At 41.5% G+C, this 72,089-nt stretch overlaps 1 protein-coding gene across 1 annotated transcript; it reads right to left on the reverse strand.

The window, feature by feature from the left end:
- Positions 1 to 9,424: 9,424 nt before the first annotated feature.
- Positions 9,425 to 50,092, reverse strand: LOC126203704 (larval cuticle protein 65Ag1-like). Its single transcript, XM_049938073.1, has 3 exons — positions 49,967 to 50,092; positions 28,532 to 28,653; positions 9,425 to 11,142 (listed from the first exon to the last, which is right to left on the reverse strand). The coding sequence occupies exons 1-3, from the start codon at positions 50,075 to 50,077 to the stop codon at positions 10,899 to 10,901; spliced, it is 477 nt and encodes a 158-aa protein (XP_049794030.1). The 5' UTR covers positions 50,078 to 50,092; the 3' UTR covers positions 9,425 to 10,898.
- Positions 50,093 to 72,089: the final 21,997 nt, after the last annotated feature.

The following is a 72,089-nucleotide window of genomic DNA, read 5'->3' on the forward strand; positions in this document are numbered from 1 at the left end:
ACAAATATCCATGCCCGAGGCAGGATTCGAACCTGCGACCGTAGCGGTCAGGCGGTTCCAGACTGCAGCGCCTTTAACCGCACGGCCACTTCGGCCGGCGTGAAATGACAGCATTTAGCAGTAAAATCACTAACTTTCTCCTTCAAATGCGAGAATATTTCGTTGGAGCCCACGTTCAGAAGGAGAATTTGTCGTTTTAAGAGAAATCAGAGCTCGCATGGAAAGACTTATGTGCTTGTTTTTCTCATGCATGGTTCGAGAGTGAAACGGTAGAGAGATAGGCTGAAGGTGGTTCGATGAACGCTCTACCAGGTACTTTAGCGCGAATTGCAAAGTAGTGACGTGGATGTAGATATAATGGACTCTGTTAGTAGTCAGCCCTTCGCTATCAGAACTGCTGTTAATTCGACTGGTTACTTCATCACAATTTGCCGAGTGATGCTGAACGTCGGGTACCTATGCCGAATAGGATAGTAAAAGTGCACTTTGCCAGTGCTTGAAATTTAGTCTTTTTCTTGAGAATCTTACATCTGGTAGAGATGCCTCGGCAGGCCTGTCTGATAAACCCACTTCAATTTTGCCTTTTCGGCTGCAGCAGTGTTTTGATGATACAGTACAGGTGAAATCCAAAAGTGTTGCTACAGTAGAAAAATCGTTCATTTTAACATATATCAAATCTACTTGGTTTAGGAAAACTGGAATAAGCTGCTGATAAGATATCACACAATATTCACCGAATTTCACTGTCCCCACAACACATGCGATCCATATTCGTCTGCTTTATATAATGTGCCGTAATTCATATCACCATAAAACGTACGACCATATCTGAAATACGTGCGTAGTGCTCACCACTAATGATAATTACCGTTGCACATTATTACTAGTGACTCCTGTGAAGCCTTATAATCGAAAAAACTGTTCTTCTCAGGGTTCACAAACTTTCTCTCTGATGGAACACATTGAGAGTCCTCGTAATTTGATGGAACATGTTTTTTGTTTTGAAAATTAACAAAAACTTTTAAAATGAAACAAGGTTTTTAGTCGGTAGTTACTTCAATATAAAAACATAAGTAGTAACACAAAGTTCATAAAAAATCTAAAAAGAAGTAATCTAATCTCGTCAAAATGCCAAAAAACGCCATATTATAGTTTTTATCGGAGCACTTACTCACTTCCCAAGTAACACCAGTGTTCCGCAGAACACAGTTGGGAAACTGTGCCCCAGACGGACTGAGATTTATTGTACTGTCACAGGTACACCATTATGCCGTCGGTATTCCATAATTCCACGACAAGTAGTCACATTCCATTGAGCAGATAAGACGAATAGCTTACGTTGATCCGTCAATCGCCGGCCGCGGTGGCCGTGCGTTTCTAGCGCTGCAGTCCGGAACCGCAGGACTGCTACGGTCGCAGGTTCGAGTCCTGCCTCGGGCATGGATGTGTGTGATGTCCTTAGGTTAGTTAGGTTTAAGTAGTTCTAAGTTCTAGGGGACTAATGACCTAAGATGTTAAGTCCCATAGTGCTCAGAGCCATTTGAACCATTTTTGATCCGTCAATCACAATGTCTCGTTGATAAACGTAACTGTTTTTATCACTGCAGTTACTTTGAGCTTCAGTATCACAGACAGTACCGAGATCTAGTACTACAATAATCAGTTTGTCCAAGAAAAAGGTACATTAGTGTATAAATGTTTAATGTGACCGGCCAGTTAGGGACCGCTGACGTCAGAAGTTTGGTCCCTCAGGAATTCACACAGACACACACACTTACCAGTGTCTTACTGTTGCCTTGGACAAAATGTTTCCAGCAATACTAGAGCAGAAGAGTATCCGCATGTCATACTGAACCCAGACACAAAAATAAATACTACAGTATGTTGATTCTGCCAATAAATGTTTTCGTTGAGCAAATATCTGTTACCCTTCCCTGCGACATCATGTGTTTACGTCTACAGGAAAGATGTGCGACTAAAGTGGAACAGCAATTAAAACAAGAACATATGAAAATCTTGCAAAGGAAGACTGACGCTGAGTGTCTCAGTTAATTACGTACCATATTGGAACTCAAAAGCAGTGTGATATTGTGTTAAAATTATGTAAGGAGTATCAGAGGGCTGTAAATAACACAACGGCGTTCATCCCTACCTTCTCCTGGATGGGGAAAGTAACTGATCATGTCTTTCAACCAAGTACTATCAAGGATTTGCCACGTAAATCGAATGCCTCACCGTCGAACTAAGCAATGCCGCGTGTGGTATAGGTAGACGGCTGCATTTCTTATTTTTCGTATCCAGGATAAAGTAGGGCAATATCTCTGAGAAATGAGGGGAGATTTTCAGATGGAAGATATTGCCTTGATAGGAGTAAGTTATTGAAATACAAGTACCGAAATATACAGTGTGTTTCCATAATGGCGTGCAGGAATGTAACAGGACATAGAGAATGCTCCACAGAATGATTTGAGATAGGGATCCTGGGGTCGAAGAAGCCAGCTAAAGGAGACATGGAAGTAAATTTGTCTATGGCTTTGTGTAGCATTACTGTTTTCCAGCTTATTTACAACAAACATGCGTACAAGTTTACACATACTACGCTGTTTATTTACACGTGCATTCTTTATTTCCTGCAAGGAAACAAGGAGGACGAGCCTGATTAATAGAAAATCATGAAGCAGTTTTGGTTTTCTTTATTTGTCCGCAAGGTGCCTCTGTTGAATCGTATTTACATTGTCCCATGAGAGAATGCTCTATGAATCAACGTCAGACCCATTCATTACTCAGCGCTGTTCAGAGACGTACAGTACAATGCGATGGAGCAGTACCGGTATTGTTACTGCTACTGGTACAGTACCGATACAGTAGTCGTCACTGGATTCGAAGTCCTATTCCATGGCCCGCGAGATCATCTGCCCTGAATATCCTTGACTATATCCTGTGGGGATATGTAAAATCACTTGTGTTTGAGAACACATTGGATTGCACGGAATTAGTTGCCAGAATTATAGCTGCCTATGATGTAATTTGAAATACACCAGTGATATTTGTCAGGGTGAGTCAGAATTTTGTTCGTCGATGTCATGCTTGAATTTAGGTTGATGGCCGTCAGTTTCAGCACATTTTGTAAGATATAGTGCGACTGGTACGTTTATTGTGTCAATGATGGTATTTGCATTTAAATGTAACTAATTCAAATGAAAACGTACACAGTAACGTTATTTTATTCCTATTATCGCCTTAAGCTGGTTTCTACTACCCCATGTTCCTTACCTCAAATTGTTCAGTGCAGCATCGTCTACGTCCTGTTACATTTTCGCTCTCTCTTACGGGAACGCTCTATATACACTTCATCTCTTTCCCCTAGACGACCATTTCCCTTCATAAATGACTTTAAGGATCTCCATAAACGTTCAGTGTTTTTGCCTGTAGACAGATGAAACGTAGGATGAAACGAACTCTCCAGAGTGGTTGTCGTATTCGACGCGTTCTTCTCGCAAATTGCGATAACACTTACACCCATCTAATATGACTCCCGTGCCAGGTAAAATAAAATGTTTTATCACAGGTGCAAAAGTTGCCTCACCAGGAGAGTACACACGAAGGACAGGGCACCTCGTCGATACTTTCTCTATCTCATCAAATACCCAAACGAGTTCGATTTCGTTTTTCGGGAGACGTCATATGCCGTACTCGGAGTCGCGAGTGGCAACTCGTCAGTTCCTACGTTGTTTTTGTGACCAATGGTGAGGTCATTTCCCGTTGGTAACACTGACATAATACACTTCTCTGTACAATATTCGCACACAGCCGTGACGAATACTTCACTTTCAGAAGCACTGGCTTCTAATGTACAGCTTCTCTCCCAGCGGGTAACACTAAAACAGCTACTCATAGCTCAATTTTGACTTGTCAGACGGAGTATTCATCCTTATTCACTTCCTTTCCTTAGATTGTTTACAACACAGCTCGAGGGGAACACGTCGTGGCTTTTCTTATAAAGTTTAATACATGTCTGACCATGAAGTTATTATTTCGCATTTGGCTGCATGCTCTACTTCCAACAAAACTTCAAGCATTTTTCTACTGTACGTACTCGAGTAATTAATTTTCGCTACGAAAGTGTGCTTTCGCTAGATGTTACGACAGATTCTGTTATTAATGTTTACACCATTACTGGGTAATTCCACCCAACATTGAAATTCTCTACCTCGATATTCGATATATGTATCCCTCGTGTTGCGCACGCGACTACGAGACACAAGACTTCTTTCAAAGCACAGTCCACTTACGCCAGGATGGGGTACATAATTAAACATGTTCTTCAACCAAGTAGTATCACGTCATTTTCCATACCTGATTTAAGGAAATCACTAAAAATGTGAGCCTGAGAGACTTTAAGGGGTGTTGGAGTGCAACCCTCTCGAATGAAAGTCCATTGCGTTACCCACACTGAAATTCCGCTCAGATTGTGTTCAAAGATTAGCTTCAATTCAGAATATCAGATTAAAATGTTCAACTTAGGACTCAGTCAGAGAAGACGGAATAGTTATCAATAGGATTGTCTTACTACATACATGTATCCACCTTTTTTTGACAGCCTGCGATGAAATATGTTCCAGATCCTCGAACAATCTGTCCAAGTGAAAGGTACCATGTGTGCAGGTGCAAGACGAGCGCCACTCGTGACATATAAACATTCAAACACATACATCGCCCTCATTGCTGAAATACCATACTGTTGAAGGATTTTACAGTATCTTCGAATAGGCTAAGTCTTGGGACACACAGAAAGATGATTTCACGTTTTATGATCACTGAGAACCACACATTACACATGTTCTTAAGTGAGCTATAGCAGTTAATTGAAAGAAGATTTTTCATTGTGAAAATATGACTAACTACGCACAAAACGTGCGAGACAAAGGATAGTTTACACTTGCAATGAAAGTGTAGTACCTGAAACTTTTCATTTACCTTAGAGATACCATCGCTATCAAACATTCGACGGTAAATATTGAGAGAGGATAAGTTACTCTCTCACCTATTTTCCACATGTGGAAAATTACTAAAGATTTTATTACAACCAGGCGCATCTTGTGAGAGACTCTAGAAATTTAATGGCCTGAGCAGAAGTTGATGGAACCTGGTAGGGAGCTCAATCATGAGAATTTTATGGTTATTAGCTCGGGATGTTGAGAGTTGTAAGCAATTGGCAGTGTGCCCATTCCTCAGTAAATCTTGCTGGACACGCCCACAGCCGTACAGGGCAGACGGGGCAGCCCCTTGTCAAGACAGTTCTCCAGCAGAACAATGCCGAGCTACCTGCTGTAGTGGCAGCAGAAGGTTGTGATGGGGGCGATAGTCTGAAGGAGTGTATCTACACACTGGAGTCATAAACCATTCATTGTGTGCAGACCCACATTTTATAAAATTTCACCTGCTTTCGTGTTCGCCATAGTGCAAGTAGGGCAGCGACCACTTCCCCAGCTGTCTCGGTTGTATACGAAAAATCCGGCGTCTGAGAAACATTTGGAGCCAGAATTTTTATTACACTTTTCATAGCTAGGACTAACAAGCTTCAAGGCATACGTGTTTTAGATAAAGATCTTTAAGATTGTATCTGTTCGCTTGTTGCCATGGAAAGTGACATGACTTTGGAGAAATCTTCCCCCTCTGTGAAACTTAAGAAAGCCAGTAATTGACGGTTTTCTTTTTTCCCAGAGATGAAGGTTTCTTAACTCTTGCCCTGGTTTGACAGGAGTTCATGCTGTCATGTGGGAGGGGAAATTTAGCGCCTCTAGATCCCTATGATTGGCTCAAGATGAAGGCAGTGTTGTTCATGCTCTTTGTGTGAAATCGGATTTTTTTCTGAGGAGGTACGAAACACTTGGGTACAGGACTTTGGTAAGCACTTGTGGCTGATGCTCTGGCATGTGTGGTTGGTACTTGGGACCTGTCCTTAGACTGACTTCACTTGCGAGTAGGTTAGACTGGGGAGCCTGTGGTGAAGTTCTTACTGTACCGACAGTGTGACTTCAAACGTATCGGACCACTCGTTTGCCGAGGGGACACTTATTCGTTTTTGGTTTAGCAGTCCTGAAGTTTGGTATCCTTGTGCTCTGTGTCGTATAAGTGAGCCAAATTCGTTCTTGAGGTGACCAGCGAACAGGTGTGTCACACACTGAAATATATGTTGATTTCAGGGCTCTGGTAGAGAGTAAATTGCGATCCATCTGCCTGATCTGTAGACAGTGAGATTCTTGCATTTCTTTCGTGGCCGCGACCGATTCACAGGTGCCGCTTCACACCTCGCCTCCATCGCACACATCTCGCCATCTGCAAGTTACATCGCCGGACGAAGCAAACAGGTTAATTTACTGCCGTTCCGACACTGTCAGGGCGTACAGATCTCAATCGCCACTTTCTCTCAGCTACACCCGTGTAGCAAAAGTACAGTGGAGTTGATCAGTCAAAGTCTGCTCAGTGTCAGATCAATTCAGGTTGCATTATCCACATTTTTAGGGCCAGAGTACTTCACTCACTTCTGCCACCCAGGATCCTTGTACATCGTGGTCTTAAACCACCTGTTAGTTGTTTATGGTATTCAATCAATAACTTGTTTAGCGTAGTTCATGTCTAGTTTAATAAATTGTACTTCACTCTCAATCATTTTATGTAGCCCCCATAGGGTTAACTTTCAATAGTTTTACAAATAAATAAAAAAATATTGCCAGACCAGGATTCGAACCAAATTATGATGCTTCTAAAGAGCTGAAGTCTTAAGAGTTACGCTGTCTCCAAGTTTCACGGTCACTAATGGTTTCACATTTTTCTGAGTAAGTATCCTCTAATTGTTTTGATGCATCTCACCCCAAGTGTCTCACCTGTGCCAATCTCTTTACGTCGGAGCAGCAGTTACATGGAATTTACTCAATAATAATTTGGTTGTATTCCAATCTCTGTCGTCCCCTACAGTTTTTGCCTTCTACAGCTCCGTCTAAGGCCACGGAATCTACTTCCTGGATCCTTAACATATTTCCTGCCATTCTGTCCCTTCTTCATGTTAATGTTTTCTAAATCTTTTGTCGTCGATTCCGCGGAGAATTTTCTCATTTAATATGTACTATCTTTCTTATGTTCCACCTATTGTTTCCGAAGATCGCAATCAGGGGTGCTCCCATGGGATGGGTGTAAACAGCGGCACCCGTGGAACACATTTGATGAAGGATTGTGGCTTTCTAAGTCAAAGTGGAGATTTATTACACGAATAAGATTGATTTACATTTTAGTGAATGTAATTCAACTCAGAAATGGGGCACTACAAGCAATATTTGATACCCTTTATTGTGAAATCGTAACACAGAAAGCATCCACTATCAGTATAACTGCTGTGGTACGTCGCACGGTCATGTATACAGTACAAGGACACAAACTAAAATTATTCGACTTAATGTTCGTATTTCAACTCGTAGTCCTGGAATAAATTCGTATTTAGAAGCAAGTTTCAAACCCCATTAGAAAGACAGAGTTTACTTCTCCCCCAAGTTACATAATGAGTCGTGGCGGCTCATTTTACTTTCCCACTTCAGTACAGGCAGTTCACGTGCAGTCTTCGCACAGTACGGAGCTTGGTTGGCCTATACCACTCATATTTGGTTGTTCAGATCTGTGCAACGTTTTTCCGCTCCGCAAGCTGTTTGAGCAGATGTTCGTGTTTATATTCATTGAGTCGTCATTGTCGCCTATTTTATTTGACTGTGTATTAGGTTGTAGAACAAATATATGTCCTGACTGCCCTGTGTGTTTTTGAATTGACTTGTGTCTGTCCAGCATTATCTCTAAGAGTTTACTGTGGTTAATGTTGTTATGGCAATTTTTGTCACTATGTGACGTACGTAGCGTTTTCGCATAGTTATTTTGGAGCCCATGAGTTATCTAGTTGTATCATGTCAGAGAAAAAACTGAAGTTTGATATTTATTTTCACTGTGTTTTAGAAGCTGGTGTGCTCTCTGGCATTATTAGTATCTGGTCCTTTAGGGTTTGTGTGTAATGACCTCCAGTCAAGATCTTAGCGAGTTGCTATTTATATTTCTTCTGGGAAGAATTTACGGTTCTCTTTGAGTATTTCTCTTTCACACCTCACATTTTTACTGAGACTTCTTCCATAGGTCGTATAATCTTTTTGGAAAGGTTCTTTAAGTCTAGTCGTGGTGAAATGGTAACTTTCAGTTGTAGTGTAATCTGGTAAGACACTTATGTTCGGTGTTTGTTGACAGCATCTGATAAGTTACCGGGAGAGCGTTCCGTGTCGGCGGCTTCTTGCCGCGTGGGCCTGGCCTGCTTGCGGCTATGTGGATGGCTCTCGAGCATTTCCTAACGCGACTTGCTATTTGAAGTCGCGTGTAATGACTGCCTGTGCTCAAATTTAGTACTTTATGTTATCTGACTTGCAACGTAAATAAAATTTTGCTGGTGGTCAAGAGTCCTTTACTCGATTAAACTGTCTTCTCACAGGGAATTTTCCCTTTAATGTTTTTGTTCTGTTCAGTACATATTGTAACCTTGTTCTAAACTTTGTTTTAAATTATTTAATGTAAAACCTTTGGGTAAGGCTTAAAGCGAGCTGTTATGTTCTGTTAACTAATTAATATTTATGTTTTAGAGGTCAGCTTGATTTTTCGGTTCTGAGCTCGCTTGCAAAAAATTATTTATAACTCATTTTAAATTTTTCGTGGTTTATTTAAATTTTTTTTAAATTTTAAACCTTTTTTAAAAGGCAGTATTATTAAAGTGATATATTCTTGCATCTTGCTTATGGCCATTAAAAGAGTAACTGTGTTTTTCACCATTTCGAAACGCTTTTCAGGTGTTTGAACTTAACATGGTAAAATAGCTTGGAATATACCTACCTGCTTTTTCTAAAGGTGACCTGTTGTTAGTTTTAAAAATAAGTGTTTGCTGTCAAATGCGTAAATGGTGTTAGTTAAAGGGGCATAGTCCTTCCATGTCATTACCTTGATCACGTTAATTATTGATTACACTTAAGCTAAGTAGTTGCTTCGTTCGTAATTGAGGGAGACGAATGCCTCCACCACAACCGTCCAAAGGACATGGAGCTCAAAGTGATCTGAATGTTGAGTTCTCTATTATTGCTGTTTTTACGAACGTTACTACTTTCACATTTAGAATGAATCTTATAGAAAAAAAAACTGTTAATGACGGAATGTGTTCTGGAACTATTTTCGAGTACGTAGTATGTGTGGTTTTTGATGAATGGCAAATCAATGTGTATCTGGCAGGATTACATGTTGCATCGAAATCGAAATAGCACAAGCTCCTTTTGTTATGCGATTAAGTGAACATTCAGTCTGTCCTAAAATTTATTTCACTTTCAAAGGCTTTCGAGGCAACAAAAGTATGATAATTGAACACAACTTTATTTATATTACATTCCATGAATTAGCACTTATTAATTCGTAGTATTAATCTTTCACGATTGTTAGTGGTGATTGTTGTCATGGACAGAATCTTCGTAATGGAAAGTGATGAGATCGACAGAAAACATTGTACCATTCCCAATCGTAACGTACTACGGGATAGGAACAAAATGTTTAGGAAACTTAAGTTCTTTCTCAGAAGTTCTGAGGCATGGCACCTACTCAGACATACTTTATTTGTAAATACCTTGATCGCATATAACTCGTTATTCACAATAGGTTATTCACAATGCACAGCTTCGGTTCACTGCCACCACCAGATCTGTTCAAAAAAAGAAAAAAACAGTAATATGGCAATAATACAGTTCATTACATACGGCGCCTAGGAACTTATAAAAATATGAAATTAAGAATACGTGAAAAAGGATAACTTTCCACTAAAAATATTCTGGTGAATTAGTTTTAATTAATGACTATGAGTATTTTAATCTATTAAATTTATGATGCTGATTACTTATGTGCCTCAGAATTGGCTTCCTCTGCTGGTTACAGTTGTGTATGTATAAATATAGGACGCTCTCAGGCCATCACTAGCGCTTAACATTGACGCTTGTATCTGATTACTTTCAATGTAACGTTATTCTTTTTATGTATTCTAACTGTTCTTACACATTTCTTTTTTACAGACACTTACATTTTCTGTAAATTGGGTTTCAATCTATTTAAACTTATTGTTGTCACTTTAGTATTTTTCCCTAGTTTTGGTAACAGATCTGTTGATGGCAATAAGCTGGAACCGATCACTATGAATTATCTATACTGTTGTATGCAGTCAAGAGGCAAATTTATGAATAGAGTGCCAGACATAAACGTGGACTCTTTTATAGACAGACGAAGTGGCTTGTCACGAACTTTTAACTTTCAGAAAAACTCGTGCAGCGATATCGTCTTTGAGTTTGTCACACTACGTCAGAGACGAGGACATTTAAAGAAGAGTCTAAGGTGTAAATGTCTCACTTTGACATGATCAATAAAGCTATCCTTGACATATGATATTAGAGCTTGGGAAACTACGTCATCGAGCTGCCGAAAAGACAAAAGTTTTTATTGGGCACACATTAGGAAATATTTGACGATAAATCTGTTGAATCCACACAACGTGAGGTTAATCCTTAACACTGATACCAAATGGATTAATTTTGAAACCATAGAAATTGATAATCTGTCAGTTTTCATGAGATGATCAGAAGGTTGTCCATTAAAACAGTGAGTAGAGCCTACGAATTTATCTCATCTGTACCTTCGCCTGATCGCATCTCCTTCCAGGATTTGTATCAGTCTCATAATATCTTCAGGAAGCCTTCATTTGTAAAAGAGTTCCTTACACATCTCAGAAGGACAGAAGATGAGTTTTCATCTTGTGGTACTTTGTATGTTGGTAAGAACTGCGGGGTCCTTTAGCGACCGATGAGCGACAGTTTGGCTTTGGGGCTGAGGAGGACTTGCTTCTCGAGCTTGGGCGGCTCCACCGTCTCGTCGACGGCCTCCAGCTTGGACTGGTAGCCGTCCTTGTCGGCGACGTAGTTCACGGAGTACTTCTGGCCGCTGGGCGACTTCCATAGGTAGCTCCCGACCGTCTTCAGGAATCCGTCCACTATTCCACCAACCTCCTGTCGCTGGCTGCCGTCACTCGACTTGTAGCTGCAAGAGAGGATCTTGAATGAGAATTGTATGTTAGGTACGTGTCTGGAAGCTCCTCCCGTATCGTCTACTCGTTGAGATTAAATTCTGATACTCCTAACGTGGGAGATCACAATCTTTAATTGATGGTACATTCCTGTAATAAAAGGCTTAGAACAAGGGTGTAACGGTGACAGGTTAACACATGAATACAGAGCAAAGACTACGTCCCTTATCTCATGTACCCAAAACAACCAATTTGAAAGTTATTTATATCCTTAAGGACTACGTGCCACTAACATACTAACAACCTTACACTTAATACAAATCAAACTAGAGCAGTGGTTTTCAAACGTTTTCGGTCCCCTCCGCTCTTGATCCAAACGTTAATGCCAGTGCCCCTTTTGAATAAGAACCCACTCAAAATGTGGGATAAATAGACTAAAGTTTACAAAAATGTAATAAGAACAGTAGCTGCTTTATTAACGCCAAACATTTTAATCAACTTTTAATATTAATGTACCTTATTCATGCAGTGAACTGGAAAGGATGAACTGTTTCTTCATCAGCATTTCTTCAAATCCAGGCACGAGATTGGAAACTGTGACTCTTATCTCTTTCTTCATACTCATTCCTGAACTATACATCGCATTTTCGGCTTGAAATTCTGAAAAATCCGCCTTAGATAACAAGGATATTACAAAATGTATCAAAACTTATTCCACATTGTTTTTAGAATGGGCGATTAAAAGCTTCCGCTCGGATGCCGTCGATCCAGAATTTTTTTTCCTGCAAAAGTGACCGATAGGAATGCTCGACGCTTAAAGGACTTTTTTTAAGGTACTGAAGACGTGGTAATGGCAGGGGGAAAGGAGTGTAGGGCGAGTCCTGTCTCTCACTTGAGTTGGCGTTACTTACGCGGGGGGAATGTAGAGGGCAATCCAGTGGGCATTATGGCGGGATCCTCTCCTGGGAATGCAGAATCTGCAGCAGAAATAAGTTGATAGAGAAGCAGGAGCTTAGGATCTGTGCCCATCAGGTGCAGCTACAATAATCAAAAGAGGAACTAGGTAGGTTGAGGAGGGTGAAGGGTAGTGGGGAATGGGAACTGGTAGTTGGTAAGCGGGCAGCTAAGAAGAGGAGGTACTCAGACAGTTATACTTTGAGTATATCCAATAGATTTGACCAATTGTCAGAGTTGAGTGGAGAGGAGTCTCGTGTAGCCGTAGATGTCGGGAACATGCAGCAAACCTCACCAGTTAGGAGGCCTAGGTTAGTTGCAAGGTCTAACAGAAAGAAGATGGTTCTGCTGCTAGGTAGTTCGCATGGTAGAGGTGTGTTCCAGCGGTTGAAGGAAGTGTTGGGGAGTGAGTACCAGGTCACCAGCATTGTGAAGCCTACTGCAGGGTTACCTCAAGTGACTGACAGCATAGGGGAGTTATGTAGGAATTTTAAGGAGGAGGATCGGGTAGTGATAGTGGGTGGAGCAGAGAACTGTCTTGATAGGGACGGAGAATATGATGTAGATGGTGACCTGCTAAAGATAGCTACTCAAACTGGTGGCACTAATGTGCACTTCATTTAACTGTTCCAGCGTCATGGTCGGCCTCATGTTAATGCGGCTGTTAGGCGCGTTAACATGGGGCTGGCGAAGGTGCTGATGGCAGAGGGCATGGGTCGCATCTCAGTGGTGCCAGTTGGGTCTATCAGTAATTCGGGTTTCACTAGGCATGGCCTGCACCTCAATAGGTATGAGAAGGGGAGGCTGGCAAAGCTTATAGGTGACAGTGTAGTGGATGGTGTGGTGGGATCACTCATGGAAAAATTCCTGTATTAGTTGGTGTTAGAACTGCACCTTTTTTAGATTGAAGTCAGCTGATAGGTATACCTGCTTAAAGGAAATCCCTCTAAGTAAGTTCTCACCTTCTGAGGATGTAATGTTTCCAAGTAGAGAAGGAATTAGCATATTTCATCAAAATATAAGAGTTATTAGGGATAAAGTAAGTGACTTGCTTATAGATGTTGACTCTACAATTATTGGTATATCAGAGCACCACCTAAATAACTTGACAATTCAGAGGCTTCTCTTACCAGGATAGAGATTAGCTGGCTGTTTTTGAAGAGGTTCCTTGCTGGGTGGGGAATGGCTATATACGTAAAAAGCAGTATTCCATTTGAGTCCTTAGACGTATCATGACATTGCGCTGAACAGATATTTGAACATTATACAGGGGCAGTTGAATTTAGTGAAACTAAACTTCTTATTGTTGGTATTTATAGGTCCACTAGCTCTTACGACAGAGCATTTCTGCTCAACCTAGAGAGGGTTCTTGATTCACTTTGTAGGAAGTACCAGAAATTAGTTATTTGTAGTGACTTCAATATAAATTTTGTATATGATGGTGCAAGAAAAAGGATGTTGGTAGATCTCATAAATTCAAATGATATGATGTAGACTGTGTTTTTTCCAACGAGGGTGAAGGGGGACAGTAGCACAGCTCCAGACAATATTTTTATTCAGTCTCCATTACAGGAAGGGCGTTATGTTAGTATAAGGGTGAATGGCCTCTAATACCATGATGCACAGATTTTAATACTTAAAGGAATTTGTACTCAAACAAATGTAACATTTAATTACAAACTATGTAGAAAACTTAATCCAGCAGCAAAAGAGTGTTTTCTAAACATTGTCAAGGAACCAGAGTGCCAGGATGTTTATAGTGGTTATAACATAGATGCCAGATATAATGCTTACCTCAAGACATTTCTCATACTTTTTCAGAGTTCCTTTCCATTACAACGCTCTAAACGGTGTACTAGCAGTAATAGGCAACCCATGTGGCTGACTAGAGGGATTAGGATATCTTGTAGAACAACTGCAGTAGCCCATTACAAACAGTATTGTAAGATGCTTAAAAATGTTATTAGGAAAGCAAAGAGAATGTGGTATGCAAATACAGTAGCTAATTCACAGGATAAAATTAAAACCATATGGTGAGTTGTGAAGGAAGTGTCTGGTCAGCAACACAAGGTCGACGATATAAAGTCAGTTTCCAGCAAAAATATCTATGTTAATGATAAATCAGGTATATGTACAGTATTTAACAATCATTTTATGAGCATTGCTGCTGAATTAAATAAAAATTTAGTTTCCAAAGTGAGTCATATGACTTTCTTGGCAAATGCGTTTCCGAGATTCGGCCAGCCTGATTTAGGTTTTCCGTGATTTCCTTAAATCACTCGAGGCAAATGCCGGGATGCTTCCTTTGCAAGGGCACGGCCTACTTCCTTCCCCGCCCTTCCCTGATCCGAAGAGACCGATGACCTCGCTGTCTGGTCTCCTCCCCCCAAAAACAACCCCAACATTACCCCTTTCCGAGATTGATGTCTGAAATACTCATCAGTGATACAGAGAATAGGGAGATTGAGTCAATAATTAAATGACTGAAGACTAAGGACTATCATGGCTATGATGGTGTGCCTAGCAGAATATGAAAGTACTGTGCTGCACATGTTAGCCCTGTATTTAGCCATATTTGTAATTTTTCCCTTAGGTATGGTCAGTTTCTTGAACTATTAAAGTACTCAGTAGTAAAGCCGCTCTATAAAAAGGGGGAAAGGAAATGTAGATAATTTTTTACCTATTTTTATGCCATCAGTGTTTGCAAAAGTTATTGAAAGGCTGTGTATGTAAGGATAACTGATCATTTTATATCATACGATTTGCTATCAAATGTACAGTTCGGCTTTAGAAGTCGTTTAACAACTGAAAGTGCTATATTCTCTTTTCTCTGCGAGGTACTGGATGGGTTAAACAAAAGGTTTCGAACGCTTTGCATATTTCTGTTATTTAACTAAGACATTTGATTGTGTTGATCACAAAATATTACTCCAGATATTGGACCATTACAGAATACGGGGAGTAGTTCACAATTGGTTCACCTCTTAATTCAGCAACAGACAGCAAAAGTCGTTATTCACAATGTTGAGAATGACTGTTATGTGGGGTCTGAGTGGGGTACAGTGGAATGGAAGGCGCCCCAGGGATCAGTGTTGGGGCCTCTCCTGTTCCTCATTTATATGAATGATATGCCCTCTAGTATTATGGGTAACTCTAAAATATTTCTGCTTGCTGATGACACTAGCTTCGTAGTAAACGATGTTGTGTGCAACATTGGCTCGGTTTCAAATAGTGCAGTTCATGACCTAAGTTCATGGCTTGTAGACAATAAACTAACGCTAAATAACAATAAGACTAAGTTTTTACAGTTTCTAACACACAATTCATCAAAATATGACGTTTTAATTTCACAGAATGGGCATATGATTAGGGAAACTGAATAGTTCAAATTTCTATGTGTTCAGATGGATAGTAAGCTGTCGTGGAAAACCCACGTTCAGGATCTTGTTCAAAGACCTACTACTGCCATTTTTATTATTCCAACGGTATCAGAAGTGAGTGATCGCTCGATAGGAAAATTAGTCTACTTTGCATATTTTCATTCGCTTTTGCCGTATGGTATTATATTTTGGGGTAATTCTTCCCATTCTAAAAGGATATATTTGACCCCAAAACGGGCGGTTCGGGCAATACGTTTACGACCCTCTTGTCAACCCGGGTTCACGAGTCTGGGAATTTTTACATTGGCCTCTCAACATATATATTTATTACCGTCATTTCTTGTTGACAATATTAGCTTATTCCCATGAATAAGCAGCTTTCACTCAGTTAATACTCGGCAGGAATCAAACTTGCATTTGGATCGGACTTTCTTAACTCCTGTGCAGAAAGGTGTGCACCCATCTTCAATAAGCTACTACTCGAATTCAAAAATCTTAGCAGTATTGCACGTGTTTTCAAACTGAAACTGAGGAGTTTCCTTATGAATCACTCCCTCTACTCTGTCGAGGATTTCCTTGAAAAATTAAGCTGATTCTTGTTGCATTGTTGATTGCGTTGACTTAAACTTATGGTCTGACTTTTTTCGATTTCATAAACTTTTTTTTCTGTTAATACTTCTATGTTGTAATTTCATGTACTGACACGTTCCATGACCTTGGAGATTTGCTCCTCAATTTGGTCCTACGGAACCTGACGTGTAAATTAATAAATAAATCACAGATAAGATAGGATGAGATGCGTTCGAACAAGATATGCTCCCCCATACATATACTTCATTGACTGATAAATGTCTGCCGGTATCTTTCCTTCCAGAGCCAAGGAATGAATGACAGCACGGTGGTCCTGTTTGGATGCATTTGGTAATAACGTCGCCATAGAAAACGTTTCAGCATTTAGCGTCACAGGTCGGAAAGGCAAGAACGCCACAGTTATCCCTCCCCTCCATCTCGGTGCTTCTATACGCGCTTCACGCAGGATCATGGAACTATTTTTCAAAAGGATACTTCTCGTCTACAAATGCCATGCGTGTTTATGAACTTCGGCGGTGTGATGAGCTACTCCCATGGCCAGCAGTGTTTCAGGATTTGTCTCCTTTTGAACTAGTGTGGAGTGTCGGACCCAACCCGGACGCCTAAGGCGTCGCAGTGGCAGCTTTCTGATTTTAGAGGGCTTGTTAGAACACTTGTGTGCCAGCTTCCCTCTGGAGAGGATACAAACGACTTATGACACCATTCTCAACCGAATCATTGCACGCATCCAGTTCGAAGGGAGGGGGGGGGGGGGGGGGGGGTTCAGCGTCGTACTGGTAAGTGGTTCCAGACTGCCAAGTCCTCTGTAAATTTGAGTCGATTATGTGATCACAGAAGTAAGATCATATACCCTCTCAACCCGTAAAGTTTAATCTCGTTTCCTCCTCTTTTACAGGAAATGTAATTTTCCATCACAGTCATCCATGTTCAATGACCTTATCTCAGTGGTTGGAGGAAGCTACTCTATGCGTGTTTGATTTGAAGATGACAGACGATGACCGACACCGTCAATATCTTATTGAGAGCGTGTTTGATCGTGTTGGAGAACGACCGAGTTTCAAAATAATATTTTAACAGTCATTGACGTCCACAAAATGATGCAAAAGTCGTTGTAGCCGAAAGATACTGGCGTCAGATTACTCACTTAAAGATTCTCTAACATTCGCAAAATTTTTACTCAAAATACTCGAGATTTTAAGAAAAGTCTGTATCCCTGTCTTAAGTCAGTCAGTTGTAATGGACAATTCTAATTACACAATGTCCACTCACATTAATACGAGGGAGGATCGGAAAATAACGTACAATAATTTTTTTCCCCTAGTACTGCAGCTGGAGTGTTCAAATTTCACGACGATATTGTTTTAAGCTGGCGCTGCAGAGGGTATTTTGTTTTCATGTACCGTTCTACTTAGAGAAGCCTGAACTACGAAACAAACATGATGCGCATGTTACTATCGTCGAGAAAAGCAGCGAAGTGTAGTTCGATATCTGTGAGCCAAAGCGCATAAACCGAGTGAAATTCATAGGAACATGCGTGGTGCGTATGGGGACGACTGTATGAACCGTACCGATATCTCCAGGCGACTTCCATTCTTCTAAGAGGGCCGGCTGAACCGTAGTGATTCGTCATGCTCCAGACGGTCGGCTACGGCTGCAGCCCCGCAGACTGGCGTATCCATTGACGCAGCAATTTTTAACGACTGCAGTGAGCAGCTGCGAACAGTATTCAACGTTTCTTATACTGCGGCGTTCGATATTGTTCAGCATTCGCTGACATTTCGTAAAGTTAATGTTCGCTGGGTGATTGAGAACCTGACAGAGAACCACAAGGGTGAGCGAATGATGACAAGCTTGAATCACTTAACGCACTACGCAGCAGAAAAAGGTATGACATTCGGAACGGAATTGTCACTGGTGATGAGTTGTGTGCTTACCACTACACGCCTGACACCAAGCAGGTTCTATGGAGTGGAAACATGCTGATTCCCCACTACGAAAAAAATTCGACGTTACTCATTCTGCTAGTAAAGTGCTTGTGATAGTGTTCTGGGATAAGAGTGGTTTGTTACAGGTGGACTTTCACTGTAAACGGGACCACTGTAAATGCTGCAGCCTACATTAAAACTGCGGTTCAGTTCCTTCGTGTTCTTCGTGACAAAAGCCACCACATTAATTCCGACGATGTCAAAGTTTTTCATGACAATGCTCGCACAAATGTGACTCCTCCTGTTCTTGAGAAAATTTGGGTAGGAGGTGCTTCAGCAATCCACCATACTGTCCGTACCACTGTCTGTACCACGCAACGTAGGGCTTTCATCTGTTTGGTCCCATGAAGAAATTCCTGGCCGGCCAGCGCTTTGCGACAGGTGTGGAAGTGAAACCAACAGTCGGCAGGTGGCTATACTCCAACCAAACCGACTTCTACGAGCAGGGCATATTGAAACTGGTATCACTATGGGAGAAACGTGTTGAGAACGTTGGCAACTATGTAGAAAGGTAGATAAAAGATGTAAGTTCGTTTGTGATTTTTTATGTTTTGATGCCTGTTAAAGTTTTTGGTAACAAAATTATTGTGCGTCACTTTCCGATCTTCCCTTGTATTAGTGTGATCATCTGTAGAAAGCCTGAATAACCACATTTTGCAGAGCGGAATGCTACGAGACGGGCGGGAAGAGTCAATGAGTTTCTGAACAGTACCGACAGGGATGTTGAGTCATGCCAACTTCACTGCCGTAGCAAGCTGTGCTTGGTTTCTCGGTTGAGGATCTATGGCGTGAACAGCCCAATCGAGGTGGTCCCGTATATTCTGGATTGGGTTTTAAATCTGCTAGTTTGGTGACTAGGGGAATGCGGTAATCCCATCCCGGTGCTCTTCGAACCACACATTTTCTCCACGACTTGTGTGACACATTCCATTTTCCTCCTGGTAGATGCCATCGTGCCGAGGATACATGGACTGCATGAAAGAATGAACGTGGTCCCTAATGATAGACCACTACATCCCCTGGACTTCTTCCTTCCGATGATTAGTGCAGGGTGTTTGCTTTTAGTCGTTTGATGCCGTACACGCCAGCTGCTATTCGGTCATCTCAAAACGCCACCTGTCGCTATTCAGTGGACTTCCAACTGCGATATCCACATCCAAATTCCACCCTTCGTCGCCAATGAACAGCAGTCAACATGGTTGCATTAACCAGGCGCCTGCTGTGGATACCCATACGCAACAACTTTCGCTCTGCAACCGTTGAGGAGACAGTGTTGGTAGCCCCTTGTTTCATCTGGGCGGTCAGTTGCTCAACAGTTGCTCGTTTATTTGCCCGTACTTATCGCCGCAGCCGTTGTTCACCGCTGTCATCCAAGGCTTCTGGTATACCGCAATTGCCTGGGCGCCAGTTTTGATTAGCGCCATTTTGCCATGCACGATTCACTTTAACCACGGAGGCTCGGGAACAGCTTGCAATCTTAGCAGTTGCTTCCACCCTTGTCATGAAAGCTAATAATCATGCCATTTCGGACGTCAGTTAAATCTTTATGCTTCCTAACGGCGAATGCACTGTTTTACCGCGTCCGCAGGACACGTTTTATAGCTCCTCCTCTTCTACGGCATACTGATGTGACTGGACAGTGCAGCTCCCTCCCTGAATGGTGAAAACATTTGTCTTTTACTGACTTTTTTGTATCTCAGTACTCTCCTTGGTTGTTTTTGCCAGCATACAAACCCCCGGTGTAATATATACCCCGTCAGCTCATTCTGAAAGAACAAAATGAAGTGCTACCATACTGGTAATACACACACCATACAAACTGGGACCATTCCTACGTACACCTAAGTCGGCGACCCCACCGTTACAGGCAATGGATATTGCGTTCCTATGTGGCCAGCCACAGCAGCCCTCAGCAGACCCATCGGATCTACAGCTACATTTAAACTCCGCAAGCCACCCAACGGTATGTGGCGTCACATAACAGTAAACGGTAATGTACGAGGGTCATTCAATAATTAAAGAGAAACTGGTCAGGAGAAAAAACGTTTATTTTTACAAAACAATATTTTCTCTCCTTTTCAACGTAATTCCCTGGACATTTAATCACTTGTTCCAATGGGCTACAATCTTTTTTATTCCGGCTACAAAGAAATTGTCTTGATGTTTGAACCAATTTCCCACAAACTTTCAAGTCGTCGTTGTCCTGGAACCTCTTCCCACGTAATGCCTCCTTCAGTGCACCAAACAAACGGAAATCACTGAGTGCTAAATCAGGACTGTAAGGGGGATGAGGCAGTACTTGCCAGCCTATTTTGTCGATGGTTTCACGGGTTTCTTCAGCAATATGAGGACGTGCGTTGTCTTGCTGGAGAATCACACCTCTCGTCTGTGATCCACGACGTCCCCCTCTCATGGTTGGCTTCACCATGTTTAAAAGCAAAGCCGAGTAGTATTGGCTGTTCACTGTACACTGCTCTTCGAGGTAATCACAAAAGATTGGACCTTCAGCATCCCAGCACACCACAACATGACTTTTCCTGCTGATGCTTGAATTTTGAAATTTTTCTCGATATGTGAGGTGGTGTGCTTCCATTCCATGCTTTGTGTTTTCGATTGTAGCTCACAATAGTGAACACAAGTTCCATCACATGTTAAAATTTTTTTTTGAGGCAGTGCCCACCTTATCTTTCATGATGTTCCTTTAGCTCTGTGTACACTCTCAACCTTGTTTCCTTGTGTAGCCGCGTCAACTCCTTTCGGACCTAGCTTGCACATGATTTAGGGTACTTCAGCTTGTTACAGATAATGTATTATGAACTGTAGCAGTACTAACTTGAATCTTATAAACTATCATTTCCACAGTCACGCGGCGGTCGGCACGAATAATGTCATCAGTCCGTCTTTAAAGTGAGGGAGTTGAAACTGCAACAAGGTCGGCCAGAACAGTGTTCATCAGTCAAATGGTTCAAATGGCTCTGAGCACTATGGGACTTAACATCTGAGGTGATCAGTCCCCTAGAACTTAGAACTACTTAAACCTAACTAACCTAAGGACAGCACATACATCCATGCCCGAGGCAGGATTCGAACCTGCGACCGTAGCGGTCGCGCCGTTCCAGACTGAAGCGCCTAGAACCGCGTGGCCACACTGGCCGGCGTTCATCAGTCACTGAGCCGAGACCATTTTTGAACAGCTCTACCTCCTTGTAAAATTTTTCACTATTCATATAACCTTCACCATATGTAGACATTCTACAGCATATATTCACTTGTTCGTCGCCTTCAGCAAGTAAAAAGCGAATAACAGAACTTTGTTGAACTAATGTGGACGTTTCAAGCGGGCTCGCCATCTTGAAATGTATTTTTGAGATTATAAACAAAAAAATGTTGATACATCAGCTGATCAGGGCTCATCCCAGCTATGCCAGCTTAAAGCCATGAAAGTACCAAACTGGCCCTACTAACAGCTTTTTCCCCAGACCAAATTATCTCTTTAATTATTGAATGACCCTCAAAGAAGGATGAAATGTTGACAATGAAATTGATAACGAGACTCTAAAATTTGGTAGTCTCGAGAACAATTAGAAATATTTCATTTGAAAAAAGCGCGAAAGAGACACAAATCAGGTGGTCAAAAATATGGTAACACCAAAAGCACTTCACATTATCGTGCCTAACACGCTGTTGGCACTCTCAAAACAACTTCCAGTCGTCTCGGAATGGATAAATATAGGTCTTTTATGGTTTTCAAAAAGCTCTTATACCGTTCTTCCTGCAATACAGTAGCAAATTCATGTAAGGAGGTTGGGGTTGGATAGCGATCACGCACTCTTGTATCCAAACTGGACAACAAAGTCTCAACTATATTGAGATCTGAATAACTTCTCACGGTCGAGGTCCACAGCCACGAAGAATATTTTTAGAGGAATAGCGAATAAGAGGTTCATTAAAGAAATATTCATATATGGGGACTGTTGTGGCCAAGAAGATGTCACAATTAATCCCCGTGCTCTTAATACCAGACCTGGATGTTCCGAGCTTTGCGAACAGTGTCTCAGTCATCTAACAACAGCATCACTACTGTATGATGGAACGGATCCCATCATCAAAAATGGCCACATCTTTCCTTGGCAGTAAAGCGACCTTGCAGAGTAACGACAGGGCCCACGATAAGGTTGCCCAAAACATCACTGAACCCCCGCCGTGCTTCACTCGTGGGACGTAATTTCGGCCAGAAGTTGGAAAAAATCTGAAGTGACACTCATCTGACCATATGAACTTCTTACGTTGCTACATAGCCCAAATGATATAATGACTTTACCACTGCAGTTTCGTTTACGGTGATTTATACGATTGAAACGTGGTTCTGTAATTCCAGATCGCCCTTACGGAACCCCCTTCGCATTGTGTTGGCGCTGTCAGGGTTCGCGAGTGCGACATTCAGTTCTGCAGTGACTCGTAACTGTCTTCCTCTTATTTTTCAGCACAATCCTTTTCAATGTTACGATAACTCATCACACACTCCCAACTGCATTGTGACTTAGCGGAAATGTTTTTGCGTTTTCCCTGTATGAGGTACGAACGTTCAGCTCGTTGCTTTTGAAACACCCAACACTTCAGCTACCTTGTTTACGGAAGATCCCACCGTTTGAGCACCAACAATTTTCCTACGTTCCAGTTCACATAGCTTCGACGCAATGCACTCAGAACTGCACAGAACACTGTTCTGGTCACGGCTAATATTTGCCTTATTGAGGACATTGCGCAGGTGCCGTTTACGGTCACATGCACAGAGTAACCTGCAGGTTTTTCTAGCTTATATGTTCATGCATGAATTTCTCGCGGTGTTTCCAAACTTTTATCCAACCGATGGATATTACCGATGAAAAGCTCGCTGGTTTCCAGCGGCGTGGCACTGCCAAGACACCGCGACATCTCGACGAGTATCATACTCCTAATTTTCTGCCGAAGTTAATCAAGAATGTGGCACTCGTCGAAACTTCGCGGTATCTTAACGCCGTCACCCTGCAGGAAGCACGAGAGCTATTCATCAAGGAACACACTACTCAGAACACTTTACAAATAACATGTTAGTGTAAGTTCATAAGAACGATAATCGTGAAAAACCGACGAAAAAATTCTGCGTTACTCACAAGATGGTACAATGCTTTAGTAATGTTGTTGTCAAAACGAATACGACGATAAAAGTTTTGAAAATACCCATTTTTTTCTTGGGTCATCAGTCCTCGGACTGATGCGGCGCGGCACGAATTGCTTTCCTGCGCCAACCTCTTCATCTCAGAGTAGCACTTGCAATCTATGCCTTCAATTATGTCCTGGATGTATTCCCAATGTTCAAATGTGTGTGAATCCCTAAGGGACCAAACTGCTGATGTCATCCGTCCCTAGACTTACACACTACTTAAAGGGACTTATGCTAAGAACAACACACCCTTGCCCGAGGGAGGACTCGAAACTCCAGCTGGAGGGGTCGCGCAATCTGTGACATGGTGCCTCAAACCACGCGGCCATTCCACGAGGTGGCTGTGTTCCAATCTCTGTCTCCCTCCACAGTTTTTGACCGCTACAGCTCCCTCTAGTACCATGGAAGTTATTCCCTGATGTCTTAACAGGTGTCCTATTATCCTTTCCCTTCACCTTTCCGTGTTTCCCACATATTCCTTTCCAATTCTGGGCAGAACCTCTTCATTCTTTACCTCACCAGTCACCTAATTTTCAACATTCGCTTCTGTTCCGGCTTTCCCACAGTCCATGTTTCACTACCACACAATGCTGTGCCCCAAATGTACATTCTCATAAATTTCTTCCTCATTTCAAGACGTATGCTTTTGATATCCTCCTTGTTCCGTCCGTCATTGATTATTTTCCTGCGTACATAGCAGAATTTCTTAACTTCATCTACTTGGTGGCCATCAATTAAGTTTCTCGTTGTTCTCATACATGCTGCTGCTCATTACTATCGTCTTTTTTCGATTTACCCTCAATCCATACTCTATACACATTAGATTGTTCATATCATTCTGCGTATCATGTAATTCTTCATCACTTTCACTCAGGGTAGTAATGTCATCATTGCTTCTTCGATGTACAGATTGAGCAGTAGGGAGGAAAGACTACATCCCAGTCTTACATCCTTTTTAATGCGAACTCTTCGTTCTTGTTTGATCACTCTTATTATTCCCTCTTGGCTCTTGCACATATTGTATATTACCCGTCTCTCCCTATAGCTTACCCTTATTATTCTCAGAATTTCGTACATGTTGCACCATTTTACATTGTCTAACGCTTTTTCCAGGTCCACAAACCCTATGAACTTGTCTTGGTTTTTCTTTATTCTTGCTTCCATTATCAACTGCAACGTCAGAATTGAGTCTCTGGCGCCTTTACCTTTCCTAAAGCCAAACTGGTCGCCATCTAACACATCCTCAATTTTCTTTTCAATTCTTCTGTATACTATTCTTGTCAGCAGTTTGGATGCATGAGCTGTTAAGCTGATTGTGCGATAAGTCTCGCACTTGTCGGCTCCTGCAGTCTTCGGAATTGTGAGGATGATATTTTTCGAAAGTCAGATGGTATGTCGCTCGACTCATACATTCTACACACCAATGTGATAGTCGTTTTCATCCCACTTCCCCCATTGATTTTAGAAATTCCGATGAAACATTGTCTATCCCTTGTCCCTTGTTTGATCTTAAATCCTCCAAAGCTTTCTTAAAGTCTGATTCTAACACTGGATCTCCCAGGTCTTCTAAAGCGACTCCTGTTTCGTCTTCTATTACATCAGACAAATCTTCCCCCTCATTGAGGCCTTCAATGTACTCGTTCCATCTATCCGCTCTCTGTGCATCTAACAGTGGGATTTCCGTTGCACTCTTAATGTTATTACCTTGCTCTTAATGTCGCCGAAAGCTGTTTTGACTTACCTGTATGCTGAGACAGTCCTTCTGACAATCATTTTTATTTTGATTCCTTCACATTTTTCATGCAACCATTTCTTCTAAGCTTCCCGTATTTTCCATTTATTTCATCTCTCAGCGACTTGTATTTCTGTATTTCTGAATTTCCCTGAACATTTTTGTATTTTGTACTTCCTACTTTCATCGATGAACTGAAGTATCTCTCCTGTTACCCATAGTTTCTTCACAGTCACCTTCTTTTCAACTATGCTTTTCTTTCGAACTTCTGTGACTGCCGTTTTTATAGATGTCCATTCCTCTTCAGCTGTGCTGCCTATTAAGTTTTTCCTTATTGCATTATCTATACCCTAAGATAACTTGAAGAGTATTTCGTCATCTCTTAGTACTTCTGTGTCCTACTTCTTTGCTTATTGATTCGTCCTGATTAATTTCTTGCACTTCAGCCTGCTGTTATCAATACTACATTATGATCTGAGTGTATATGATTTCCTGGATACGCCTTACATTTCATCCATCTCTTCGAAATCTCTGTCTGACCACGACATAATATAACTTAAATCTTTTGCAAATATATCTCCGCTTTTTGTGATTCTTGAATGGAGTATTCGCTATTACTAGCTGAAATTTATTACAGAACTCAATTAGTCTTTCTCCTCTCTCATTCCTTGTCCCAAGCCCATACTCTACTGTAACCATTTCTTCTACTCGTTCCCCTACCGCTGCATTCCCGGCTTGATAGATCAGAAGTGTCCTACATCATTCTGATAGTCTTCACTTGACCTACATCACTACGGTATGTTGTAGTAAACAGTTATTGTATACACACTGTATACCACACTACAAAAACTGCAGTTATTTATCTCTTGTACTGAAGCAGAATACACGATGGTGCTTTTGCTTTATGAATATACGGGTACGAGAAAGACAAAGAGTTCATAGAAGCAGAATAACGTTAACGTAATTGATGTTGGTGTAACATTGATACTATCTCAATAATGAACCAGTGTATGTAAATTGAAGGGGGGTCCCTGTTATCAGCTGCAGTAGGGCATTAAGCGGAATCAGCGGCGACGAGGGAAAATCTGTACGAGACCGGGATTCGAACCCAGGAACTGCTGCTTACTATACAGGTGCGGTAACCACTGCACCATCCGGGATACAGAATACTCGCAACTGTACGGACTATCTCATTACGCCTCATTGCCGATCCATACTGCCACCAAGCGGCACATCTGCAGTCGCTGTCTAGTACCATCAAGTGTTGCAGATGATTTGGAGATCTCGTTGCCCGTATGAAAATATACAGGGTGATTCAAATGCTCCTACTCATGGGCTTTATGCTACCCACAACACCTTCACCTTTATATCTCGCTTGCTACATCAGTAGCGCAGAATAAATGAACCTTTTTGTAAGAAATTTGATGTAACTAAATTTTGAACTGGGATACATTTTTGCTAGAGGCCATAGTTTTCAAATTAATCAATAAAAACATACTACAGTGACCTTCTAGCGCATTTTTCTTGAATAACTCGAAAACCACGGCCTCCAGCGAAAACACATTCCGGTACAAAATTTAACTACATTAAATTTGCTGCTAAAAGGTTCTACTCACTAATATTTGCGTGTAGTGAGGGAAAGAATATGGAAATCTCAAACATGGTTTTTGAAGATGATGCAGGTTGCATGAAACCTATAGTAGAGGCAGCTTAATCAGCCTACACGTACAGTGTCCCAAAAACGTTGTGATAAACTTTGAGGGTTGGTACAGGGTGTCCTAAGGAACAAATCGAGGATAGGAACCCATGACTGGACACGTCACTCAGTGGCGCTACAGAGCTTTACATGTGCCTTCGCCTGCCATCAGCCACTCCTTCGACAGTAAACGTGACTTTGAACGCGGATGGATCGTAGGAGGAACAACCAGCAACGTTGTTTATTATTCAGTGATCGTGACTGTCACGATCGTAAGTGAAGAAGATGGAGATAGCTACTGTGTAGACATACCTGGTCTCCTATGAAAGTGACGCTCTACTGCGTTGGTGGATAGTGGTTTCGGATACGGGTTTCCATCTGCAGTTCACTTCTCTCCTGTGTACTGGAAAACAATGGAGATATTAGACGCTTCCTAGAAAAACACAAACAGTCGATGGAAACCCATACAAAACTGTAATCCACGAAGGCATCAGAACACCACATTCATAGGAGACCAGGTCTTTTTGTGCAGCAGCTAGCCTCATCTTCACCAACAGCGATACAGGCAATCAGCCTCGATCACTGAATAACAAACAACTGTGACGCTCCGCTGACAGGCAGTCAGCATAAAAAGTCACGTATGCTGCCGAAGCGTTGGCATAGTGACAGCCGTGTATAACTACGATACTCTGTAGCACCGGTGGATGATGTTACCGACACGCATTTCTGTCCCCTGTTTGGTCTCGCGGTTCTAGGCGCGCAGTCCGGAACCGTGCGACTGCTACGGTCGCAGGTTCGAATCCTGCCTCGGGCATGGATGTGTGTGATGTCCTTAGGTTAGTTAGGTTTAAGTAGTTCTAAGTTCTAGGGGACTGATAACCACAGCAGTTGAGTCCCATAGTGCTCAGAGCCATTTGAACCATTTTTTGTCCCCTGTTTGTTCGTCAAAAGATCTTCTACAACGCTAATTTTGTCGAAAACATTCTGGGACATCCTGTATATTACTCTCCGTGCTGAACTGAATATTAGGCTGACGCAGGTGTCGCACTAACAACTCTGATGTAATTTCCGCTCGTATGCTTGCCAGGACGTGGTATGAATACTGTAAAACTGGGATCAATCTTTATAACTTGCTGCGGCAGTTTCATTTATTTAATATCTGAAAACATGAGTTTTACAATAACCGTGTGAGGCTGATATTGAATTTACCATCATCCGATACACCCAGAATGCCACTAAATTCCAATTTTAGCACTCTAAAGTCAAATATGCTTACCATTGTACTGTATAACTCATCACAAATTGCCGAAATAATACAACAGATTCTTGTTTCATAGACCACTGATAACCAGACACTGGATCAGACTTCGTTCAAATGACTTAGCGATACATCGCTGTTCGGGAGACAAATTGCTTATGACCGCACTTTTTTTCCTTGACGTTCTTTGACAAATCTAGAGTGAAGGTTATCAAAACGAAAAGTAATGCTGTGCGTTTTGTAGTCCAAAATTTCTCTTTCGTCGTGAGATTTATGGATCATGAACATAACATGAAGAACAAAAACCATCCAACGGGTCACTAGAGTGTAAGTTCTCTCATTTTAGATTTGACAAAAAGTCATTTCTTTCACACACAATATTAGTACACGGAGCAGAAAACGTTGAGAAAATGACACTGCATTTGTCTTCGAAAAGAACTAAGTGAACGACTACTCTTCTGTAATTACATGATACTCAGCAGAAGCGCTCTAAACGTCTTTGGAAGGGTTCCTTCCACTGAATCCTCATAACGGGAGCTGAGTCCGTCCCAGTGTTTTTATGATATTCAGTAAAGTTACTTGTATTTTAAACACGACTCCATACCTCCAGCGCCAGTTGTCGACGCCATTGAAGTCGTTCTCCTGCTCCAGAATAGTGGCGTCTTTCGGATTGTCACGTTGGGGTGCCGCCAAGATAGCAGTTACCAACGTCACTATGAGGAACAGCTGAAAGGGAAAAACAGATAAATAAATAAAATACAAGTGCTACCCGACATCAGATGAGACTCTATTTCCATATGTAGGAACGATTTTCTAACCCCGATTTAAACCAGGTCTAACTACCAGCTGTTTATGTATTATTTTGGGTATCCCACGTTAGCTAGAATGTAGTCACATGAAGTTCGTTGTGAAAAGAATACCATGTGACACTGACACAAAAATGAAAAGGAATTCCGTACTCACGTCAAAAAAGCTGTTATTTGGGACGGTAATTAAAAACGTTGAAGAAAGAAGTGGCGTGCATATGTATACAGATTGTATATTACGAGCTCAAAAATGTCAGTGGCTATTCAATGATATAAACGTGTTATAGGAAAACGAATAGACACCAAAATAAAGCATTACTCAACATGCAATAGAACATTATCAACGGTATGGGATTTATTGGCCCACCCTGGTATGCGGTGGTCCTACAGGTCCCATATAGTCTTTTATAAGTGCAGACTTGCACATGTATACAGATTTTATATTACGAGCTCAAAAATGTCAGTGGCTATTCAATGATATAAACGTGTTATAGGAAAACGAATAGACACCAAAATAAAGCATTACTCAACATGCAATAGAACATTATCAACGGTATGGGATTTATTGGCCCACCCTGGTATGCGGTGGTCCTACAGGTCCCATATAGTCTTTTATAAGTGCAGACTTTCACATGTATACAGATTTTATATTACGAGCTCAAAAATGTCAGTGGCTATTCAATGATATAAACGTGTTATAGGAAAACGAATAGACACCAAAATAAAGCATTACTCAACATGCAATAGAACATTATCAACGGTATGGGATTTATTGGCCCACCCTGGTATGCGGTGGTCCTACAGGTCCCATATAGTCTTTTATAAGTGCAGACTAACAGGAAGGAGAGCATCATCAGGTGCTAAACTGAGAATATTTCTGGGACATCTAAAAGTGAGAAGTATTTTCCCCAGTGATAATATGGAGGGACGACATACTTTCACTGAAAACGGGTAACGGTGACTGATTATATGATAAGACAGTGATGTTGGCCATATTCCAGTTGTCACAGAAGGAAATTTTAAATAACATTAAATAACTTTCGGATTGTCAAAGTAGAATCTGGCTATCCGCACAGATTGACGATTCTAGCTGCAAGCAAGTACTGTTTGTAATATATTGGGTAAGTCCCATTGCCATGGGGATAGAACAGCTAAAGACATAAAAGGAAATAAGTACAAAAATAGTCAGGTATGTATATCAAATGATATGTTAATTAGTAGATTGCAGCTATGGAATCGAGTTTTGTTTAGCCAAAGTATCTTAAATGTTACCGAGAATTTTATAGAAATCTTGATGAATTAACATCGTATGAAATGTAATGTGTAAAATGTATAAAATGTGAGCTCAGCAACATTGCAAGGAATTATATAAAATGTAATAGCCAACCGGTTGACTGACTATATTAATTTTATGTAATTGTACACAATGTTTCTGAGCTCACAGCTACAAAATATTTAAAATATCATAATTAACATCTTATTTTGACCAAACTAGTTACGTATGTAGAGGTATCAAGGTATTTTTACATTGTACTTTGAGTCAGGTAACTCAACTGCTTCAGTATAAAGAGTAAAAAGTTGGTTGAGCAACGCGCTCTAATCAGACTTGATGGGATTACTTGATGTATGCTACTTCCATCTATACCTATTATGTCATTGCGAAAATAGAAGAGGTTCTGACAAAGAATAGACGTTCGTAACACTGGGCATAATTTCTGAGAGGAAAGCGAAAGTGAAAACTTAATTGTCACACTGAGAGGTGATAAATGCAACAACTGTTATGAAAAAGAGACGTACAATTATTAGGAATTATATACTGTGGCTGACAGTGTCTGTAAATTTACATGAGAACCAACTTCTATTACGTCAAAATTTAGGCTGCGTTGAAATAGAGCCTTCCACCTGAAGAAATCGATTTTATGCAGTAGGACTGCTTTCCATTGACAGACTGGCAGCTGAATTGCATCAGATGGTCACAAAAAGAGACGTTGATAAATTAACTATAGTGGAGATATCAAGACACTTAAGTTGGTGGAAATTTCGTCGCGATATAATTTGCTGATGATTTGAGTGCCTTTTGAAGCAAAAATTGTGAATCAAAACACATAGAATGAAAACTGTTCAGTCAATAAGTCAAGTTTTGCAATTTTACAACTGTCAATGTTCTGGAGTCAAGCAAGAGGCTTGTATGCAGCAAACACAGCAAGCAAGACTATTATCCATACGGACAGCGCGACGGAGTCACCACGAATTGTCACCGCGGCTCACTGTTGTGGCTTCTCTTCACGCAACAGCAGAGACATCCGTGCCGTGAGTGTGACCCAGCAAATGCAGTGGACTGTGGAATGCCACCTCGCCGTAGTTTCTACATCTACATCTCTTTGCAATTCACAATGAAGTACCTTGCTGAGGGTTCATCGAACCACATCCAAGCTATTTATCTACCATTGATCTCTCGAACAGCGCGCAGGGAGACAAACGATTAAATATTTCCTTCAAGCTATGTTTCTCTTATTTCATTATGATGATCATTTCCCCCAGTTTAGGTAGACACGGACAAAATATTTTCGCATTCGATTGAGAATCGTGGTGACTGAAATTTCATGAGAAGATTCTGTCGCAAGGTAAGACACTTTTGTTTTAATGATTTCTGCCCTAATTGGCGTGTCACACGAGTGGTACTCTGTGTGCTTTATCGCGATAACACGAAACGAACTTGCCTTTGAAATTTTTTGATATCGAAAAATTTCAGTCTCAAGGGGAACGCACACATGGCAGCGCAGGAAGGACAAGTTTAGTGTAAGCAGTTTCTGTAGCAGATCTGTAGCGTTTTCTGAGTGTCTGCCAATAAAAATTAGTGTTTGGTTTGCCTTCGCCGCTTCATTATCTAAGTGACAGTTCCAGGTTAGGTTGCTCGTAATTGTAATTCCTATGTATTTAGTTCAATTTAGAGCTTTTAGATCTGTGTGATTTTTTGCCTAACAGAAATTTTGCAGATTCATTTTTGTACTCATGTGGATGACTTCACACGTTTCAGTATGTAGTCAATTACCAGTTCTCGCAATGTACAGGTATCCTGTCTAAATCATTTTACAATTCCGCTTTGAACATCTCATGACGTTACAAGAAGGTAAATGACAGCGTCATCTGAAAACAATCTAAGAGGGCTGTTCATTTTGTCTCCAAAATGGTTTACACAGTTATGCAGCAGAAGGAAGCCGGTAATACCTCCTTGGGAACTACAGCTGTTACTTCTGTTTTGCTCGATGACTTGCCGTCAAGTAGTACGAACTGCGATCGTTCTGACAGGAAATCATGAATCTTGTCCCGCAACTGAGAAGATATTCCGCAGGAACATAATTTGATTACAAGTCTCTTATGAGGAACGGTGTAAAAAGCCATCTTGGAATTTAAAAATTCAGAATCAAGAATGTGCCCGTGTTTGCGTTCTCTGAGAAGACCCAAATTTTTCTACATTACATTCGTCATCGCTACACTCTTATAATGACAAGCACTGACATTGGGTACAAAACACGCGTAACTTGCAGTCGCACTCATTACACTTCTGACGTTATAAGGCCAAGGCCTCGGTCCTATGCTCGATGTCTCCTTGACGCTATGTTTCTAAAAGATTACGCGGTTCCACATGTTGCCTTTGCTGCCATTACCTATCTTGAAACAGGTGTTCGTCTGTTTCTTTGGCTAACGCCTTCTAGTGGGGCGAAGAGGGTAAATTTTCTGACTGGTTTGATCGAGAATTATCCTCAGTGAACGAGTGACACCTTTACGTTGCAAACGTCATCCGCTGATAAGACGAAATTCGACTTGCCGATGAAACGAGTAACCACACGCAAGTTAATTTCTTTTTTGATTGGTTTGGCGTATGCACCGTTGCCTCAAAACTCATACTGAAAGCGTAACAGCTTCGTTATTTATAAACCTATCTTTCTGGACAACAGTGCGTGAGTATCGTGGCTGAAGGGAAAACCGAATACAGTGTAATACTTCACGTAGCCGTCTCCTCGAAAACAGTGCTGAGTTACTTAAGATCGGCTGGCTAGAAGTAATTTTCATTCTTACTTTAAATAAAACGCTGTTACTTAATATAAGCAAGCCGTAGTTCTTACGAGCATGTGTTTAGCGCGGTCTCCATCCCAATTTTTCTTATTGCTTGAGACTATGAAAAGTTGCACTTTGCCTCTGATATTGTGAATACTAATATTAAAGCAAATATTGTATTCTTTGGACTCCTGTTATAATTTTAAGTACGTAAGAGTCTTCACCAGTGGACGAATACATTTCTGCTCTTAATCTGACGTACTCTGAATGTAATCTGGCTGCTGTCAGCCATAGCATCTGATGTTACTGGTTTTTAATATGAATTTTATGTATCACATGAGTCGCTCCACTCCGCTTATGTAATTTAGCACCATGTGATGTTACAAGTGAGTAAAAATTTTTCTAGTATCAGTAATTTATTATCTATGTTTATATAAATTTTTAGAGCCCACTCCTTGTGAAGAAGATATTTTTATAAATATCGAAACCTAGGTCAAAGACTAAATAAGCTTTTGGTTGCAAATGGTTGGCTGATTATTTTCAACCTCTTCAAAAAAGCAGAAAATGGGGAAAATAATTTACGAAGTTTCGAAACTTCGGTGAAATACACATTTGAGGTGTTTTGGTAAGAAACAGAAAAGTTCTCCAAGGTAGGGAGAGCGCGTTCCCCTTTTCTTCCCCACTAAAATTCAGTCTTAATTTTTTTAAATTTCAGCACAAAATCGCTTATTTTCAGGAGAGAAATGTAATTACAACCGAGATTTCGCGTAAATTCAACACAATAAAAGATTTTGTGCATAATTTATGTCAGACGAATAGTTTTCGAAAAATAAGAGTTGGAATTGGATTCTGTTAATCCATATGTCTGCTGTTTTTGTTATTTGATCAGTTATGCAAATGAAAAGAGTCACTAGGTATGTGGAAATATTTCGCTGATTTTCAACTTGACAAAATTCCTTGTGCATTCTGTACTGTTCGAATCAGGCTAGAGCCAAGCAATGAAAACGGCGAGAGGTCCCTTTCCCTTCTCTCACCGGTCCCCTGTAGCTGCCGCTATCGTTTTTCGCATTTTTCGCAGCAAGTATCCAGTTTAGCCAGTGTGAAATAATTTTGTTGCGTTATGTAATGCTGATACTTACGCTTTTACTCTGTGGACTGAGAGAAGAATCATGCTGGACGCTACCATCTGTTTTATTTGAGGTAAATATATTGCGAATGAAAGGAGTCGAAAGTGACGAAGACGTTAGAAACTTTGGTACGAGTCACCAAGGAACGGAAGCATGAAGCTCGTACTCTTCTACAAAACGTTGAAATGAGTGAATTGCGTAAGCTACCAGACATTGGTACAAGCAGATGATAGAAGTTTAAGTTCGTCTTCGTCTTATCTAATTGAATAGATAGGCTCTTTGGTAAGTAGTGAGAACTGTAACATAGAATCTGAAATAAAAAAGCTTCCAGTCCCGAGGCCACTGCGAAAGCGGGAAAAAAATACATTCTCTCTCTCTCTCTCTACCTCTCCCTCTCTTTCTGTCTCTCTCTGTACATAAAACACGAAATAGTCGTGATTGTGCCACCTTAACTCATAGAAATTGTCATTGATTTAATGTGTTCGTGGGTCAAGCAAGCAATGCTGTCATACTCTCTCGTTTGCCACTCACCACTGACGCAGGACGCCTCAACTCCTTCCGAGCGTGTATAAAAGTCCAGCTAGGGTTGGGTAACAACTTGGATCCTAGAAACTATAATTGGAGGGAATAAAACTCATCACGCTCTCCAGTTCAAATGAAACGGCTGCCATCTACAGACAAGATAATACTAGTAATTTCATGTGGCTGCACTCAAGGTTGCGGAAGAAAATGCATGTATATGAAGGCTGACATACTCTGCACAACAGCGTGTAAAATCTGTCGAGCATGAAGATCAACTAGCATGACTCGCACTGCTTTGACAGAAGTTTTAGAGGAGAGTTTTCTGAAAATAATGATGCACAACGGCTGATTTGTTCAACAGGTATTGCAGTATTTTAGTTGTATAGGTGTTGTGCATACAACGAAGCGACAAATGTCGTCGAATAGCGATACGAACATTTGCAGATGGCAGGTATAAAAGGACAGTGCATTGGCGGAGCAGTCATTTGCGTTCGAGTGATTTATGTGTAAAGATTTCCGACGTGATTAGCGGTGCACGACGGGAATTTTGGAAACGTTTTGGAAACGTTTAGGGAACGCAACATATTCCGAGATCCACAGTGCCAAAAGTTTGCCGATGATCCCAACTTTCAGACATTACCTCTCACTATTGACAGCGCAATGGCCGACGGCTTTCACTTAACGACCGAGAGTAGCGGCATTTGCATTCTGTTGTCAGTGCTAACAGACAAGCAACAATTCGTGAAATAACCATAGAAATCGATGACGACAAATGTCGTCAGCAATCGGACCGTACTTTCTAGTCTTCGTATTAAGAGCATACGAGAATGTAGATAATGTGCATTGGAGTGGTCTGCCGAGTTGCTGTTTCCATTTTCTGCACAATATTTCGACGACCGAGCCAGTCATCTTCTTCAGGTGCTGAGAGTGTTGTTGTTATGTGTGCTCATGGCCTGGACTGCAACCAGGCTCTGGCTGCAGCAATGGCTGTATCCGAGCTGGAAATCGAGAGAAAAGTTCATCAATCGTACTGGCCGGCGTGAGTCGGTGTGGTAGCCTCCCAGCACCCCATGAATGGAAAGTAACCGCTACGGCAGTGAGACGAAATCTGGCGTTAATGGACTGGGTGCCCTGGTCCAACTCAACTGATCGTTGACTGTAAGTGTTTGTGTTTGGCTGCTTGGAGACATTTTGCAGTCATATACCATTTGCAGTCATTCATGGACTTCATGTTCCCACACGTCGACGGAGTTTTTATTGATGAGAATGCTTCATTTCACGTGGCCACAGCCGTTGGCGATTGGTCTGAAAAACATTTGGACAATATGAGCGAATAATTTGACCACCAGAATGCCCGGTATGAATCCATTCAAACACTCTTGTGACATAATCGAGAGATCAGTTTGTGTACAAAATCCCGTACCTAACACTTCCGCAATTGCGGACGGCTATGGAGGTAGCATTTCTTCAGAGTACTTCCAACAATTTCTTGATTCCATGCCATGTCAAGTTGCTTCACTATGCCGGGCAAAAGGAGGTCCGACACGGTATTAGGAGTCATCACGTGACTTTCGTCATGGCAATGGATGATCATTGTAAATATATTATTAAGACAGTAGCTGTTACTTAATTCTAGAACTTGTAAGAGGTCCGAGCAGATGTAATTTCGATGTATTGCTCATGCGCTGCCTGCGATATGCAAGGTATAAGAGAATCTCTGACCAGAGAGCAGTATTGACTGCAGTAGGAACTGTGTAGCTGTAGCAGTAAGTTGTTGCTACTCTGGAGTCTGCTCTGGTCTGGTATGGTGTATCGTGTTGGCTGGCCCGGTCGCGGTGCAGCGATGCCGGAGCCTGATTACTATTGTATAAGGTAAAAAGCAGCCTCGCGCATATGTATTAGTGTTATCTCAAGTCGTATGTAAATGTTTTAAAACTCTCATAATAATAATCTTCCTCATAAAAAGTAACTTTTAACAGCCATTCATTTCAATTTAAAGAATTTACTAATTTCTCCCATCCATGATCATCCCGATTATTGCAATAGAAAAATCAGTTGCTTCCTTTCAAAAATGACAGATAGGTCGGCCAGCATTGCACAGAGCTGTGCCGGAAAAATTTATTGTAAGAGCAGATATATCCGGCGACTTCATTGAGGTAAGAATGGCCATGACGCAGCACTGCTGTCGTCCAAAATTTACCAGGTTAAATTCACAGTGAATTATTGAAAAGTCATAAGTGAGCATTAATTTAATTGAGAGGTTAGTTGGATTGTTTTATTACCAGGTTACTGAATTTATTTTTTTATTGGGACGTTACACTGAATGTGAACGACATAATTATAATTTTTACTGTTGAGAATTTTGAGCTTAGATTAAATCAGAAAGAATTTTGTGTGGAGGTTAATGTGAAAAGAATTTTGTAGGGAAGAGGCAAATGAGAAAATAATTTTGTAGGGAGGTTATAAATGTAAATGAATTTTGTGGGGAGGTTACACTGTACAAGAATTTTGTTTTGAGGTTACACTAAACCAGAATCATTATCCATAATATTTATTTTATTTTGTGGGGAAGTTACAAACTGTTTTTAATTTTATTGACAAATAACTTTAGGTCCAATATAAATATTAAGTTGCATAACACTGAATAACAATCTGTATTACAGAAATGTTCAGAATCAATAAATGTCAGTTTTAAAATCAGTTTCTCTCTCCCCCTTTTTTTCTTTAACCTACTTGATTTAGTACAAACATTTATGTGATACGTATATGTTTCTAGATGTAGATATATGTTTCTAGATGCATAAAGAGCAAACAGGTCTGAAGAAATAGAGGAAATATTTAAATTAATTAAACTCGAAGTTGAAAATTATGCCCAACACACAGGCTAATGAATTTTTACTCTTCCAGCTAGAATGTTTCGGAAATTGGTTATCGTTCCTAATACGAGGATATAACCTTCTTTGAACAGAATCCCACTATGAATATGTCATGGTAGATGTCTGTGAAGAATGAAGCGTTTCTCGTAAAAACCGAAGAAAGGTACAAAACATAGTCTTTCACCTCTGGGGAAGGACATCTTTTGTTTCTTAAGACTACATCTCCTATGAGTTTTTTCCCAAACTTCCAGAACTTTATAAATTACTTCCCCGAGTTTTCGTTTTTCGTCTGGGGTAGCGGACGAGGCTCCATATTGCTGCCGTGCTCAACAGACAGTGCTGTCAACAGCAGCTGCCGACAGGCTGGACCACGGCTTACGGGGAAATGTCTCTCGCCCACTGGAAAATTCCATCCATGGGTTGCTGGGAGGCTGACACACCGGCACACACCAGCCAGTACGACTGATGAACTTTTCTCTCGATGTCCAGCTCGGCTACACCCATTGCTGCAGCCAGAGCCTGGTTGGAGTCTAGGCCACGAACACACATAACAACAGCACTCACAGCAGCTGAAGAAGATTACTGGCTCGGTCGTCGAAATATTGTGCAGAAAATGGAAACAGCAAGTCGGCAGAACCCCACAAAGCACATGTACATTTTCGTGTGCTCTTTATACGAAGACTGGAAAGTACGGTGCGACATTTGTCGTAGCGTTATACCAACTTTCCAACACTCTCGTCATAGAAGGCAGGCGCCTGTGCGTTCCGAAAATTCTCTATGCTGGTCTGTAGCGAGTTATCTTCATATCCGGCGTTTCATGTGAATCGAGATGATACACTGGACGAGCCAATTAGGGATCTGTTGTGGGTGATCTAACACTTCCCGTTGAAAAGGCTGCAGAAGCGTCTTCACTGCCCTTTCAGCCTGCAGCTGAGAATTGCCATCAAGAAGGAAGTGTGTGGAAGTTATGTTATGTGGGCTACATACCTTGAGGCGAAACCTCTCAGCGGGCCCTCGTACTTGGTGGGAGACACTATTGTTCTAGGCACCTTTACTCGCTCACAGTGCGCTCAGAACTGAAACAAGCGATTTTATGCGATCGACGGGCATGTTAGAGACACTGCCCAAAACGTCTGTCCAAAGCTTCGTCGGATTTGTACAGTGGCTTCCATTTCGCGCCTGATCAGATCACACTTTCCGAATAGCTCTTGTAATACTGTGAAAGGGTACTAGTTTTTATTTTGTTTCCATTATTGAGTGCAAGTCGATCTGCGGCTCAGATGTCGTTTCTCATAGCCAGACTGATCGTCATCCAAGAAACGTTAAATTTTATTTTTCATACTTATGTGTGAACGACCTCATCGCCAGGCCATGCAAGCCCAACGGGTGTCTACTGGTCGCTTTACATCGTCAAGGTGATGTGGTGGAGGGGCATGTAATCACCTTATTGCTCTTCCTGCTGTTTTGCAGACTGTCCAGACAGTGTAGCCGCTGCTCTGCGGGCAAATAGGCCCACAGTGGAAATTAGGAGACTGAGTGCACCCCGTACCTGCCCTCCAACCAAGGAATAAAAGTACTTGATGATGCCGGGAATCAAACCCGGATACTCTGCATGGGAGCCATCTACGCTGACCACTAAGTTGTGGAGGTGGACGTTCTTGCGTATGTTCGCTGTCAAACTAATTGTGCTATAGTTTTGGCATTTATCTATCCACGCAATGTTCCATATTGTGTGCATCATACTCTTCCTAACGTTTTATGGTATGTCGCTAGTATCTTAGACCATACACGCTATTCCACACAGGTATCACTGGCAGTAACAGTTATACGAATAAAAGATGGTAGTGAAAGATGAAATAGAGCAGAAACACTCATTTCCCATAAGTGGTCTCTGATGACCTTTGCCACGCTGTTGAGCCACGCGGAATTGCTGCTTTAACAGATTAAAAAAAGAAAAACATCCTGCCAAGTAACAACGTTAATACAGATCCAAGGCTGTCAACAACTATTAATTATGTGACAGTAGAGTCCAGCTGTAACATGAGATTTTCTACATCTTATCTACTTAGGTACCTCTGGCTTGATATTTAAATCGGAAGCCTCGGTCTAGTAGATCTGACTTCTTCAGGAGGTAGGTTAGTTGGCAAGCACCCACACACCACATGGTCCTAGAAGGTGACATGTTAGTTCAGCGTTAAAGTGAGCAAGTAGATTACCAATGCAGACATTTTTAAAGAGTTCTTACGATCTACTTGCTGGGTTAGAATTGTTCATGTGCTTTCAGAAATTTGCTGTAGAATATTCACGACCTTGTGCTGTAAAACTTCCATAACTGATGGAAACGTAAACGAAAAATTATACTCGTATCTCCCGATGATCTCGAAGGTATATAAGATTCCCTTGCTGTTCGTCTCCAAGGAAAAGTTGCAGGTAGCGCACGTTTTTGTAAAGAAAGACTGCACGTTCATTTGAGGCCGTAGAAACAGAATCATCTTGATCCGTAACCATTTTATGTGGTACATATTCCAAATATGCTAGCTGTGTGGCACTAGCTGTAAAATTGAAAGACACAGTACTACAAGTCAAACCATGTATATTAGTATTTGCATTTAAGTTCCATTGTAATTTAACACTTGTGGTGTTACGTGGTAGAAGCAGATTATGAAACTTTTCTTCACTGACAGATAACGACAGTAGTAATACGTTATCTTATCCCACCCAACCGGGACACGGTATTAGGTAGAATCAAGATAGTTGCTGCCATGTTTTCTGCAACAAGGAGAAGAACTTTATACCACGAGGGCGTGCTGAAGAGGGATAACTATGCATTTTCTTATGTGAAAAAGCTTGAAGTTTTTTAAATAAAACAATATTAACATCCTACGTCTTTATTCTTTATCTCAACAAAGTTATTTGTCAACATAGTCATCCCGGCGATGAACACACGCAACGAGTTACGTGTGTTGATACCGTCGCTGTAGAACGTTTGACTTTGTTGACTGAGCCACAGTCTCACCTCTCCATACACCACTTCATCACTGTCAAAGTGAAGTCCTCGCCAACTGTTCTTTACGTTTTGGAATCGGAAGAAAATCGGATGGTGTTAAGTTGAGAGTATATAGGGAATGATCGATGACATTGAACACAGGGCGTCGGCGTGTGCGGTCTTCTGAAGGAGAGGGTGCTGTATGTGTGGACCAACTCTTCGAACTCGAAATTCTATCACAGCACGCTGTTTCTAACGTACCAGAGTGGCTACCCTACTCACCACCATGGCACACACTACAATTCGGAACCATCTACCTACCAGAGTAGCCACGCTACTCACCACCATGGTACACACTATAATTCGGAACCATCTACCTACAGAGGTCTGAAAATGCGCGAACCTGCAGAATAATGATGCAGAATGTTAAGAACGTTTGTTATATTTAAAGAGCTCGATTCACGTGAGAAATTCTGACGCATTCCTTTTCAGCATACTTTCTTAGATTAATTTAGTCTCTTGGCTGACTGTCTAAGGATTCACGTGAAAAGGGAGTGAGCAGGCTCTTCATGTGATCAATTACCTTTAGCTGGACAAAGAAGTACTATTGGGAATAGTTGCACTATCGCTTACAAGCACGTTCGCTGGAAATTATTTGACAGTTACTGTGGTCTTACTATATTTTGTCAGCTGTCAGTCTTCTGATTTCTCTCCTGTGCCAAACTCTTCATCTCAGAGTACTATTTGCAACCCACGCCCTCAATTATTTGCTCGATATATTCCAGTCTCTCCTGCCTATACAGCTTTCACCCTCTGCGGCTCCCTCTAGTACCACGGAAGTAATATCCCGATATCCTAAACATGCCGTACCACAATTTTGTCCCACATTCTTGTCAGTGTTCTCAATACATTCTTTTCTTCGTAGACACTGGATTTCCTTACCTTACCATTCCACCTAATGTGCAACACGGCTCTGTGACACCACATATGAAACGCAACGAATCTCTTCTTTGCGGTGTTCTCACAGTCCGCGAGTCACTGCCGTACAAAGCTGTGCTCTATTCATTCTCAGCCTAACCTTCATATTGAGGCCTAAGTTTGGTACTAGTAGATTTCTTTTGGACAGAAATACTGTCTTTGTCTGTGAGAGTGCTTCTTGTGCCCCCTTGCTTAATCCATCATACGTTATTTTACTTTCACGCTAGCAAAATTCCGCAACTCCTTTACTTCACAGTTACCAGTTTTGAAGTTTATCGCAAATTTTATTTCTGCTACTTCTCATTACTTATTTCATGCAGCCATATACCTCTGTGGTTCTCTTGGCATAATGACAATCTGCTATAGGCGATGGCCTTCTGCTAATTTGTAATTTTTATGTGTTGTACTGTTTTGCACGCAAAATACCTCGAGTTGTTCGCATAATGAAAACGCACAAGGCTGAGGAACCGGTGACGACACAGCGTGAAATACCACGTTCCAATATACTGCGCAGCGTGAAATGAAGAATCTGGCATGTAAGATTTTTGCCTCATGGACAGGAAAGTGAATTGCGACACCGTTTTTTTGCCCCAAACAGAAAGGAGCCACCACGTTGTATTAAGCTGCGTATTTGGTGGGTTTTCTGTATTATGCAATAAGTGATATGAAGATAAGGTTCTTCAAACCATTGGCCAGTTGAGGATCTCTCTAAGGTGCGTCATTGTAGCTACCATTTGCTTAAAATGAGTGGAAATTATATATTGGTAGATGAGTGCTTCCTACATTTGATATTTTAAGTGTTACATCTTGTGTACTCTGAAAGTATACCGTTTCAATGCTACGGCATTTGGCGATCTATCAAAAGTGCATTGTTTTGATACAGTTTGTCACAGTTAAATATCAAATAATGGCGTTTGTAGATAGAGACAGTGTATACCACTCACGAAGGCCTGGTTGTAATGTTGAAGTCATAGTTAACTTGAAATAGTCGTGGGCTGCGAAGAGAAAGGCAGCAGATTGGAGATGGCAACCTCTTTTCGTCTTTTGTTTTCTAAAGGATTCTTAGTTACTAATATACGAGAAGTATTAATTGAGTATTCGATGTTATTTATCATAAATAACGTATTTTTATCGGTTATTATTGCAGAGACCAATGACTGGAATATCTCTCCACTGGAAAGATATCTTAAAGTAATAGACAGTTTATGTCAGAAAGAAACGCAAGTTACACACTGTAAGTTTCTGCTATTATGAATGAAATTGAGAAACGAATCTAGACCCTGAAATGTATGTGCTGAAGTGCTTTACTTCAGAGCAATGTTAGTCAATGGAACATCAAGAACAGACAACACATGCATAATTAAAGAGGCCGACCGGTTGATCACTCCAGTGTAGGTGCAATTCTTACGGGAATCGGCGAAATGCCGTGACTAATGAGGACAGTGGACAGGGGCACGATGTCAGTAGTGTATGGATAAGTTGAGAATTTAGGTCTGTCGGGAGGCGTGGTAGGGTGGTCGGTTCAGTTGCGATGACTTTTGCGCATGAATGGCGCAGTGGTCTGCGCTTCTGGCCACTAAGCAACAGATGCGGGTTCAAGTCTCGATCTAGCATAAATTTCCAAATTTCCCCATTGCCCTAAATCAGTACCCACTAGCGCCTAATGTTACTCATTTCTTTCTGTCTCCTAGTAGTATGTATGTCAAATCGTTGTGCAACATTATTCGCTATTGACGAGTCCAGAATTTTCTATGCTTTTCTTCGACATTCGCTATGATAATAGGCAGCTGTCTTACGCGGGCCCTTTTTCGTAAAAGAAACTATGTAAATCATGTGCCAGATACCGCAAACTGCCTCTTGAGAATGTTGCGGTCGCAAATCACGATGAGGAGCACGTTCCATGAGATGTAGGAAGTCGTTTCATAGCGTGCAGCAACCACGACGGACACCAAGTCTGGCGTGTTTAGAGACGAGGAACACGTCCCGTGTGAAGACGGTTAACGTGCAATGCGCACAGAGAGACGAGCCTGACCCAGATCGAACCTGTTCTTGCGAACGGCCTGACGCTGGTGAACCAAAAAATCTGTCTGTTGTGTTTGGCGTTTTTTCATGCTTGCTCTGATAAATTCTGGGTTATTCCTCAATGTCTGTCTGAGAGAATACGATAGGTATATAACATTCAGAATAAAGTTACCACGATTCAGAGACAAATGACTCATATGACTTCCCTCCCTAAGGTTTCGTTGAAGACTCTTGCTCCAGAAAGTACATAAGTCCACAAAGTTAGCCAAAAAATAAAAGTTGACAAATCCTGAAAAAGGGAGCCGCTAATGGTGGGATAAACGCTAGGGAAAAGAAGATTAACAGCGGCTGAGTAATCAGAATGCTTCCACCTGGAATTTTTATAGCTTCGGAAATAGCATCTGAAGGTGAAAAAGTCATTCAGACGCATAAGAGAAATTCTTAGGTTCAAGTTTAACTGTAATCAGTCCTTAAGTTGATTATATTTGTTCACATGTTACGCTGATCATTTACGTTTGATCTTATAAATAACATGTATTTCAATTTTTTAATGTCCAAACGATGACCAGAATAACCATGTATCGTAGCGACACTGCTTAATATGTCAGACCACGTTCATTTCCTACTTTAAATTGCGTGATACATCACCAATCCTGTCTAGTCTTGATATCTGCTCTATATTTTTGTAGCAGGGGAGTCCACATCTAATACAAAGTTGCTCAGGAACAGATATCTGCTGCACAGAATGTCGTCAGCTGGGATAGAATACCCTTTCATTCCACTATTGTCATCCCGTTATACCGTTTCATTCCACTATTGCCATCGTTTCAAGTGAGTATGGCGTGCTTCGTCAAACGTACATTCGAGGGCACGCTGAAAAGTACGTCCTCCGAATTTTTTAAAGTGAAAGTTCTTAGAGCATTTTAAATACAAAAGACGTTATTATTATTTTATATTTTTACTTTTCTGGTCTATATATTTGTTTCTACAAATAGTTACCCTGGCAACGAACAAATTTCCTCTAACGGGAGAGTAAAAAATGGTTCAAATGGCTCTGAGCACTATGGGACTTAACATCTATGGTCATCAGTCCCCTAGAACTTAGAACTACTTAAACCTAAGGACAGCATACAACACCCAGCCATCACGAGGCAGAGAAAATCCCTGACCCCGCCGGGAATCGAACCCGGGAACCCTGGCGTGGGAAGCGAGAACGCTACCGGACGACCACGAGATGCGGGCTCTAACGGGAGAGTAATTTGCTACACTGTCACTGTAGAATAGTTGAGTATGTTGACGAAGCAACAACTTCACCTCTGTTTGCACCGCTTTGTCAATATCAAAGTGAAGTCTTCGAAGGAACAGTGAACCCGTGGCTTCGGATTGTTGCAGATGTCGTAGCACAGTTTGTGGTGTGACGCTCTCAAGCTGAAGGAGTACGTGGAAGATTTTAGTTTCCTGAGCTGTTTCTCATGCACCGAGATAATTACGGTACCGCATGTTACACGCTATAGTTCTGAGCCATTTAGCGGAAGAGGGCTGCAAATAAGTAGACGTGAAGGTAAACATGAATGTTAACAACGGTTGTTTTAGTTAAAAAGCTTTAAGAGGTACCATATAAATACTCGGAGGGATTACTTTTCAGTAATCCCTCATATTTAGCTTACAGTCAATACGCTCTAGTCAAACAGTGTTAAAATGTAATAGTTTGGCCAGACTCTAAAATTGAAACTTCACCGCAAGTGTCTGAACTATTAAATGTAACATGAAGAATAAGAAGAATTAAAAGAAAGAAAGGAAAGGATGGAGTTGATATTCCATTTGACAGATCATCGAGACGGGAGACTTGGTATGAGAACGAAGGAGGATGAAAATTGGCTGCGGTCGTGTTGAAGAAACTTACACAATCGGCGAGTTGCAGAATGACAGGAAATGTAAATGAAAACTGTCGGTCTGACCTGTCAGTAAGAGAAAAAGAAACGATCACACGTAACAGGAGAAGGTTGAGAAATCATCACTACTGGCCATTAAAATGGCTACACCACGAAGATGACGTGCTACAGACGCGAAATTTAACCGACAGGAGGAAGATGCTGTTATACGCAAATGATTAGCTTTTCAGAGCATTCACACAAGGTTGGCGCCGGTGGCGACACCTACAACGTGCTGACATGAGTAAAGTTCCTACCGATTTCTCATACACAAACAGCAGTTGACCGGCGTTGCCTGGTGAAACGTTGTTGTGATGCCTCGTGTAAGAAGGAGAAATCCGTACCATCACGTTTCCGACTTTCATAAAGGTTGGATTGTAGCCCATCGTGATTGTGATTATCTTATCGCGACACTGCTGCTCGGTCGAGATCAAATGACTGCTAGCCGAATATGGAATCTGTGGGTTCAGGAGCGTAATACGGAACGCCGTGCTGGATCCCAACGGCCTCGTATCACTAGCAGTCGAGATGACAGGCATCTTATCCGCATGGCTGTAACGGATCGTGCAGCCAAGTCTCGATCCCTGAGTCAACAGATGGGGACGTTTGCAAGACAACAACCATCTGCACGAACAGTTCGACGACGTTCGCAGCAGCAGGGTCTATCAGCTCGGAGACCATGGCTGCGCTTACCCTTGACGCTGCATCACAGACAGGAGCGCCTGCGATGGTGTATTCAACGACGAAAATGGGTGCACGAATGGCAAAACGTCATTTTTTCGGATGAATCCATGTTCTGTTTACAGCATCATGATGATTGCATCCGTGTGTGGCGACATCGCGGTGAACGCACATTGGAAGCATGTATTCGTCATCGCTATACTGGCGTATCACCCGGCGTGATGGTATGGGGTGCCAATGGTTACACGTCTCGGTCACCTCCTGTTCGCATTGACGGTACTTTGAACAGTGGACGTTATATTTCAGAAGTGTTACGACCCGTGGCTCTACCCTTCATTCGATCCCTGCGAAACCCTACATTTCAGTAGGATAATGCACGACCGCATGTTCCAGGTCCTGTACGAGCCTTTCTGGATACAGAAAATGTTCGACTGCTGCCCTGGCCAGCACATTCGCCAGATCTCCAACCAACTGTAAACGTTTGGTCAATGGTGGCCGAGCAACTGGCTCGTCACTATACGTCAGTCACTACTCTTGATGAAATGTGGTATCGTGTTGAAGCTGCATGGGCAGCTGTACCTGTACACGCCATCCAAGTTCTGTTTGACTCAGTGCCCAGGCGTATCAAGACCGTTATTACGGCCAGAGGTAGTTGTTCTGGATACTGATTTTTCAGGATCTATGCGCCCAAATTGCGTGAAAATCTAATCACATGGCAGTTCTAGTATAATATATTTTTACGATGAATACCCGTTTATCATCTGCATTTCTTCTTGGTGTAGCAATTTTAATGGCCAGTAGTGTAAATACTGAGAAATGCACTTCATTAATCTGTAAATGTTCTTCTTTCAATTCATATAGGAAATGAACACATTGTACTGCTTTAACCCTTTTCTGCCCAGCGTGACATGTATGTCACATATCATTCTACCATTGTTTCCTCTTGTTAGCAACAACGCTTGCATTTGATATGCCTATTGTTGTATGTCTCTCAGTTAACGAAGCTCTACTATTGATATTTAAGCGATTTTCTACCAGTTGAAAGCAGGAAGGGGATAGTGTCAGTCTGATAGTTCATTTACTGAAAACATTTTCTCAATACGATTATGTCTTGAAATTAGAAGTAAGTACTATTTTCTGAACCAATATACCACACAATTTTTAAAACAATGTTAAATGTGTTGAAATTTATATTAAAGGTTAGCTACAAAATGCATTTCAGTATTATGGTTCCAAATACAGCTTATAATTGAGTGTTGCACGTATCTTCCGCTAAGCAGAACGGTTAATATAAATTTTCGTTCTTTCTTAGAGGCTCGTCTTTGCATGAAATCCTGGTTGTTCTTGAGAAGGAGGAAGGAGATGTAACGAATATATTTACTGTGGCTTCTGAAGCTAATGTAGAGTCGGATTAGGATTCTGATGGAAAATAATGCGGAGAGATAGACAACCTTGGACCAAGGCAGATTCGTGCTGTTGCAGAAGCGGTATTAACAAATAAAAACAGGTTAGGTAGTGAACTTGAGACCGAGTGCTCTCTTGATCATAAATGAGGAAATGTCAATTCAAATGAGGTCGGAAAGATACAGATCTCAAAAACTGTAATAAGAGCCGGCCGGGGTGGCCTAACGGTTCTAGGCGCTACAGTCTGGAACCGCGCACCGCTACGGTCGCAGGTTCGAATCCTACCTCGGGCATGAATGTGTGTGATGTCCTTAGGTTAGTTAGGTTTAACTAGTTCTAAGTTCTAGGATATTGATGACCTTAGAAGTTAAGTCCCATAGTGCTCAGAGCCATTTGAACCATTTGTAATAAGAAATTGGAAGAGTGATCACAGTAAAGACAGAATTTTGTCTCCAATTCAGTGCTTTGTACTGTTTTGGAGTGACGAAACAATTGATTTTCTCAGTACTGAATGTACAAAATACGCTTTGTTCAAAGACTGCCCAGATCCAAAAATAACACTTGAAGAGATAAAAGATTTTCTAGGAATTCTAATTCTCTGGGGCTATAAACTTCTACCTAGCAGAAGATGTTACTGTGATTCAAGATCAGATGTGAGAAATGAAATGATGCAGAACTTGATGAGAAGAGACAGATTTGAAACAATTATGAGATTCAATCATTCGTGTGGTACAACACAAATCAATGTAAAGGATAAAATGTGGAAACTTAGTCCATTAACAGATATATTTAAAAAAGTATTTTCTCTCCGCTTTCCGCCTGAGCAAGATTTGGATTACAATGAGAGCACGGTAAAGCATGTTGCCATGTGATCAAACTAGTTAGCTCTGTGAGCCGATATTGAAGACAAGAGAAGAAAAGAATACTTGTACCGCGACCATATGAATACAACAAAAACATGCGGGCATCGGACAAAACGGACGAAAATATAGCGTTCTATAGAGTGAGAATCAGAGGAAATAAATGGTGGTGGCCAATTATTCCGTGGTTACTGAATGTGTCTGTACATAATGCGTGGCTTCGCTACAGAAAGACACGTACGAATATGCCACAACTACAATTTTGGCGTCACATTGTGAAACGTTACCTGACATCCAATGCAACAAACCCTAGAGGTCCTGGTCGCCCTGTAGGTAATCCATATCAAGGTAGAGTGCTGCATGACATCAAATACGGCGAAAGAACCGTCTGGTAGTTATGGTGCCACAGAAAAAAGCAAGATGCTGCGCAGCAGGAAGCTGCAAAGGAATTTCAGAATAACGTACTGTAAATGTGTTGGTTAGTGCACACAGCGTTTTAGACCGTACCACACAAAATGAATGCTGTTACCAAAACCTAATGTAAATGACATACACCGCTTTATTTTATTTACTGTCACTTAAAATGTACGATCTGATTGGCGTGACATATATGTTACACCCCCTTTTGCTTAAATTATTAATTACTTTTCTGTTTAGCTTGTTGTAGTACGTTTCATTAATGACAATGAACAAATAAATTTCTGATTTGTAAAATTCAGAAGAGAAAATTAATTCAGGCAGAAACGGACTAAATTGTGCCAAAATTAAATTGTGTTACAAACAATATGCAGGCGAATCATAAAACAGCTAAATCCTCTGAATCCAATTACAATTTATTTAGATTTACTGATGTTAAATATTGGTTCAGACGCGTGGAGGGGGGGTGGGGGAGGGGAAGAGAGACATTTATCCTGGATCCTTCCTGTGTTGTGTGAAACTGGACTCTGCAGCGTTAGTGACGGAATGTATTCCTTAATTGTTAGACTGTAGAATAAGAATCTTGTGCCACATAACTGTCTACTGCATAGCAAATTTAGTGAGGATTAGTGATCTGACTAACCCTCACATTTGCAGCGCTAAATGAGTTCGTAGGACAACAATCGATCATTTCCATCACCAACGGAGAAAATTCCTGGAAAATTGCTCTGGGGTAGGTGCACAAATTGAGATCAAAATTGTTGGGTGAACGCGCGAGACGGTGATTTCAACAGTCAACCATGAGTTCACATTAGGATAGTTATCGGTGCAATATAAAGTGCAATGGCTAAGCAAGGAGCGAAATACGCTGATGCTTAGTTGTAAAAGCCACAACAGCGAGCGTCCTCTAGGAAATCACGACGGACTAACAGTAACTTTGAAATAACACCTGGCGAGCATACGTCTATTGTTGAGCCAGTACACCGCCTTGTTGGCAAATGTAAAGGTGAAATCGATTAACACCAGCACTGCAGCACAGGCCATCACACTACTAGATGTCTCCGGTGGAACGGACTCTCCGGCTATTTTGATCGTAAAGTTTCGCAAGCGGCGGGTAGCGATAAATCCCAACTTAACTCCAGGTCCCGACGTATTCAAGGACGGCTCGGTCCTAAAGGATACAGCGTGGCGGGAAATGGAGACTGAGTGAAAAGGCCGCAGGAGAAAGAAGATGCGCAAGGTCGAGTTGAATAGTCCAAAACGAGCGCGTCGTCCCAGCGGCAAATTCTGAAGGTCACGTCAGAGCAGTCTTGTCTGTATGCACACGTATGCGTGGGAGGGTGACTGGGCGGCCTGGGCGCGTTACTTACCGTACCGGCGGCCATTGCTGCGGCGGATGCTCCTGTCGTGGATGAACGAGGACGACTGAGCTCCTGCGCCTGCCATGCCGCTTTTATACCGTCGTCACGTGTAGGCACCATGTCCCACTTCCACTTGTGCTGCGTCTCCAGGGTTACACAAGTATGGTATCTATGAGTTCCCTCAGCAGTCGACTACCATAAAACTAGAAACCATTGAGGAAAGTAACATAGATTATTTACGAACTTTTATTTCCAATTTATATTTTATATTAGGAGATTGTAAAACACGCTACCGAATAAACTGATTTGCAGTCCTTACTTCTCGATATCTGCAGTGCCACAAAAAGCAATATGTGAGAAAATTTCTCGGCAAGTACTACCTTTAAGTACGTACGAATTCATCTTGTTTATTGTATTAAGACGGTGTTATTGGTGTCTTCTCCTGTTGCCTCATTCAGTTTCACTCTTATACATTTTTAGAGTACCTAAATCTTTGTGAATGTAATAAATATAATAGTGAATACTTCTTGATTGTAACAGTTACTGGAGCTGGTTTTGCAACATACATCTACATCTAAATCTACATGGTTACTCTGCAATTCACACTTAAGTGCCTGGCAGAGGGTTCATCGAACCATTTTCATTCTCTCTACCATTCCACTCCCGAATGGCGCGTGGGAAAAAGGAACACATAAATCTTTCCGTTCGAGCTCTGATTTGTCTTATTTTATTATGATGGTCATTTCTCCCTACCTAGGTGGGTGTCAACAAAATATTTTCGCATTCGGAAGAGAAAGCTGGCGATTGAAATTTCGTAAATAGATCTCGCCGCAAAGAAAACCGCCTTTGTTTTCAGTGACTGCCACCCCAACTAGCCAATCATATCAGTGACACTGTCAGCCCTATTGCTCGATAACACGAAACGAACTGCCCTTCTTTGCACTTTTTCGGTGTCCTCCGTCAATCCTACCTGGTAAGGATCCCATACCGCGCTGAAATATTCCAGCAGAGGACGGACAAGTGTAATGTAGACTGTCTCAAAAATGGCTCTGAGCACTATGGGACTTAACATCTGTGGTCATCAGTCCCCTAGAACTTAGACCTACTTAAACCTTACTAAACTAAGGACATCACACACATCCATGCCCGAGGCAGGATTCGAACCTGCGACCGTAGCGGTCACGCGGTTTCAGACTGAAGCGCCTAGAACCGCACGGCCACGCCGGCCGGCAATGTAGACTGCCTCTTTAGTGCGTTTGTCGCATCTTCTGTTCTGCCAACAAAGCGCAGTCTTTATTTCGCCTTCCCCAAAATATTATCTATGTGGTCTTTCCAATTTAAGTTGCTCGTGGTTGTAATTCGTAGGTATTTAGTCGAATTGAGAGCCCTTAGATTTGTGCAATTTATCGTATACCCAAAATTTATCGGGTTTCTTTTAGTACTCATGTGGATGACCTCGCACTTTTCTTTGTTTAGTGCTAAGTATCACCTTTCGCATCATACAGAAATTCTCTCTAGATAATTTTGTAATTGGAATTGATCATCTGATGATTTTATTAGACGGTAAATTACAGCGTCATCTGCAAACAATCTACGGGAGCTGCTCAGATTATCACCTAGATCATTTATATAAATCAGGAACAACAGAGACCCTACGACACTACCTTGCAGAACGCCAGATATCACTTCTGTTCTACTCGATGATTTACCGTCTATCACTACGAACTGTGACCTCTCTGAGAGGAAATCACGAATCCTGTCAGACAACTGAGACGATACTCGATATGCACGCAATAAGATTAATAGTCGATTGTGAGGAACGGTATCAAAAGCCTTCTGGAAATCTAGGAATATGGAATCGATCGTCACGTGTCTTCTTTTTCTCTTATGCTACTATTTTCTACTACAGTTTCATACATGAGCAGGTTTTACAAACGCGCTTCCGCTCCTGTACGTATACGTCACATGCATTTCACAAATAATGTAAAGTATTTCCTGCATATATTTAAGATAAGTCACACATATCTGTTCACATTTTCCGTGTGCATCTGTTGTGAATTTTCCATGAAGTTCCATCCCCGTCCTGCAGTAACTGTGCCCGCATCTCGTGGTCGTGCGGTAGCGTTCTCGCTTCCCACGCCCGGGTTCCCGGGTTCGATTCCCGGCGGGGTCAGGGATTTTCTCTGCCTCGTGATGGCTGGGTGTTGTGTGCTGTCCTTAGGTTAGTTAGGTTTAAGTAGTTCTAAGTTCTAGGGGACTTATGACCACAGCAGTTGAGTCCCATAGTGCTCAGAGCCATTTGAACCATTCTTTTGCAGTAACTGTCCAGTGTTTTACACCATGGGACATGAGAGAGGACGTTAAACGTAATGCTGATATTACACGGTGTGGCTTGATCTTGGGTCCCAAAGCATGCTGACGAAACACCTGCCTCGCTGCGTTGCTGATTCTCGCGTCTGGTCTGACAGAATGAACATCACAATTGCCCATATGTTGCCAAGGTTGTTTCGAGTACGCTGGAGAAGTTTCGCTGGGAATCCTTCACACGTGCTAGATACAGTCCTGACGTCTCCTCAAACGTTTTCCAATTTCTGGAGCCTTGAAAAGAGACATTCGTAGCCGTCGGTTAGCTTCGGACGACGAGTGCACGCCTGGGACAGCAAACATCTTTCCGTGAAGGCACTGGTCGTCTTGTCTCACGGTGGAATAAATGTATTAACAGTTATGCGGAATACTTTTGAAATGCTGAACAGCTCACTTACTTTTTTCATCTGCCGCGTTTCCATTTGACTGCTCCTTTCATACTAGTATTTTTATAGCACCACTAACACAAAACTAGCAGCCATTTCAAATATGATCAAACATTTTGCAAGGGTCTCTTTGTCTTTATTAGGACCCGGATCTGTCTCTTTTACATGCTTGTTCGGTTTGACATAACTGATAATCATGTTTTGTACTCATTCTAATAGTAGTATGATAGTAACATACGTACAAATAAGCTTGTAACGTGCAAACCATAGCAGCAGAACTCAGAGACAACGAGGCTGTAATATCATCCTGCGCTCAATAAACTATGGATGAGTCAACGTGAATCCCATTAGCTTTGAAAAAAAAAAAAAAACTGACAATGAACTCATATGACCTAGAGCTGCTGAGAATGGTCGAAACAAACTCTTTCTTTTTATTTTATTTAAAGCCATAGAAGAGGCGTATGTAAATTATATTCAGCTAAAATTCACCAATGGAGCCACAAAAATTAATACGAATCCCTGGGTCCTCAACTGTTGATTATTTTAATCTCGATTTATAAACTGCTAATCACGCTAAAATGGTGGTTTTCTCGAAATCTGAGGCTGTTAGCAGAAGGTCGTTTACCTGAGACATTTAGCCCTGAGAAACTCCCTAGAAAAAGTATCGAGAGAAGATGGGCGAAAGAGAGAATACGGAACGTGTCACAATAAGGGCATATATTTGCAAAATATTAAATTAGAAACTGAAAAGTAGCAAGACGATGCAATAATAATGTTGCTCACCCCAAGAAGTTCACTGCTTTACATTGGAAAATCTGCAGAATGAATCTGTACGAAACTGACAAGTACGAGTATAAAAACCCAAGAATCACTGTTTCTTCTAGAGCCTATGATTAGGTCTGCGAAATCATTTACTGAGTGCGTCTTGGCTACACATTCCTAATGGGGGTGTGTAGACATCCACTACATCCACCCTGTGTTTTGTAAATTTACATAGAATAACAAAACAAAAAGGAGAATTTTATATTTTTGAATCTCTGGAAACATTACTAGAGAATTGTTTGTCATACATTTACATACAGCAGTACATGTACTTAGGAAATGACAATTAACTTCAGAAGATCATTAGTTTGCGAATCCATGGATCGTATTTCTACGACGCCGTAATGAATAAAGTTTTTTCTTGATTCACTAGAAAATGTAACATAAATTTACCAGCTTTCATTTAAAATTGTGTTTTTCATTCCAGAGGCAATGGTTTTATGCATAGTTCCAGTAAGGGTTCTTCACAAGACGATCACTTAAGTCTATGAGCTGATTAGGATTTTCCATTCATGAAATACAGAATGTAAGATATATTTAAAATGAGATATCATTTTGAGCGTTGTTTCAGTATAGTCTACATTTTATTCATGTACGAAAAGGAGGTTATCTCTTCTGTTTTACTGGAAAGTATCAGGATAATTTCCCCAAAACACACATTTTCTTTATACTTCTGTTTTCTCTAGCTCCGGAAAAAATTTTTGTATTACACTCCTGGATATGCCTCAATATAGTTCATGTGTGCTGTCAGTCGCTCTACATCAGGTTATTACACCAGAACACACATGTTATTGATATTCTCGTAATTAGCAGTGTCATTATTGAAGCAACATGACTTTCAGCCCTTATATAAACGTTTTAGTCTTTGTGTAGATCCTCTGCCTATCATAATGTGGGAACTGTTATGTATGTTTCTCTTACGCAACTAATTTTTTATTACTACATTTGAGTTAACTATCTCTATGCCTCGGTATGTTTTAGTCATAATGCGGGAAGGACTATAATGCGGGAAGCACTATGAACAATTTGCAATACAGTCCCAGTGTATTTTTCACGATTTTAATTCTAATCACATATTTTACTATCTGGTGGTATATGTTGCATAGTTATACTGCTAAAAGAATATTTCGTCCTTAAGAAAATCGTTTTCTTTTCGACTGCACCTTTATTTATTGGAAGAAATAAGTCCCATGAACGAACGCCACGCTTGCAGGGACTTTGTTGAGGAACTATGCGGTGTAGATATTTGATGCGTGTGTAACGGTGACACATCGACTCTCCATCATGAATCAACGGAGAAATCGTTTTAACAGCCCGAGACAAGAATAGTTGCACTTGTTACTCTCCAGTAGCTGTTTTTTGAGATTTAGGTACTCGTTCTTTTTTCTGTTACAGCGTAAAAGCTTTCCGAAGAAAGGACAAAGCTACTACGTATGTCATGTAGTGTGAACATAAAAGTGTGAACCACTTGTCTAGAGCCACACACTGAGCAAAGCTTCCTTAGTAATGCCATAGACAGTTTTCTAAAATAACTGATAAAAACTAAGAAGTGGTAGTATGGAGTAAAGGTGGAACAGAAATTCAAAACATCAAATTCTTTAACCAGATTAGTGGAAAAGACAGAGTTTGACATGTTGGCAACGTATATACACTCACGCTTTTGCTAGACGATGGAGTGATAGACGCTACTGGTTTGTCTGATTTAGAAAGATGGAACAGTTCAGTATTACAGATTGTATTCCATGGTTTGGTAATATGAGTTTTTAATAGACAAAAAGTATTAAAACATGGTATACATAAAAACTGCGGTGGAAATACGAGGACACCTATTCAAGAATAATCAGGCGAGGTGATGCCCTGGCTGAACGTTCAGTTTTGAAAGTTCCAGTCTTTTTTTTTTAAATCTATTGACCCTTCAAAGTTCCAGTTAATATAGATGTCTAACATTGCAGCAGTTTTTGCACTGTAAACTTCAATTTCTCCTACTCCTATATAAGCAATGTATCTTGACCCGTTTCTGGGATTTAGTGTAAGCCAGATGATTTCGGGTCGGTAAAGAATATTTCAGTCCGTTAGAAACCTTATCTTCTGTCCAGCACAACACAATGTGACTCCAGTCTGTCTGTCTGCCATGGCAGAACAGGCATATCATCCATCAGTCAGCAGTCCATAAGCTAGGCGCAAATTGCATGTTCACACTCTCACCATGTCCTGAAGAAGAGCCAGTATTTGTAACATCATAAGTATAGCGTGTGTGACACGTACGTCCCACTGGACTCGAGAATGAATAAATTTAGGCGCCCGCTTTAAGAAGAAAACTGAATCACACTTGTAAACAGGGAGAGTGATACTGACCCAATAAGATTTTATTACTCAGACGACAGGATAAATTACTTTTTTGAAGTCAAGAATTGGTACATAACGGTAATTCTCGTGGAATAAATGTCATACTAGTGTTACATCGACTATAATGCCTCCTTATAGCCATTATTATAATTTCCTGTACTACCGCTTGTAGTCACAATTCCTCAGAAACTCCGCTAGTAACTGGTTTGTTTCTAAGTGAAAAACTTGAAATCCTTATCTTATAAGCTTTTCTCCTCTTACAAGAGCGCGGCAAACAACTCTTGATCCCACTGAGCACCATTATAATACAGTTTCGTATGTTGAAAATGTTTAAAATTAAGATAAATATGACAAAATAACAAAGTCGGCTCCATATTTTGGGTACCTGATTTCCAAAAGGGCTTTTACACTGTACCACACAAGCGGCTTGTAGTGACATTGCGTGTTTACGGAATACCGTCTCCGTAATGTGACTGGATTAGTGATTTCCTGTCAGAATGGTCACAGTTCGTAGTAAATGACCGAAAGTCATTGAGTAAAACAGAAGTGATGTCTGGCGTTCCCCAAGGTAGTGTTATAGGCTCTCTGCTGTTCCTCATTCATATAAATGATTTAGGAAACAATCGGAGCAGCCGTCTTAGATTGTTTGCAGATGATGCTGTCGTTTATCGTCTAGTAAAGTCTTCAGAAGATCAAAACATATTGCAAAACGATACATAAAAAATACCTGAAAGGTGCGAGAATTGGCAATTGACCCTAAATAATGAAAAATGTGGGGTCATTCACATGAGTGCTAAAAGGAATCCGTTAAACTTCGGTTACTCGATAAATCAGTCTAATGTAAAGGTCGTAAATTCAGCTAAATATTAGGAGTTAGTATTACAAATAATTTAAATTGGAAAGAACACAAGAAAATATTGTGCGACAGGCAAAACAAACACTGCGTTTCATGGGCAGAACACTTAGAAAATGTAACAGATCTACTTTGCGCTTGTCCGTTTTCTTTTGTAATACTGCTGCGCTGTCTGGGATCCTTACCAGATAGGATTAACGGAGTACATGGAGAAAGTTCAAAGAAGAGCAGTGCGTTTTGTACTATCGCAAAATAGGGGAGAGAGTGTCACGGACGTGACACAGGATTTGGGACGGACACCATTAAACAAAGGCATTTCCCCTGCGGCGCAATCTTGTTGCGAAATTTCAATAACCAACTTCCCCCTCCGAATGCCTGCATAGGCAGAAACGATCATCATAATAAGATACGGGAAATAAGAACTCGCACGGAAAGACACAGGTGTTCGTTCTTTCCGCGGCTGTTCAAGAGTAGAATTATAAAGAATTATTGTGAAGCTGGTCCAATGAACCCTCTGCGAGATAGTTAAATGTGATTTGCAGAATATCTATGTGGATGTATCTGTAGATGTACTTCAGCACGAGTTCATACCAGGAGAAAAAAAATGTTTCATAGAAGTACAAACGGCATATAAATATTCAGATTCAGTTACAGGCACAAATAAATGGCCAATATGTGATTTCCTCTTCAGACTGGGTACAGGACCATCTAGACATTCGAAGGACTAATGTATTACTGAACACTGGTGCTGAATGGCATACATGTAGCAAATAACGAAATCCAAGTGCAAGTAGCTGAAAGTGCCTCTATGGAGCGCAGTTGTTACTTCAGTATAGCAAGGAAAACACTCATGCTACAGGTACATCCACCAACAAATAGCAACATCACAAGTATGTGTGAAATTCCAGTCCTTTGGACAATGGGAAATAGTGATCGTACTCCTGAAGTCATTAATGATCAAGTGTGGGCAGACTAAATGAAAAGTGTGTAATTAGTTCTTTCATGTTACATTATCTTGTTGAAATTATATACAAGTACAGGAAAACAGATATTACCGAAAGAAGTAGTGCATTTGTAAAGATGCTGTTCTCAGATTCGGGAGTATGGAGGCTCATGCTCTGTCTGGCCATCCTGATTTATGTTTTTCGTGATTTTCCTCAATCACTTCAGACAAATGCTGGGACTGTACTTTCAACAAGGGCATAGCCGACTACTCGTCCTCCCCTCATTAAACATTCACGTTTGTATGTGTCATTCCCTTCTACTAGAATAAAATGGCAGGTCCTATATCTCTCTGAAATTATCCTTTGCCTAATAAATTGTTAACACTGGAAGTTAACTGCACAATAGCGTCGCACAGTGCATGGAAGGATTTAGGTAAATACTGGGCTATACTTCTCCAAAAGGACACAGCCGCTTTCGTTCCTCATCCTTGTTCACTCATAGTTTGTGCTAACCAAGTTGTCAATGAGAAATTAAGTGCTAAGGTTCCTTAGGAACATGTTGATAGGTGCCATGTATAATTTTTGGTATCTGAATCGATTGTGAGCAAGCAGCGATGTTGTTAGCTACATCGCAGAGGTTAACTGAGTATCTTTTAGCTGCGCAAGGGCGCAGAGGAGCAGACAGTAGGTTTAGAGAGACAGAGTCGAAGTTAAACTGTGTTAGAGTTAGGCTGATAATGTAAAACAGTGTTAAAAGTGACGAAACTATGGCAATATTATGATTCAAATGAAATGTCACAATGTATCATTTTGTTCAATCAACTCGATTATTAAAGTGATTTGTGAAGGAAGAAATCTAATGGAATGTCAGGTAAATACAATAATGATATTTTTTTACTATTGTTGCGCCATCGAGCGAACTTAGTTATTGTACTTACAGTTGTTAGGTTTGAGAGATAGGAAAGTGTATTGTTTGGATGCTGAGAAGTTCATTAAATTTAAGGTCAGCGATGATCACTTTTTCTCAATATAAAGAAAAGCATAGTGTTGTCATTTTTGCGCATATTTCATATTCTTACCAACCTTTCTCTTACAATTCATTTTAATGGATCATCCAACCAAGTATGTTCGATTTGTAGTTAACAGAGAACTCATTGCACCTCTCGTGTGTCTCTAGTAGATACAGTAATTTGCAGCTTTAGCATAGCAGAGAGCAAAACAGAGCAGTACTGCAACGCTTTATCCAGCTTTGCGCAGAATGGAGGTAAGGGGAAAAGATTATGAATTTTTTATTGAATCAGGGTCAACTTACGTTATTTGTGATCAAATTTTGCAAAGCCAATTACTCTAGGTTTCATGTCCAGTTTAATTACTCAGGCTGTTTATACTGTCCAAAATTCTTACAGTCAAATTTCTAACTTTTACAGCATGAAAGACTTCCCTTTTCATTACGAGAGTTACTTTTTTTGACAGTGCAGCTTGTCTTTCACATTACGCCAGCACAAGTTTCATTACGACAGTTCATTTATTGTTATAGCTCAGAGCTTATAATCAGAAACACAGTACTTCTGTACTTTTATTTATTCAGTTAACTTTCAATATGGATTGCTTCCCTCTTGTCATTTTGTCCTGACATCAATAGGATCTTCTTTCAGTATATCCACACATACATCTACATGACTACTCTGCACATTTCACTTAAGTGGTTGAGGATTCCCAGAATCACTTTCAGACTTTCTCGACCATTCCACTATCGAGTAGCACATGGAAAAAATGAAAATTTAAATATTTCTGTAGGAGTTCTAATTTACTTTATGTTATTACGATGACCATTTCTCCCTATACAGGTTGGATACAACGAAATACACTCCTGGAAATGGAAAAAAGAACACATTGACACCGGTGTGTCAGACCCACCATACTTGCTCCGGACACTGCGAGAGGGCTGTACAAGCAATGATCACACGCACGGCACAGCGGACACACCAGGAACCGCGGTGTTGGCCGTCGAATGGCACTAGCTGCGCAGCATTTGTGCACCGCCGCCGTCAGTGTCAGCCAGTTTGCCGTGGCATACGGAGCTCCATCGCAGTCTTTAACACTGGTAGCATGCCGCGACAGCGTGGACGTGAACCGTATGTGCAGTTGACGGACTTTGAGCGAGGGCGTATAGTGGGCATGCGTGAGGCCGGGTGGACGTACCGCCGAATTGCTCAACACGTGGGGCGTGAGGTCTCCACAGTACATCGATGTTGTCGCCAGTGGTCGGCGGAAGGTGCACGTGCCCATCGACCTGGGACCGGACCGCAGCGACGCACGGATGCACGCCAAGACCGTAGGATCCTACGCAGTGCCGTAGGGGACAGCACCGCCACTTCCCAGCAAATTAGGGACACTGTTGCTCCTGGGGTATCGGCGAGGACCATTCGCAACCGTCTCCATGAAGCTGGGCTACGGTCCCGCACACCGTTAGGCCGTCTTCCGCTCACGCCCCAACATCGTGCAGCCCGCCTCCAGTGGTGTCGCGACAGGCGTGAATGGAGGGACGAATGGAGACGTGTCGTCTTCAGCGATGAGAGTCGCTTCTGCCTTGGTGCCAATGATGGTCGTATGCGTGTTTGGCGCCGTGCAGGTGAGCGCCACAATCAGGACTGCATACGACCGAGGCACACAGGGCCAACACCCGGCATCATGGTGTGGGGAGCGATATCCTACACTGGCCGTACACCACTGGTGATCGTCGAGGGGACACTGAATAGTGCACGGTACATCCAAACCGTCATCGAACCCATCGTTCTACCATTCCTAGACCGGCAAGGGAACTTGCTGTTCCAACAGGACAATGCACGTCCGCATGTATCCCGTGCCACCCAACGTGCTCTAGAAGGTGTAAGTCAACTACCCTGGCCAGCAAGATCTCCGGATCTGTCCCCCATTGAGCATGTTTGGGACTGGATGAAGCGTCGTCTCACGCGTTCTGCACGTCCAGCACGACCGCTGGTCCAACTGAGGCGCCAGGTGGAAATGGTATGGCAAGCCGTTCCACAGGACTACATCCAGCATCTCTACGATCGTCTCCATGGGAGAATAGCAGCCTGCATTGCTGCGAAAGGTGGATATACACTGTACTAGTGCCGACATTGTGCATGCTCTGTTGCCTGTGTCTATGTGCCTGTGGTTCTGTCAGTGTGATCATGTGATGTATCTGACCCCAGGAATGTGTCAATAAAGTTTCCCCTTCCTGGGACAATGAATTCACGGTGTTCTTATTTCAATTTCCAGGAGTGTATTTGGCATTTAGATCAGGATGTTGAACACAAAAATTTCGTGAAAAATACTCCCATAACGATGAAAACAGTTAGTTTAATGATTAATGACAACCATCCAGCTAGCTTCTCATTTCAGTAACACTTTGTACCCTATTTCATTACGGTAGAAAAAGAACTGCCCTACTTTGATCTTCTCGATGTCCTCCATCAATTCTATCTGGTAAGGATCCCATACAGCACCACATTACTCCAGAACCGAACCGGACAGGCATAGTGTAGGCATTGTCTTTAGTGCTGTTGGTTCTTCTAAGTGTGCTGCCAGTGAAACATATTCTCTGGTTCGCGTTTCCTGTAACACTTTCTGTGTTGTAGTTAGAATTTAAGACGCCTGTAATTATAGTCTCTAAGTTCAAATGGTTCAAATGGCTTTGAGCGCTATGGGACTTAACATCTGAGGCATCTGAGGTCATCGGTCCCCTAGAACTTAGAACTACTTAAACCTAACTAACATAAGGACATCACACACATCCACGTCCGAGGCAGGATTCGAGCCTGCGACCGTAGCAGTCGCGCGGTTCCGGACTGAAGCGTCTAGAACCGCTCGGCCACAACGGCCGGCATAGTTTCTAAGTATCTGTGTGACATACCGTGTAACCGATAACCAAAATTTAACCGATTCTTTAAATTACTCGTGTCGAGGACCTCATACCTTCTAATGTTTTACGGTCAACTGACATTTTTATCGCCATACGGACATCTTTTCTAAATTTTTCAATTCATTTTGATCATCTGATGACTTTAATAGACGGTAAACGACAGTATTATCTGCAAAGTATCTAAGTTGACTGCTGTTTCCTAAGTCAAAAATGGTTCAAATGGCTCTGAGCACTATGGGACTCAACTGCTGTGGTCATAAGTCCCCTAGAACTTAGAACTACTTAAACCTAACTAACCTAAGGACAGCACACAACACACAGCCATCACGAGGCAGAGAAAATCCCTGACCCCGCCGGGAATCGAACCCGGGAACCCGGGCGTGGGAAGCGAGAACGCTACCGCACGACCACGAGATGCGGGCTTTCCTAAGTCGTTAGCTCATATTAGAAACAGCACGTGGTCCGTAACACTTTCTTGGTAACGACAGATATCACTTCGCTCTCTCTCGATGACCCGCTGTCAATTACCTTAAGCAGTGATGTTTCTGAAAAGAAAAAAAAAAGCAATCAGGAATCCAGTCACGCAACTGAGATGATACCCTGACTTCAGAGGCGTGACATGTCTGGTTAGCGGATCCAGAGACAGACCACTGCAACAATGACTGGAAACGTCGATTTTGTATTGTGACATTTATTTTCCAATGTGACGCGGCACAATACCGAGAAAGCGTCAATGTTAACTCATCTTACGACAGCTCATATATTTGTGTTGTCCGTTTAGAAAACTGATTATAGATACACTTCTTACAAAGAGGAAAGCTATGCAGATTATAATCTCACAGCTAATCATGGCGTGACTGCAGTCCTTGAATCCAAGGTTTTTTCGACTGGCTGTCACCAGAATGACCACAAATTTTGAGAGGCGAAGCCACTGTTGATTCGTCAGCCTCGTCATCGTCCCTTCTGAATAGCTCACTTAACTAAGATCACGCATTGAAATTTTAAGAATCCCAAATGTTTCATTCGCAAACAGAAAGAAATGCATGTAACTTATCACCAACAATAGAAGGTGATATAATGAAGTAGACAGTAGCAAATCAGTCCTTCGACCTTTTGGTTTGATACGTCAGTATTTTAGTCCCTGACAGGAGTGACATACGTTTTCAGCAAACAGGTCACTGTGTTTGCATTATAAATATTCATAAACGACACTTCTATTCGGCTTGAAGGCGCTATAACTGTTTTGATAAGTTCAAGGACATCGTAGCAAGCCCCTGACAGCACTTCATCATGTAACTTAATACTATTCACTGTGACAACATATGTCTTGATTATGCACATCTTGAAACGCCTCTTGATTCTGTGTATTTGCCTTTTAAATTTACGCACATTAATGATATAGAATTAGGAAAATGAAAAACTCTTTATAAGGAGGATTTAGCTTATATAACTAAGTTAGTTCAGATGTGGAGGATAGCGTGGTCAGTAAAGAGGAAGCACAAGTTCGGTTTAAGTAGGCAAGAGAGGGAAGTTAGCCGTTTTCTTTTCACATAAACCGTCCCACGACTGTGATTGAGCAATAAAGGGCAACCACAAATAACTTATCATTAGGAATGGCAGTTCAAAGGTAAAGACTGAATGTAACTTAGTCCTTTACCCCGGAAGTAAGGAAAGTTGCAAAGAGTACACTAAAGAAACACAAACATCATGAAAAATGGTAGAATGAAAATCTACGTTCTGCTACATATAAAAACTTGGAATTGCGGTAGGATATAGAAGAAAAAGCTTCTGAAACTGAACTTCAGGACTACGCTACTGCAAAGAACGTATGATCCCTGAAAAAATTAGAGAAGAAACAGAAGTTCTTTAAGTTTCCGGGAGTTAAAATTTAGTTGACGAAGCAATATTTCTGTAGATATCACACAAAAAAAAGACGACACACTACAAAGGAATTACCCGAGTGGGACGGAAATCAGTGGATGTGACATACATTTACAAGCAAACTAATGTTTACAATTTCAGTAAAATTAGATGATTTATCGAAGGGAAGGAGCTTCAGCAATTGAGAAAGTCAATAACGCGTTGGTCCACCTCTGGTTCTTATGGAAGCAGTTACTAGGATTGGCATTCACTGACCGAGTTTTTTGAATGTCCTCCTGAGGCATATCGCTCCAAATTCTGTCCAACTGGCACGTTGGATCGACAAAGTCCCCAGTTGGTCAGCGCCCATAGTGCTTCACACGTACTGAAAAGTAAACCCAGGGTCGCAGAGTATCGTCGATGTACCAATTCCTTGTGCGGATGCTGCGGATGACACCAAAAGGGCCTTCCTATGAAATGAAATTGCTCCCCAGGCGTTCATTCTCTGTCGTCGGGCCAAAAAGCGGGCTACAGTCACGTCGGTATCCCACAGCTGTTCGGAGTGTCTCAGGGCAATTCTCCGCTGCTGATTGGAACTCAGTTCGAAGCGGGACTCATCACTGAAGACAGGTCTCATCCACTCAATGAAATTTCAGGCCGAACGTGCGCGACATCACTGCAAACCGGCTCGTTGGTGTACAAACGTCAATCCTGGAGGGTCTCTCTGAGAAAGCGTTGGTCCGCCCTTAACTTCTTTACGTCGACAGCTTCCTTCTTGACTCTGTTTTCGTCCATGGTTAATCCACTCCTGCCAACATCGTTGAATAGTGACAGCGCTCCTGCTCGATAACTCTAAACGGCTTCTTTGAACCTAGCTACACGTCCTGTCTCAAATGCTATCTGCGTATACTGTTCACCACATATGTACAGTCCGTTCCAGAAGAAAGTACAAGCCATAATTTTAAATGTAAAGTCTGCATCGACATCTCTGTTAGTGGTCTCCGAATCTGTAATCAGTGCGCTTTTGCACAGTGTATAGATCACCAGTGTGAGAGCCGAATGTTTTGTTTTGTCCGTTGCAGTTTAAAATTAGTGCAAAATATCTGAAGCGTCTCTTATTTAAATTCATTTAATTATCAAAAAAGCCTTCTGAGTTCCGCTCCACGATGGATTGGCCTGCAGTGTCTCCAGATGCTAATCCGATCGGAAATGTCTGGTCGTATATTAACATGAAGCTTAAAGGAAAGCCAATATATACTTTGAAGCTGCGGTCATATTAAATCAGGACGATATGGAGATCGTTACCGAGAGGGTGTGAAGAAAATCTTGTCAAAAGCACGCCAAAAAGGTGCCAAGCTATAATCTATAATGGAGGCAATTGGAATACTTATAAGGTAATTGTCCAGTTAGTAATAACATGTATTTTAATGTAAATATATTTTATTTCATACTGATAACAGTGAACGCTTTCTTGTGAAACTGACTGTAAATTGAAGGTGGAGTGGGGAAGAAAAGTTATCAGGTGTATCCGGAGGTTACGCGGAATCAGCGGTGACGAGTGGAAATATGTACCAGACCGAGAATCAAACCTGTGATTTCCTGCTTACCAGGCAGGGCGTTAACCACTGCACCATCCGGGACACAGCTTTATCGCAACTGCTTCGAGTACCTCAGCACGTCTCACGGCCGATTCACATTTCCATCGAGCGCCATCTAGCAGCAGTCCCTGTCTATTTCCACCACGCTGAGAGTCCCACGGGAGGTCGGACGTATTTGTGCATCTGCAGTGAAGGTGGATCCATTACCTAGCTAGGCGAATCGATTATATGAATAAATCGGAAAAACAGACACCACGCTGTGACGTGAGCTCATACCAGAAGGCACCCCGCAACATAACGCCAGGCCTCACATTGCTATGTTTCTCCAAAATCTTGGAAACATGGGACCTGTCACCTGGTCACCACTATAGTCGACAACGATGGTCATGCGGGGTTGTCCAGATCCTTGATTCATCACCGAATATAATACGACGTCATTACGTCATTCATGAACAGTCTCTGCGGTCATGGCACCATTCCAGACGCAGCCGATTGTCTTGACGTCTCAACGGCAGTCTACACTTACGACAGTAATTCCCTAATACGACTGGTGCTGATCTCCGACCAGTGGTGCAGGTAGACACATGATGTTGTAGGGAAACCCTTACTCTTTCCCCCACAGTAGACGCAGATGTGAAGGGACTACTATGTACCTGGTGGTGAATACAGCGGCCCTCCCTTTCAGTTATAGTAGGTCGGAGCTTTGAAGACAAGCATGCATGCCTCCATTTTGTCATGCAGTCCAACATCTGGTAGCTGCTACATCTGAATGTCCCATCAAACTCCATACTTGATGATTCTATTATCCGTCCAAGCGGAGACCCAAACTGAGGACCGTCATGTGCTGATAACACTAGCTCATATGAGTAGCAGCATTTTTGTGTCCTACACTGTGACCACATAAATCTGACACTATTCACATCCCTTATATCCACTGTCAAGTAACAACACTACGCTCGAATAATACTAATGCGCTCTAATGGCCTTTCTGCGTTTCACATAATGATATGAAATAAATTCGGGCCATTCAAATGAATTTAGCGGCGACATGTGAAAATTTGTGCCAGACCTAGACTCAAATCCGGATTTCCCCTTTGCAAGAGCCGTCACCTTTACTGTTTCGGCTAGACCAGCACGCTTTCCAGCCGACCCAAAGCCCTAACTTGTCGACACCACACATGCAGCACCTTCTGAATATCATATTTATTGTTCGTCGCATAACAATAAATTCTCGGAAGAGTTCGGGATAGAGAGTGTGTCCGCACTGAGATCATCATACTGGCAGGCATGCTGTATATACAGGGAGATTATAATTGAACTTTCAAACCGCTGTAGAAATAACAGCACTGGTCAGACTGACGTCAAATGGCAACTGAATAGTATCGGAGAGGGGGGGGGGATATATGGCAGAAGATACATAAATAGTTCCAAAATGTAGCAATAGGTCGGGCTGTAAGCATCATAATTTACTAGTGCTCGACTACAAATGACAAATGAATCATACAAAAGTGCCTAAGCTGTACGTTCGACGTTAAACAAACGGCACTACTCAGTGTGCACGGGCGTACAGGTGTGATACCGTTAGTTACGTAAGCCCATCCACCACAGTAAGATCATATCACATCGGATGGAAAAAAATCGGTTTTTTATTGTCCTGAGGCCAAAATCCACATAAAAATCATCACTCACATCAGTTTTTAATAGTTCTGAGGCCCAAAACCGCATAAAACGCATCAATAAAAATCAAATAGCATTATTAATTTCCATGTGATTGGCGCAAAACATATTCAACATGGTGTCCACCGTATTCTGCAACAAGTTGGAAACGAGAAACAGCATGTTTCACAATTGATCGAAGTTTCTCCGGGGTCACGTTCAAAATGTGTAGCGCAATATGTGCCTTCAATGCAGCTAAGCTTGCAGTCGGAACACTGAACACAACATCTTTCAGATAGCCCCACTGCCAGAAGTCACACGGATTAAGATCAGGTGATTGGGACTGCCAGGCTGTAGGGTAATGGCGGCTGATAATTCTAGCATTTTCGAAATTGCGCTTCAGCAGCTGCTTAACTCGATTTGCAATGTGTTGGGGTGTGCCATCTTGCATAAAAAAGATCCAATCCACTTATCCACATTGGAGAGCTGGAATGACGTGGATGGGCATAAAACACTCATAGCGCTTACCAGTGACGGTACCGGTAACAGGACCGGAAGCACCTGTTTCTCCGAAAAAAATATGTCCCTATGATAAATGATGCCGTAAACCCTCACCATACAGTGACCTTTACAGGATGAAGTGGTACTGGTTGATTTGCATGTGGATTTTCTGTTACCCATATTCAACAATTGTGTGCATTGACATATCCTGTTAGATGGAAGTGGGCTTCATCTGCCCACAAAATCTTCCACGGCCAATCATTGTCCACGTCCATGTGAGGAAGAAATTCTAAATCAAAGGTCTCTCTTGCTGGCAAGGCAACAGGAAGCAACTCGTGCACATGGGTAATTTTGAATGGATAGCGAATAAGGATGTTTAGTAGGACTATACGCACCGTGCTCACGAGTATGTCCAATGTTCAGACAATTCTCCGTGCACTATACGTTTGCACACCACTACTCGTCCTGCATTGCTGTGGCCACTGCTTCCACTGACGTCAAATCAGTTGATTTCTTCCCTGTACGAGGTTTCACATCAAAAGAACCCGCCATTTGGAATTTCCGAATCACTTTCTCCAGACCCACGGCAGTCATCGAAACAACGATTTTTTCAAATCCTTCAGTGTCCGGAACTTCTGCAGACCGACGTGTGCACAGTCATCATTCTTGTAATACAGCATTACAAGCAGAGCGTGATTGTGCATTGAGACAGTCATGGCGAAAGTCTAAGACGCGAAAGAAGGAGAAGCCTTGTACCCGACGTGTTTATACTAACTCCAATGGGTAGTGGGCATGACAGGTGTTTTCATTTACGTATTGTGACACACAAAGCGCCATCTACTGATCAATTTTCTCACTATTTTTTTTTTCTGCCATACCTTTGTTCCCTTCTCCGACAATATTCCGTTGCAATTTGACGTCATTCTGACCAGTGGTGTTATTTCTACACCGGTTTGAAAGTTTTCGATTTAAAAATCGACATACTCGTTGTTGGTGAGTATGTGTTTGAAGGCAGGACTTTTCTTCTGAGTATTTCACTTCTTAACAGGCTATGTATTTGTAAAAATTAAGGAAAATACTATGGGTATCACATTTCATAAGAGGGAAGATGGAAGCGGAACATGAGAAAAGACATTTGCGAACGAAAAATGAAGCACGTATAGCGACAGATGCCATTAACAAAAACAGATTACCGCGGATATAGCTATACTGACATAATAAGAGATACAAGGACGAAGTGACCAATTCTTGTTTTAGAGGAGCTTTTATCAATAATTTTGTGCTTAGCCGTCGTTATCTGGGTACATTATGGGACACGTTGCTCCACCTTGTTGAAAACACTTTTCTTGTTCCCTCCAAACTAGTTTCGGCAAACGCCTACCATCATCTGTTGGTTTTACTTTATTCTATATTGTTTGATGTATAGCATCCTTATATAATGGAACATTAAAATTGTTTTGAATTAGTTATAGATAAGGTTAAAAATAACGATCTCTAATTTTTATTTTCCAACGTTTCATCACGTAGCCCGTCATCCGAAATATCTGCGCCCGTAATAAATAAATCTGGTATGTATGCGACAGCATGCGTTTCTAATATGCCCTTGGTATAGGAACCATTTGCATACCCAGCAGAAGGATCTTTTTGGTGTCGCTATCCTACAGTTCTTTTACTTTTTTAAATTCTTCTGACTGGTTTAATGTGGCCCGCCCTCAGAATATTACTTCCAACCTACATCCTCATGTATTCCAAGCTCTGTATTTCCCTACAGTTCCTAGTTTTGCCCTCTACAGCTCCCGCTAGTACCACGAAAGCCATTACCGGATCTCTTTACAGATGTCCTATCATCCCATCCCTTCTCTATCTCAATGTTTTTCACAAATTCCTTTCCTCTCCGGTTCTGTGCAGAACCTCCTCATTTCTTACCTTATCAGTCCATCCACTATTCAACATTCGTCTGTAGCACCACATTTGAAATTCTTAGATTCTCTTTTGTTCCGGTTTTCCCACAGTCCATGTTTCACTACCATACGATGCTTTGCTAAAAAACGTACATTCTCAGAAATTTCTTCCTCAAAATAAGGCCTGTGTTTCAAACTAGTAGATTTCTGTTGGACAGGAATGTCCTTTTTGAAAGTGCTAGTCTGTTTTTATGCTCCCCTTGTTCCATCCGTCATGGGTTATTTTGCAGCCTAGGTGGCATAATTCCTTAACTTTGTCTACTCCTAGACCACCAGTTACGACGTTAAGTTTCTCACTGATCTCAATTATGACATTTCTCATTACTTTCGTCTTTTCTTCGATTTACTCTCAATGCATATTCTCTATTCCTTAGACTGTTCATTCCATTCAGCAGATCATGTAATTCTTCTTCACTTTCTATCACGATAGCGATGTCATCAGCGAGTCGAATCAATCATTTCACCTCGATTTTAATCGCACTCTTGAATCTTTCTTCAATTTGAAGCATTGCCTCTTCGACGTAAAGATTGAATAATAATGGAAAAAGATTACAACCCTCTCATACACCCTTTTAAATTAGAGCACATCGTTCTTGGTCGCCCATTCTTATTATTCCCTCTGGGCTCTTGCAGATGTTGTTACATGCATCTTACTATATGTTACCCCTCTTTTTCTCAGAATTTCGACTCCTTGCATCGTTTGACATTGTAGGACGCTTTCACCAGGTCGACAGATCCTGTGAACGTGTCATAATATTTCTTTAGTCTTGCTCCCATTATCAACAACATAGTCAGAATTGCTTCTCTGGTGGCTTTACCTTTTCTAAGGCCAAACTGGTCGTCATTTAACATATCCTCAATTTACTTTTACACTCTTCTGTATATTATTCTTTTCAATAACTTGGATGCATGAGGTATCGAGCTCATTGTGCGATCATTCTCGCGCTTGCTATCTCTTTCAACCCTCGGAATTCTGTGGATGATCTTGAAAGTCAGATGGTATGTCGCCAGACACGTACAGTCTACACACTAACGTGAATAGTCGTTTTGTTGCCACTTCCCCCAATTCTTGCAGAAATTCTGATGAGATGTTATTTACCCCTCCTACGTTATTTGATCTTAAGTCCTCCAAAGCTCTTTTAAAGTCTGATTCTAATACTGAATCCCCTGTCTTTTCTAAATCGACAATTGTTTCTTCTATCATATGAGACAAATCTTCCACATCATAGAGGCCTGTAATGTTCTCTCTCCACGTATCCGCTCTCTCCTCTCCGTTTAACAGTGGAGTTCCAGTTGCATCTTTACAACCCTCGATTTAATTTCACCGAAAGTTATTTTGACTCAGCACATATGCTGAGTGAGTCCTTCCAACAATCATTTGTTTTTAAATCATATTTTTCATGCAGCCATTTCGTCTTAGTGCCCCTACACCTCCTATTTGTTTCATTCCTCAGTGAGTTGAATTTCTGTATTCCCGAATTTCCCTTAACATTATTGTGCTTCCTTCTATAACCGATCAGCTGAAGTATTTCTTCTGCTACCTGTAATTTCTTCGTAGTTACCTTCTTTGTACCTATGTTTTCCTTTCCAACTATTGCGATTGCCCTTTTTGGGGACGTCAGTCCTCTTCATCTGTACTGCCTACTGTGTTATTCCTTATTGCTGTATCTATAGCCTTAGAGAACTTCAAGCGTATCTCGCCATTACTTAGTACATCTGTATCCATCGTCTTTGCTTATTGATTCTTCCTGACTAATCTCTTGAACTTCAGCCTACTCTCATCACTACTACATTATGCTCTGAGTCTATTCTGTCTCGGGTACGCCTTACAGTCTGGTATCTGATTTTTGGATCTTTGTCTGAACCAAGATGTAATCTAATTGAAAATTTCCCACATCACTCGTCCATTTCCAAGTATACCTCCTCTTCTTCTCTCTTCTGATTCTAGAACAGAGTATTCGCTGTTGCTAATTGAAATTTATTACAGAACTCAATTATATTAGAACAAATAAGCCCTCGGTCTCAAATATTAATTCAAAATTGACCAGGTTTCGACGCTACTACGAGCGTCATCTTCAGAATTAGACTAACTGTTCTAAAACATATTAGGTATATAATACATTAGTAAAATTAAAGTTTGTACTGACTGGAAAAAGATGCAGTACTTACAGTAATTCTGACACCGTCACTGAACCTTAGTAGCTATGTTCAAAGAACTCAATTAGTCTTTCTCCTCGTTTCTTGTCCCAAGCCCATACTCTCCTTTAATCGTTTCATTTACTCATTCACCTGCAACTGCATTGCAATCCCCATGACTATCAGATTTTCATCTCCCTTTACGTACTGTACTACGCTTCCATATCTTCATCTTCAGCTTGCGACGTCAGCATGTGTACCTGAACTATCGTTGTTGGTGTTGGTTTTCTTTCGATTCTGATAAGAACAACCCTATCACTGAAGTGCCCTTCTTTCCTATTCATAACACCCAAACCTACTTCCGTTATACCATTTTCTGCTAGTTGTTATTACCCTATACTCATCTGACCAGAAATACTAGATTCTTTCATTTCACTTCTCCGACCCCTACTATGTCGAGATTGAGCCCTTGGATTTCCCTTTTTAGATTTTCTAGTTTCCCTACCACGTTCAAGCTTCTGACATTCCACGCCCCTACTAGTAGAACGTTATCCTATCTTTCATTATTGAATCTTTTTCTCGTGGTCACCTCCTCCTAAGCACTTCCGGAAACTTGAATGGTTGGTTGACTATTCCGGAATATTTTTCCATTGGAGAGATCATCATGGCACTTTTTCAAATACAGGCCATGTGTTCTGCGGATACACTTAATGTGTATATCATGCAGTGGTTTCCAATGCCTTCTGCATCCTCTTACCGATTATGATTGCTGATTCTTCC

The sequence above is a fragment of the Schistocerca nitens genome, chromosome 9 (assembly GCF_023898315.1).
Source record: "Schistocerca nitens isolate TAMUIC-IGC-003100 chromosome 9, iqSchNite1.1, whole genome shotgun sequence".
Classification (NCBI taxonomy): Eukaryota; Metazoa; Arthropoda; class Insecta; order Orthoptera; family Acrididae; genus Schistocerca; species Schistocerca nitens.

Coding starts and splice junctions, on each gene's coding strand:
- LOC126203704 (XM_049938073.1), bottom strand. CDS start 50,077: ATGGTGCCTACACGTGACGACGGTATAAAAGCGGCATGGCAGGCGCAG. Junction 28,654..49,966: donor CAGCAATGGCCGCCGGTACG/GTAAGTAACGCG, acceptor TTTCCCTTTCAG/CTGTTCCTCATAGTGACGTT. Junction 11,143..28,531: donor GTCGACAACTGGCGCTGGAG/GTATGGAGTCGT, acceptor CCTCTCTTGCAG/CTACAAGTCGAGTGACGGCA.